Source organism: Dromiciops gliroides, chromosome 6, assembly GCF_019393635.1.
Source record: "Dromiciops gliroides isolate mDroGli1 chromosome 6, mDroGli1.pri, whole genome shotgun sequence".
In the NCBI taxonomy this organism is placed as follows: domain Eukaryota; kingdom Metazoa; phylum Chordata; class Mammalia; order Microbiotheria; family Microbiotheriidae; genus Dromiciops; species Dromiciops gliroides.
The window spans coordinates 190,917,486-190,989,574 of NC_057866.1; the positions used below are offsets into that span (position 1 = coordinate 190,917,486).

At 36.3% G+C, this 72,089-nt stretch overlaps 2 protein-coding genes across 2 annotated transcripts; both read left to right on the plus strand.

Annotated features, from left to right (window-relative positions):
* The first annotated feature begins 4,035 nt into the window (after positions 1-4,035).
* Positions 4,036-37,204, plus strand: LOC122732187 (zinc finger protein 184-like). The gene is made up of 2 exons (XM_043972317.1): positions 4,036-4,191; positions 36,326-37,204. Exons 1-2 carry the CDS (start codon positions 4,036-4,038, stop codon positions 37,202-37,204), a joined length of 1,035 nt encoding a protein of 344 aa, XP_043828252.1.
* A 33,782-nt stretch (positions 37,205-70,986) lies between these two features.
* On the plus strand, positions 70,987-71,540 carry LOC122730615 (cytochrome c oxidase subunit 5B, mitochondrial-like). Its single transcript, XM_043969792.1, has 2 exons — positions 70,987-71,089; positions 71,254-71,540. Exons 1-2 carry the CDS (start codon positions 70,987-70,989, stop codon positions 71,538-71,540), a joined length of 390 nt encoding a protein of 129 aa, XP_043825727.1.
* The last annotated feature ends 549 nt before the right edge of the window (positions 71,541-72,089 follow it).

Sequence of the window (72,089 nt, forward strand, 5' to 3'; positions counted from 1 at the left end):
CTTTGAACTTCTCTTGGTTCATTGTATTGATCAGAGTAACCAGGACTTTCACAGCTGAACATCATCATAACATTCCTATTACTCTGCACTTTGATTTCTTGGTTCTTCTCACTTCACTTTGCACCAGTTCAAATAATGTTTCCATGTTTTTATTTTCCATTAAACTACCCCCACTTGTCATTTCTTATAGCACAATGGTACTCAAATAACAATCACATACCTCAACTTGTTCAGCCATTCCCCAATTGATGAGCATCAATTTCCAATTCTGTGTTTCCACAAAAAGAGCTACTATACATATTTTGTAGATATATGCCATTTTCCTTGTCCTTTGATCTATTAGCTGTAGAGATGGTATTTGGTGGTATTTTTTTTTTTTTTTGGTCAAAAGGTATACATAGTTTTATATCCGTTTGGGCATAGTCTCAATATATTCTCCAAAGTGGTTGATCCATTTCAAAGTTTCATCAATAGTTTATTTATATACCCCTTTCCCTCTCATCCCCTCCAGTATTTGTTATTTGTGATAATTATAAGGTAATGCCTTAGAGTTGTTTTAATTCACATTTTTCTCATCAACAGTGATTTAGGGAATTTTTTTCATATGAATATAGAGAGCTTCCATTTATTTTTTTTAAAACTGCCTGTTTATATCTGATAAAGCTTAAATTCTACCTAGTCTGTCTAAAATATCTAATGAGTGGTTGCCAATAAATTAGAAGCTTTAGCAAGAGTTAGGCTTTTAAGCATTTATTAAGGAGAATAAGAATTTGGTAAAGAGAGAGAGAAAGGCCTACATTCATCTATCTATTAAAGGGAGAGCACATTTCTATCTCTGCTCTCCACCAGAGTCCAAAGGAAAGAGCCCCAGTCAGAGGGCCAGGATCTTCCTTCTTCCTCCCACAAACAAACGTCACTTCCTGACGCCAAAGAAAAGACTCCTGGCCTTGCCGTTAAAGACCTTCACTTCATGGCAAAGCTTTTTTATAGTAAGTCTCCAGTAGGTGGCGTCATTCCAATCATTACATATCCTTGGACTATTTATGCTTTGGGGAATGGCTTTTATTTATTTGTTTATTTTTAAAATTCATTCATTCATTCATTCATTCATTCATTCATTTATTTATTTAAATGTTTTGAATAGAATTTTATTTTCAAAATATATGTAAAAACAAATTTTAACATCAATTTTTTAAAACGTTGTGTTCCAACTTCTCTTCCTCCCTCCATTCCCACCCCCTACCCACAAGAGCTCAAGCAATTCAAAATAAGTTATACATGAGTAGTCATGGAAAACATTCCCATATTTGCTAGTTGTGAGAGAAAAAAGTAAAAAAACCCAAAACTTCAGATTAAGGAATTGTCAAAGAGGAAAAAAAAATAAAATGTGTTACCATCTATTTTCAGATACTATCAGTTCTTTCTCAGCAGATGGGCTGCAATCTTCCTAAGTCCTTCAGGCTTATATTGGATCATTACCTTGCTGAAAATAACCACATGCTTCCCAGCAGATCATCCCCCACTATTGCTGTTATTTTGTATACAGTACATTTCACTCTGTGTCAGTTCATATAGGTCATTCCAGGTTTTTCTGATGGTATCCTGTTCATCATAATCTGTATATAGTACCTTAAGCTTGACAGAGAATTTTCTTCATAATAGCCATGCAAAGTAGGTACTATATGTTTTGCCATCAATCTTCATAACTATTTCCCTATATCACATTTACTCTATCTTCTTTTTACCTATTCCTCCTCAAAAGGTTTTTACTTCTGACTATCCTATCCCCCTCTCTGCACTCCTTTTTTTTCACCCTTCTTTCCTTATCCTCCTCTCCTCCTACTTTCCTGCAGGGTTAAATAGATTACTCCTCCCAATCAAGCTCCCTGAGCTAATTATGTATTCTAGATTTTTCTTGATCCCTCCCCAACCCTCCCTATGAGATCAAGCAATTTAATATGTCATACTTGTGCAGGAATGCAGAACATCTTCCACTTCCATGAAAGTGTTTTGCTTTTTTACTGCTCTTTCCCCCAATCTTCCCTTCCCTCCTTCCCTTCTCCCCCCTTATCTCTCTCCCCTCCCTCAGGGCAAAAACATATTACTATACCTACTTGAGTATGTATCTTAGTCCCTCTTTGAGCCAATTCTGATCATATTAAGGTTCACTCACTCCCCAACTCGTTACCCTTCTTCTCCCCTCCATAAGCTTTTTTTCTTGTTTCCTTCATGTGAACTACCTCTCCCCAGACCATCTCTCCCCTTCTCCCTCCCCCAGTTTATTCCTCCTACACCTCAACCCTATTTTAAAGATGTCATCATGGTTTAGTTAGGTGGCACAGTGGACAAAGCACCAGCTCTGGACCCAGTATGCCCCAAGCCAAAATCCTGCCCCAGACATAAGACACCTCACCCTGTCTGCCCCACAAAGAACAAAATATAAATGCTTTACAGATATCATCACTTCATAATCAGTTTAGACCTGTGTCTTCTGTGAATTCCTTTCTGAGATAGTTCTTATGAGTTTGAAGTATTATCTTCCCATGTAGGAATGCAAACAGTTTGATATTTTAATATCCCTCATAAAGTCTTTTTCTTGTTTACCTTTTTATGCTTCTTGAGGGTCTTGTATTTGAAAGTCAAATTTTCTATTCAGTTCAGGTCTTTTCATCACAAATGCCTGAAAGACCTCTTTCTTATTGAAATCCCATTATTTCCTCTGAAAGATTATACACAGGTTTGCTGGGTACATGATTTTTGGCTGTAGTCCCAGTTCCCTTGCCCTATGGAATATCATATTCCATGCCCTTAGGTCCTCTAATGTAGAAGCTGCTAGATCTTGATTTATCCTTATTGTAGCTCCACAGTATTTTAATTCCTTTTTTCTAGCTGCTTGCAATATTTTCTCCTTGACTTGGGAGTCCTGGAATTTGGCTATAATATTACTGGAGGTTTTCCTTTTGGAATCTTTCAGGAAGTGATCAGTGGATTATTTCAATTTCTATTTTAGCTTCTTCTTCTAGAATATCAGAGCAATTTTCCCTCACAATCTCTTGGAGGATGGTATCTAAGCTTTTGTTTTGGTCATGGTTTTCAGGTAGTCCAATGATTTTCAAATTATCTCTCCTAGATTTATTTTCCAGGTCAGCTGTTTTTCCAAGGGGATATTTCACAATGCCCTCTATTTTTCATTCAATTGGATTTGCTTTCCTGTGTCTTGGTTTATCATAAGGTCACTGGCTTCCATTTGTTCAATCCTAATTCTTAGGCAGTTATTTTCATCAGACAGTTTTTTAATCTCCTTTTCCATTTGGCTTTTCAAACTGTTGACATTTTTCTCATGACTCTCCTATATCACTCTCATTTCTCTTTCCATTCTTTCCTCACTTTCTCTGTATCTTCTTTCTATTGCTCCTACTTTATCGTCAAAATCCCCTTTGAGAGCTTCCATGTCCTGAGACTTGTTCATATTTTTCTTGGAAGCTTTTGATGTTGGAGCTTTGAACCTGTTATTATCTTCTTCTTCTGATGTTGTATTGCGGTCTACCTTACTGCCAAAGAAGTTTTTGCTGGTCTTCTGTTTTCTCTGCCTACTCATCCTGGCTTACTATTTCTTGGCTTTTAACTCCTTCTTAAAGTGTGGCTCTGCTTCCAGGATACACTGTTTGAGCTACAGTATGGCCCGGGGAATGATTGGGCTTCTTGTTAGCCTGCCCGGCCTTGCTTTTTATTTGATTTTAAACTCGAAATTGAGGGGCTGGGGGTGGGGTGAGGGGGAGCGGGGGGGGGGGCTGCTTCTTGCCTCTACCTCTGTTCTCAGCATCAGAGGGTCCCAGGAGTTTTGGTTTGAGGGAGAGGCAGGTTATAATTTCACCTGGCCTCTTCTCTAGTTCAGAGATAACCTCAAGCCTACTCACTAAACAACCAACCAGCAAAGCTTTCTATGGTGTTGTTTTTAGCTTCAATGAGCCTGCTCCCCTGCTCCCCTCCCCAACCTAGGTCTCCTGCTGCTCAGGATTTCCTCCTGGTTCCCTGATGGGTTTGGACAGTCGAATCCTTACCCCCAGTCCACTGGTGCCCCTGCAATTACCCCACCCCCAACCCGGCCAGCTGTTCAACCTCACCGCATGCTCTGTTTCAGATGACACTGGTGCTGCAGCCAGTTCAGAGGCAGTGGGGCAAATTCCTCGGGTAGGTGTCTGATGTGTCGGCCTGATTGTGGGGTTAGGCTTTATTCGTGGTCCAGCACGCCCCCCCCTGAAATCTATCTGTAGCTGGAGAAAACTCTCAGCTCATATTTTTGTTTGTTTTTCTGCTCCAAGGGTTCTTTTATTGCAATTTTTGGGGTGATTGTATCAGGATCTCTGTGCATTTAATGTCTTTCCTCTGCTATCTTAATACCCTCCCTCTGAATAGCTTTTGTTTTTATAAATTGACCCAGTTGCCAATATATTTGACAAAATGCTTTTATCAGGGAAACAGGCTGTAAAATTTTTGATATTACCTCATTGTCTGTGGTTTATTTTGTTGTTTCTGTTGTTTTTATTGTTGTTGTGTTTGTTGATTTTGGTCTTTCAGTTGTGCCTGACTTCTCATGACCCCATTTGGAATTTCCTTGTCAAAGATACTGGACTAGTTTGCCATTTCCTTCCCCAGCTCATTTTGCCAATGAAGAACTGAGGCAAACAGGATTAAATGACTTGCCCAATTTGATGGTACTTTATTTATTTATTTATTTGTTTGTTTGTTTGTTTGTTTATTTTTTTTTCAGCAACAAACATTTGTTATATTTTCCATTTACATGTAAGGGTAGTTTTCAACATTCATTTTCATAAGATTTAGAGTTCCAAATTTTTCTCCCTCCCTCCCTTTCCTCCCCCCTCCACAAAATCTCACTAAGGTTATATATGTACAATCCACAAGTGTTCTTTTTATCAGTTCTTTCTATAGGAGTGTGTAGTAAGCTTCCTCATTAGTTCCTTGGGCTTGTCTTGGATCATTGCACTGCTGAGAGTAGTTTAGTCATTCACAATTGCTCATTGAACAATTCTGCTGTCACTATGCACAATGTCCTCCCAGCTCTGCTCACTTCACTATACATCGATGTTCTTTAGTCTATCCAGGTTTTCTGGGGATCATCCTGTTTGTCATTTCCTGTAGCACAAGACCATTCCACTACAATTATACAACACAGCTTTTTCCATCATTCCTCAATTGATGGACATTCCCTTGATTCTCAATTCTTAGCCTCCAGAAAGAGTTGCTATAAATAGTTTTTGTACAATTTTTCCCCCTTTTCTCTTTTTCACGTTTACTATTGTTAACTGTTTCACTTCCATCCTATTCCCTTCCCCATGATATTTATTCTATTATCCATCTTCTTTCATACTGTCACTCTTCAAAAGGGATTTGCTTCTGTCTGTCCCATCCCGGACTCTGCCCTTCCTTCTTTTGCCCTTCTCTGTTTATCCCCTTCCCCTCCTATTTTCCTGCAGGGTTAGAGAGATTACTCTACCCAATTGAGTGTGTACATCATTCCCTCCTTGAGTCAATTATAATGAGATTGAGGTCTTTGAGCCAATTTTGATGGGTGATAGGCTCATTTACTGCCCAGATTAAATAGATTACTCCATTAGATGCCTCCTTGAGGCAGCTCTGATGAGTTTAAGGTCTTTGAGCCTTTTCTGATGAGTGTAAAATTCATTTACTGCCCTGCTCCTCTCCCATCTCTTCCCCCACTCCATAAGCCTTTTCCTGTTTTCCTCCCCCAGTGAATTCCCTTCACCCCTCAAATTAACCCTAAAGATGTCATCACCTAGCTAAGTGACACAGTGGACAAATCATCCCCCCTGGACCCAGGGGGATCCCAGCCAAAACCTGGCCTCAGATATAAGACAGTCGCCCCCTGTATGAACCCAGGTATGTCCCCCAGCTCCATTTTTTTATGGTTCTCTAAGGTCTTGTATTTGAAAGTCAAATTTGCCATTTTGTTTAGGTCTTTTCATCAGAAATATCTGAAAGTCTTCTTTTTCATTACGTCCCATTTTTTTCTGCTGTAAGATAATGCTGAGTTTTGCTGGTTAGGTGATTCTTGGTTGTAATCCCATTTCCTTTGCCCTCTGGAATATCATATTCCATGCCCTCCAGTCCTTTAATGTAGAAGCTGCTATATCTTGTGCTATCCTGACTGGGGCTTCACAGTACTTGAATTCTTTCTTTTTTGGCAGCTTGCAATATTTTCTCCTTGACCTGAGAGTTCTGCAATTTGGCTATAATATTCCTAGGAGTCTTCCTTTTGGGATCTCTTTCTGGAGGTGATCAGTAGATTCTTTCAATTTCTATTTTAGCTTCTTCTTCTAGAATGTCAGGGCAATTTTCCCTGAGAATATCTTGGAAGATGGTGTCTAAGCTCTTTCCTTGATCATGATTTTCAGGTAGACCAATAATTTTCAAATTATCTCTCCTGGACCTATTTTACAGTTCGGCAGTTTTTCCCAGAAGATATTTCACATTGCCCTCTATTTTTTTTTCATTTGGATTTGCTTTATTGTGTCTTGGTTTCTCATAAAGTCACTGGCTTCCCTTTGTTCAATCTTAATTCTTAGGCAATTATTTTCATCAGAGAGCTTTTGTACCTCCTTTTCCATTTGGCCAATTTTACTTTTCAAGCTGTTGACTATTTTCTCATGTCTTTCCTGCATCCCCCTCATTTCTCTTTCCATTTTTCCTCTACCTCTCTAACTTTATCTTCAAAGTCCTTTTTGAGCACCTCTATTGCCTGAGACCAATTCGTATTTTTCTTGGAAGCTTTAGATATAGGGGCCCTGATGTTGACATCTTCATCTTAGGGTGCCCCTTGGTCTTCCTTGTTACTGAAGAAACTTTCTATGTTTCTCACCTTTCTCTGTCAGCTCATCTTGCCTTTCTTTTACTAGACTTTTAGTTCCTTAAAGTGGGGCACTGTTTCCAGGCTGCAGTATCCTAAGCTTAAGAAATCCCAGGTGGCATGATTTTTTTTTTTCTTATGAGATATTTTATTTTTTCCGTTACATGTAAAGATAGTTCTCAACTTTTGTTTATACATGCTTTACAATTTCAGATTTTTCTCCCTCCCTCCCCTCCCTCCCCCCTCCCCTAGACAGCAGGTAATCTGATATAGGTTATATCTATATATCTCTATACATATACATATAGATATATATATACACACACACATATATATACACATAATAACATTAATCCTATTTCTGCATTAATCCTGTTACAAGAGAAAGAATCAGAGCAGTGATGCAAAACCTCAAAATAGAAAAAAAAAACACAACAGCACCCAAAACAAAAGAAATAATATGGTTCAATCAGCATCTATACTCCACAGTTCTTTCTTTCTTTTTTTTTTTTCTTGGATTTGGAGATCCTCTTCTATCATGAGTTCCCTGGAACTCTTCTGTACCATTGCATTGGTGAGAAGAATATAGTCCATCACAGTAGGTCAACACTCAATGTTGATGATACTGTGTACAATGTTCTTCTGGTTCTGCTCATCTCACTCATCATCAGCTCACGTAAGACCCTCCAGGTTTCTCTGAACTCTTCCTGCTCATCATTTCTTACAGCACAATAGTATTCCATTGTATTCATATACCACAACTTGTCCAGCCATTCCCCAATTGATGGGCACCCCCTCAACTTCCAATTCCTTGCTACCACGTAAAGAGCAGCTATAAATATTTTTGTACATGTGGGTCCCTTTCCCCCTTCCATGATTTCTTTGGGCAAAAGACCTAAAAGTGGGATCGCTGGGTCAAAGGGTATGCACAGCTTTATCGCCCTTTGGGCATAATTCCAAATTGCTCTCCAGAATGGTTGGATCAGCTCACAGCTCCACCAACAATGCATTAGTGTTCCAATTTTCCCACAGCCTCTCCAACATTTATTATCTTCCTTTTTTGTCATTTTAGCCAATCTGATAGGTGTCAGGTGGTACCTCAGAGTTGTTTTAATTTGCATCTCTCTAATCATTAGAGATTTAGAGCATTTTTTCATATGGGAATAGATAGCTTTGGTTTCTTCATCAGAAAACTGCCTGTTCATATCCTTTGACCATTTCTCAATTGGGGAATGACTTGGATTCTTATAAATTTGATTTAATTCCCTATATATTTTAGAGATGAGGCCTTTATCAGAAGCACTGGCCTCAAAAATTGTTTCCCAGCTTTCTGCCTTCCTTCCAATTTTGGATGCATTGCTTCTGTTTGTACAAAAATTTTTTAATTTAATATAATCAAAATCATCCACTTTGCATTTTATAATATACTCTATCTCATGTTTGGTCAAAAACTGTTCTCCTTTCCAAAGATCTGATAGGTACACTATTCCTTTCTCTCCTAATTTACCTATGGTATCACCTCTTATGTCTAAATCATGTATCCATTTTGACCTTATTTTAGTATAAGGTGTAAGATGTTGGTCTAAGCCTAATTTCTGCCATACTATCTTCCAGTTTTCCCAGCAGTTTTTGTCAAATACTGAGTTCCTATCCCAGAAGCTGGAGTCTTTGGGTTTATCAAACACTACATTACTAGTGTCATTTACTACTGCATTTCCTGAGCCTAGCCTATTCCATTGATCTACCACTCTATTTTTTAGCCAGTACCAGATAGTTTTGATGACTGCCGCTTTATAGTAAAGCTCCAGGTTTGGTACCGCTAACCCACCTTCCTGTGAATTTTTTTTCATTATTTCCCTGGATATTCTTGATTTTTTGTTTTTCCAGATGAATTTTGTTATTATTTTTTCTAGCTGTATAAAATAATTTTTAGGTAGCCTGATTGGTATGGCACTGAATAAGTAAATTAATTTAGGCAGTATTGTCATTTTTACTATATTAGCTCTGCCTATCCATGAGCAATTGATATCTTTCCAATTATTTAGATCTGATTTGATTTGTGTGAAGAGTGTTTGGTAGTTGTGTTCATAGAGTTCCTGGGTTTGTCTTGGCAAGTAGACTCCCAAGTATTTTATATTACCTACTGTTACTTTAAATGGAATTTCTCTTTCTATCTCTTGCTGCTGGACTTTGTTGGTCATGTATAGAAATGCTGATGATTTATGTGGATTTATTTTATATCCTGCTACTTTGCTAAAGTTGCTAATTGTTTCAAGTAATTTTTGACTTGATTCTCGAGGATTCCTTAAGTATACCATCATATCATCTGCAAAGAGTGATAGTTTTGTTTCCTCCTTGCCTATTCTAATTCCTTTAATTCCTTTATCTTCTCTGATTGCTAAAGCTAACATTTCTAGAACAATATTAAATAATAGGGGTGATAATGGACATCCCTGTTTCACCCCTGATCTTATTGGGAAGGCCTCTAATTTATCTCCATTGCATATAATACTTGCTGATGGCTTTAGGTAGATACTGTTTATTATTCTAAGGAAAGCTCCCCCTATTCCTAAACTCTCTAGTGTTTTTATTAGGAATGGGTGCTGTACTTTGTCAAAAGCTTTCTCTGCATCTATTGAGATAATCATATGATTTTGGTTGGTATTCTTATTGATGTGGTTGATTATGTTAATAGTTTTCCTAATGTTGAACCAGCCCTGCATTCCTGGTATAAATCCCACCTGGTCATAGTGTATTATCCTGGTGATCACTTGCTGTAATCTCCTTGCTAATATCTTATTTAGGATTTTAGCATCAATATTCATTAGGGAAATTGGTCTATAATTTTCTTTCTCTGTTTTTGCTTTGCCTGGTTTTGGTATCACCACCATATTTGTGTCATAAAATGAATTTGGTAGAACTCCTTCTTCACCTATTTTTCCAAATAATTTGTATAATATTGGAATTAATTGTTCTTTAAATGTTTGGTAAAATTCACCCGTAAACCCATCTGGCCCTGGGGATTTTTTCTTAGGGAGTTCATTAATAGCTTGTTCAATTTCTTTTTCTAATATGGGTTTATTTAAGGATTTTATTTCCTCTTCAGTTAACCTGGGCAGTTTGTATTTTTGTAAATATTCATCCATTTCATTTAGATTGTCAAATTTATTGGCATACAGTTGGGCAAAATATTTCCTAATTATTGCTTTAATTTCCACTTCATTGGTGGTAACATCACCCTTTTCATTTTTGATACTGGTAATTTGGTTTTCTTCTTTCTTTTTTTTAATCAAATTAACCAATATTTTATCTATTTTATTGGTTTTTTCATAAAACCAGCTCTTAGTTTTATTGATTAATTCTATAGTTTTTTTGCTTTCAATCTTATTGATTTCTCCTTTAATTTTCAGGATCTCTAATTTAGTGTCTAATTGGGGATTTCTAATTTGTTCTTTTTCTAGCTTTTTAAGTTGCATGCCCAATTCATTAATCTCCTCTTTCTCTTTCTTATTCATGTAAGCATTTAGAGCTATAAATTTTCCCCTAAGCACTGCTTTGGCTGCATCCCATAGATTTTGGTATGTTGTCTCATTATTGTCATTCTCTTGGATAAAGTTATTGATTGTTTCTATGATTTCTTGTTTGGCCCATTCATTCTTTAGAATGAAATTATTTAGTTTCCAATTGATTTTCATTCTACTTTTCCCTGGCTCTTTCTTACATGTAATTTTTATTGCATCATGATCTGAGAAGGATGCATTTACTATTTCTGCCTTTCTACATTTGACTATGATGTTTTTGTGCCCTAATACATGGTCAATTTTTGAAAATGTGCCATGGACTGCTGAGAAAAAGGTATATTCCTTTCTATCCCCATTCAATTTTCTCCAGACATCTATCATGTCTAACTTTTCTAGTAATCTATTTACCTCTTTCACTTCTTTCTTATTTATTTTTTGGCTAGATTTATCTAATTCCGAGAGGGGGAGATTCAGATCCCCCACTAGTATAGTATTACTATCTAATTCCTCTTGTAACTCATTTAACTTCTCCTCTAAGAACTTGGATGCTATACCACTTGGCGCATACATATTCAATATTGATATTACTTCATTATCTATAGTACCTTTAAGTAAGATGTAATTTCCTTCCTTATCTCTTTTAATGAGATCTATTTTTGCCTGCACTTTGTCTGAGATAAGGATTGCTACCCCTGCCTTTTTTACTTTAGCTGAGGCATAATATATTCTGCTCCAGCCTTTTACCTTTACTCTGTGTGTATCTCTCTGCTTCAAATGTGTTTCTTGTAAACAGCATATTGTAGGGTTCTGGTTTTTAATCCACTCTGCAATTCGCTTCCGTTTTATAGCAGAGTTCATCCCATTCACATTCACAGTTATTATTACTGACTGTCTATTCCCCTCCATTCTATTTACCCCCTTTGTACTTTTCCCCCCTTCTTTCACCCTATTCCTCCTCACCGACATTTTACTTCTTACCCCTGCCTCCCCCAATCTGCCCTCCCTTTTTATCACCCCCCCTCCCTTTTCTTTACCCTTTTCTCCCTTGCTTTTGTCCTCCCTTCTATCAGCCCCCCCCTTTTCCTTCCCCTTTTGTTTCCCTAAAGAATGAGTTAAGTTTCTTTATCCCAATGAACGCATATGTTATTCCCTCTTTGAGTCAAATCTAATGAGAATAGGGTTGAAACCATGTTCCCCCCTCCTTTCTTTCCCTCTATTATAATAGGTTTTTTCCACCTCTTCATATGATATAATTCATCCCATTCCACCTCCCCTTTCCTCTCCTCCCCATAGACTCCCTTTTTATCCCCTTAATTCTTTTGTATCATCACATCAAAGACAATTTATATTTATACCCTCTATATAAAGTCCTTCTCTCTGCCCAAATACATTTACAGTCCTTAAGAGTTATGAGTATTATCTTCCTGTGTAGGGATATAAACAGTTTAACCTAATAGGGTAACTTTTTTTTTTCCCCTCTGTTTACCTTTTTAAACTTCTCTTGAGTCTTGTATGTTGAGATCAAATTTTCTATTCAGTTCTGGTCTTTTCAGTAGGAAAGATTGAAAGTCCCCAATGTCATTAAATGTCCATCTTTTCCCCTGAAAGAAAATGCACATTTTTGCTGGGTAATAGATTCTCGGCTGCAATCCAATCTCCTTTGCCTTCCGGAATATCTTATTCCAAGCCTTGCGGTCCTTTAATGTTGAAGCTGCCAGGTCCTGAGCAATCCTGACTGTGGCTCCATGATATTTAAATTGCTTCTTTCTGGCTGCTTGGAGTATTTTCTCCTTCACCTGATAATTCTGGAATTTGGCTACAATATTCCTTGGAGTTTTCCTTTTGGGGTCTCTTTCAGGAGGTGATCGATGGATTCTTTCAATGATGATTTTATCCTCTGATTCTATGATATCAGGGCAGTTCTCCTTAATAATTTCCTGGAATATGGTATCTAGATTCTTTTTCTGGTCATGACTTTCAGGCAGTCCAATGATTCTCAAATTGTCTCTCCTTGATCTGTTTTCCAGATCAGTTGTCTTTCCAATGAGGTATTTCACATTTTCTTCTATTTTTTCATTTTTTTTATTCTGCTTGACTGATTCTTGGTGTCTCATGGATTCCTTATCTTCCAACTGTCCCACTTTAATTTTTAAGGCATTGTTTTCTTCAGTGAGATTATGCACCTTTTTTTCCATTTGGCTAAGTGAATTTTTTAAGGTACTGTTTTCTTCAGTGAGATTATGCACCTTTTTTTCCATTTGGCTAAGTGAATTTTTTAAGGTACTGTTTTCTTCAGTGAGATTATGCAACTTTTTTTCCATTTGGCCAAATGAATTTTTTAAGGCTTTGTTTTCTTCAGCTTCCTTTTCTAAGCTGCTGATTCTTTTTTCATAATTTTTTTGTTTTGCTTTCATTTCTCTCCCCATTTTTTCTTCTACCTCTTGCAATTGATTTTTAAAATCCTTTTTGAGCTCTTCCAGGAAGGCTTTTTGTTCTTGCGACCAATTCACCTTCCCTTGTGAGGCTTCAGATGTAGACAATTTGAGGCTATTGTCCTCATCTGAGTTTGTGTTGGCTTCTTCCCTATTGATACAGAAGCTCTCAATGGAGAGGGCTCTTTTTTGCTTCTTACTCATTATTGCAGCTTATTTATTTATTCTTTAAGTTGAGGTCTGCTCTGGGGGCACCAGGGTCCCTGTTTTGGGCTTCTTGTGCAGGTGTATAGGTGCTGTGTGACCGGGCTTTTACTCTGAGGCCTTTATGGTGTGTGGAGATGCCCCGCCCTGCACTTCCTGTCTGATTGTGCTCCGCCAGCCAGGCGCCAGACCCCGGCGTCTGATCCCGCCGTTCGTGGCCCTCTCAGCCGGTGCAGGTAAGTTTTTCCACTGTCCTTCTTGGCCACCAGATTTTTGAACCAGGTTCTGGGAGCCTCAGTTGTTCGGCTGTGGCCCGCAGCTCCTGCTGACTTGCCCCGACCCCCTCGGCGCTGGGTTGCTGCCCTGCGCTGGGCCTCCCTTTTTGCCCGAGTCAGACCGACCTTTTCCTGAAGTCTTCTAAATTATCTCTGGTTGGAGGACTGTGTCTCTCTGTCTATTTGCAGGTTCTGTAGTTTCAGAATCCGTCCAGAGGCTTGATTTAATGTTCGTTTTGAGGGAACAGAAGGAGAGCTCAGGCAGCTTGCTGCTTCCTCTCCGCCATCTTGGCTCCGCCCCCCAGGTGGCATGATTTAAGGAGAATCAGGTTCTTCACTCACCTGGCCTGTTCCCTGGTCCTTAGATGACCCCAGACCAACTTGCTAATCAAACAGCTTTGTGTGTTGTGGTTGTTAGCTCCGAAGAGCCTGTGCACCTCCCCAACCTGGGCCACTGCTACTGGAGCCTACCTCCTGGTTCTCTGCAGGGGTGTAAAATCCAAGTTCTGCCTTAGCACCAGCATAGACCCATGTAGTATCCCCCCTGCCCAGGGTTCAGCCCACTCACAAGACTGTGAGCTTAGTTCTAGACAACACTGGCTCTTCAGCTGATTCAGAGGCTCTGGGGGTCTGCTTCTCTGGTGAGGCCTTCCTGGGACTGGATCTGTGTCAGAGTGACTGTGGGGTTGGGCTAAACTCCTGTATCAGCACAGCAGCTCCCTCTTTATGACTTCCAAGCCGTTCTTGGTTAGAAGATGATTTCAGCACATTCTTCTGTGAGTTTTGCTGCTCTGGGCATTTTCCTATGGCATTATTTGGATGTTTTTTGGAGCGATCATGTCATGAGTTTGGGAACTCACTCTATGGTACTTTTATTAAAATGCAGTTTCCTTGTTTATCTCTTTTACTTAGTTTTATTTTTGCCTTTACAAAAATTGTTGGATTCTGGCTTCTAATCCATTCTACTATCTAGTTCCTTTAAATGGGTAATTTCATCTCATTCATATTCACATTTATGAATACTAATTGTGCATTTCTCTCAATACTATATTATTCTGAATAACCTTCACTCTGTATTTTTATCTGGTCCTTCATTAAGAGTCTGTTTTGTTTCTGAACACTACCTCCCTTAATCTGCCCTCCTTTTCACCCCCCCCTTTCTAATATATCTTATCTCCTTCTCTTCCAATTTCCCTATTGAGTAGTGTAGATTTCTATATCCAACTGAATATATATATATATGGAGAGAGTCTTCCCTATGAAACAATTCTAATGGCAGTTACATTTAATCATTGACTACCCTCCCCCAGCATGTAAACTCTTACTAAATGCTCTAATAATGATAAAGTTCATAGTAATTTTCCCATATAGTAATGTAAAGAGTTTTACTTTATTGAATGAATACTCTTTCATGTTTTCCTTTTTATGTTTCCCTTGAGTCATATTTGAATGTCAAATTTTCTATTCAGCTCTTGTCTTTTAACCAAGAGTACTTGAAAATCTTTTATTTCATTCAATTTCTTTTTTTTCTTCTGAATAATTATACTCAATTTTAGATAGTTTATTATTGGTTATAATCCTAGTTTCTTTGACTTATGTCCTATTATATTCCAAACCTTCCATCCCTTTAATTGGGTAGCTTCCAAATCTTATGTGAACCTGACTATGCCATCAGAGTTTATGTCTTGGTCATCCCTGCAATTGTAGAAGCTGTTCATGGTCAAGTTTTTTATGCTATAGTTTTTTGCTCATTTTTTCTATCCTAATTTGACTTTTGCCTTTATGTTAAAATTGGGTTCTTCTCAACTGGGAATGGGAAAGCAGAGTCTCAAGCTTTAGGCTTTTTTTGGGCTGCTGTTTTCAGAGCTAGTTCTGAGAGCATGCAAACTTTTGGTGCTTCAAAAATGTTATGAACTAGGGAAAGGTGTATTTATTGGTCTCTTGGTCTAAAACAAAAAACATTAACATGTGATCCCTTGGTCTCCAGTCTGATCTTTATCCAGGAAGGCCCCCACTCCCTTTCAACTGTAAGTATTAGCACTCCTCTTGTCCCTGAAACTGTGACCAGGTCTCCTGCTCTAGTACAGCCAGAAACACTAGAGCTCTTCTTTGCTTTGAACTGTGATGAGGGAACCTGTTTCCTTTTTATTAACCACAAGCCATCCTTTCCAACCCAGAACCGCTTATGGGTGACACAATTGCCAATCATTGCTTACTGCACCCTGTAAGCTTTTTCTAACCAGTTGTATGATCCTCTTAAAGTGTCTTGCGTGACAGCTCCTGAAGCTGTGCTGGTGTTGGGGCTGCTTCTATGCCCTGAGGAGGCAGTCTCCTTGATGTCACTTACTTTGCTTACTGGGTTACTAAGTTGTCTTTGACCAGGAAAATGCCTCATTCTTCCCTTTTGTTTCCCTGGCTGCTCCAAAATTTCACTTGCTATTTTAAAGTTTTTGGAAGGGAATATTGGGAAAATTTAGCTTACTTGCTGCCTGTACTCTGACATTTTGTTTCCTAACTTTATTTTTTTGGGGTTTTTTTGTTTTATTTTGTTTTATTTAATTTGTTATATTGCCTAATTTCTTCTTGTACTCCTCCCCTTCTTAAGAGCTACTTTTATATAATAAAGACTATTTTTAAAGAGAAAAAAGGATGAAGAAGAAAAAAAACATCTTAAAAAGGATGAGCAGGGGCAGCTAGGTGATGCAGGGGCAGCTAGGTGGCCCAGTGGATAAAACACCAGCCCTGGATTCAGGAGGACATGAGTTCAAATCCGGCTTCAGACACTTGACACTTACTAGCTGTGTGACCCTGGGCAAGTCACTTAACCCTCATTGCCCTGCCACCCCCAAAAAAGATAAGCAACAGATTTGGGGGGAGGGTTGATTTCTTATTCAAAATGTAACTCTTGTTTTATTGGTGCAATCCTTATTTTAAAGAGTGTCATGCAAATCTCTGTCCTACCCCCATGTTTTTTTTTTTCAATTCATAGAAAAAATGTAATATAAATATTGTAAGAACTGGATGGATAATCCATAGTCATAGCAAAAAGGAAAGCCTTCTCTAGGCTAATTTAAAGCTTCTCTTACTTCTAATGATAGTTGGATCAGCTGGGTATTTATTCTCCAAAGGATCTAGTCAACATCAATTACAGCAAAAGGGTACATCTTTACATTTGGTAGATATTCCTCCCTGATTGAAATAAATAATCCTAAATAATTCTATCTTTGCCCCTTCCCCCACAAAACACTTTTTTAATAAAAGCTTCTAAGAAGTGTATTTGTCAATGAATTCATCATGAAATGTATATCAGGAAGTAAATACACTTCAACTGAATTTAATTAAAGAAACATTTAATATGTTTTGATTATGTGTAGCTCCTATAATTGCCTTTTCCTTCAAGGTCATCCTGAGGATCTTTGTAAACCTTTGACAGTATTCCTTTAACGTTAAAAGATCTCTGAGTTGATCTGATTAGATGGTCTCTCTGCTCTCTCCATGCCACATCTGGTGGTCTTTTTGGTTTACTGATCCCTCCCAAAACATCACTTTTATAGGTTGTAGTAGTCCTCTACCTCAATACCTTCATTTTACAGGTGAGGATCATCAAGCCCTAAGAGATTAAGGAACTTGCCCAAGGTCACACACAAGTAATCAGTATCAGAGACTTTAACCTTGGTTCTCTAAGTTCAATGTCAGTGCACTCTCCCTGACAAACTCCCTTTTTCTCCCTCAGTTAGAAAAATATTGAGACTGCTTGCTGAACAACAGACCTAGAGACCTTTATCTAGTTTAATACAATTTTCCAGAGCTGGCAATCTGGTAGAACAGCATTTAAGAATCCAAAGCATATAAAACCAATATTTAAGAAATTCTGCACCTTGGAAAGTATTGGATTTCCTAGTAACAAAGAGGCAAAATAAACTTAGAAATCAACAGTATAAGTTACTGATATGTTTTCTGCATCAGTGGGGAGTTTTTACACAAAGAGCTCCCCACATTGATGAATCTAAAGCCAGAATCCCAACCTAATAATTTACATTTATGAATTGCTTAATTGTTTTAATTGTACTTTACATTCATTATTCACTTTGAGTCTCACAATAATGTTTACATAACTATTCGGTATCTTTTTAACATATGAGAAAATAGAGAATCAGATTAGTGAAATGATTGATGCAGGTACTATTACAATTATCCCTTTTATAGATAAGGAAACTGAGGATCATAGTTTTTGATTGATTTGCCCAGGTCAACCAGCTGGTAAAGATCATAGCCAGCTTTCCTGACTCCAAAGACCAGCACTTAATCCACAATAGAATTTCCTTCTTAACAGTTGCACAACAGAATATGCTTTTGCATTTCAAAGGATATGGGGACATATAAGCCTTCCTTAAGATACGACTGTATTTTTCTGCAACATGTCCATATTTATCAGGGAGAAAATGTGAGAGAGAGGAAGATGATCATAGGTTCATAGCTTTGAGTAGACAGGATCTGTGATAGCGATCAGTTATTAGGCATTCAAGCTTTTTGTAACTGTTCTCCTCAAGACAATATTTGGTTTATGCCTCTTTTATTACTAACTGCATGACCTTGGAAAGAGAGCACTGGGACTCATTTTTCTCAGAAAGATAATAATTGCACTACTTTCCCCACAAAATTTTTTTCAGCAGTGTTTATAAAAGGTATATATGAATTATTTTTATTTGCATTAAACTGGAAGTTGTTTAGACATTTTTATTCATGTCTGACAGTGAAGCAATTTAAGGTTGTCTGGTAAATATATTGGAGTGGTTTGCCATTTCCTTCTCAAGCTCATTTTACAGATGAGGAAACTGAGATAAACAGGGATAAGTGACTAGCCCAGGGTCACACATTGTTGTCTCAAGAAAACATGAGTTCAAATCCAGCCTCAGACACTTACTAGCTATGTGACCCTGGGGAAGTCACTTAATCTGTTTGCTTTAATGCACTGGAGAAAGAAATGACTGATGCAGTATTTTTGACAAGAAAGCCCCCTGGACAGCAATGGTGTGCTCTGGTCCTTAGAGTTACAAAATCAGACATGAACAAACAACAACAAAACAAGAAGTGGGCAACCTTTAATTTGGGCATATACATACTGGTAAACCTCTGTCTTGGAAGTTTGGAGATAATGGTTAAAATTATTGCATTGTCTTTTCCCTGCATATGGCCTTAATATGCAATTTTCAGAACTATGACTTAAATGTTTATTTAATTATAAGAAAACTTAATCCTGACAAAATCTGCATTAGTAGCTTTGAAATGTTGATCAGGCAGTTTTAATAAGTCATCTTGGTCTGCAAAGTTGTATCGATCAGGTTTAAAATCAATTCAGTTTCTATCATTATTAACTTTTATTTCTTAAGTCTGAACAGTTTATTCAGTTATTTAGAAGACAGAGAAGACATGGTTTCTGTCCTAAGACCTAATATACATTTTATTGCAGATATAATAGGATAGGCCTACTCAGAAAGATCAGTGTAATGCTTTTCTTATTAAACAAATATTTTTGATTCTACACCAAGATTTCTTTAAAAAGCTTTTAATTTAAAATGACAAAGTGAAGAAGTACATTATTTTAAATGATTCTTTTTTTTCTACTGATTTTGGGAAGAAAAGGAAAAGTTGGTAGTGTGATTAACATTTCAGATCTGAGAGATTTGTCATTTCATTGGTGCCCATAAGTGTTCTACGCAGTCCAGGAAATCCTAAAAAAGCTAAATGGTACTTCAGTGACAGTTAATAATTTAATATATTGCCAAGGATGACTGAGCTTCTCACATCTGCTTTGTGTTCCCTCCAGTATCTGAAGTAGTGCTATGTCATCCATAAGTTTTAGTGTTGATAGGTGATTGGGACAGCTTGATGGCATAATGGATAGTGATAATCCTGAATTCAGGAAGACCTTAATTCAAATCTACCCTTAGAAACTTACTAGCTGTATGCTCTTGGATAAGTAACTTAACCATGGTTTGCCTCAGTTTCTTGATCTATAAAATGGGGATAATAATAGCACCTACCTCCCAGGGTTGTTGTGAGGATCAAATGAGATAATATTAGTAAAGCACTTATCATGGTCCATAGTGAGCATTATACAAATGTTAGCTGTTTTTCTTTGTATTAATTACCATGTTTAAAATATAAGTCCTAAATAAATTTACATTGGTTGATTCTTGACTATTCTTTCCCATCAGTTACTGTTCTCTATGTTGGCCTCTTCATATTCATGCATTTTTTCCTATTTTTGTAGATTTATGGTTTAGTGAGCATTTAATGGAGAAAAGCTATGACTATTTATATGAAGAAGGTTGGGAATGGCTGACAAAAACACCTTTTAAAACTTAATCCAGGTAAGATTCTTTTTTTTTAAATAAAAAATTAATTTATTATTTTCTAGGTACATGTAGAGATAGTTTTCAACATTTGTTTTTATAAGATTTTTAGTTCCAAATATTTCTCCCTCCCCAACTGCCCTCCCGTCTCCCCAAGAAAGCAACCAATTTTATATAGGTTATTCCTGGTAAGATTCTTGAAAGAGTTTGGCTTTAAGCAAATTTCCAATAAAGAAAGGGAAGCAGTGTATTACATGAAACATGGACAGCTTTCAAGAAATATATAATATGTGTACATTGATCATTTTGACTACATTTATCTCTAATTTCATTGCTAATATTCTCCAAATAATGATGTGAATGGGATATTTTAAAATTTCCTTTGTAATATCCAAACAGTAATTCAAAGATCTAATTCATATTTTGTACCAAACATACATTTTACTAAATATGTAAACAATAAATTGTCATTTTAAGAACACTTTTAACTCACAGAGGAAAAATATTCTATCATGTGAAAAATATGACTCCATCCATTTATTAAGCACCAATTATGTAAAGGCACCATTCTAAGATTATAGGATGCTGTGTAGATGAAAGGTAGAGTAAGAGCCAATCCTTGCTTTCTTGAGGCTTTATTGTAGCAATAAAATAATGAAATGAAAGTAAGGCAGTTCTTGCTTTGTGAAAATTTGCATTAAACAAATTTCTAAGGTCAAGGGCCAAGGGCAGGACCCCTCTCTAGTCTCTGGCTTCGGCTTCTAGTAGGCTCGGGCAGGGAAATAATGAAGGTGCAGCCCCATGCCAGGTTTTCTCTGCTCTAGGCACTGAATTTGCTCTGGCTGTGGGCAGCCAGAGCCATGGATTGGGGTATGAGTGGAGAGAGAGGGATGTGGAAAGGTTCACTTAAATTAAATGAAATCTGTATGGATAGACAAAACATAAAGCAAAAGAAAGTACAGATAAAATATAATATAAAATAAAATAAAATTCATCCAGACTAATGATGTCTGAAAGGGTGAAGTCACCCTTCATCGAAGTCTTGGTCTTATATTGACCAATATAACACAATATTCATTTTTATAGCTGGACACTTGCTGACTTAGATGTTAATTTGTCTGATCATATTTAAAGTCTATTTGTAGCCTAATATGTGTTTATCACTTTTCATTACCAGCAAGTGCTTCTAATTGATGGCTGTAATGATATTTTAAAATCTTTTTTGTATTCATTATCTTCTTGACTTCAGGGAGGGTGGTCCCTCTATCAGAAATATACCTCCAAGCTAGTCAGAAGCAAGGAAAGCCCACAGCATGTTTGCTATCATCACTGCACAATTTTTCAAATGGAATATGATCTTCTCTAATATTCAATTTTGGGCTCAGCAAGTGGTCCATCTGTTCTGTCCATCCAAGAGATAAGGAACAAAAGAACTATTCACACAAGAGTATCAGATTTGTCCCATTCCAATCTTATATTCTTTTTATATACCCACAGTGATTATCATGGTTTTAGTATTTATTAATTGATTAATCTATAAACATATTCCATTTTTTATTTTGCTGTATCTGGTGATATTAAGATTGCATTGCTCCCACAAGGACTTGGGAATAAGAACCAGGGAAAAGAAAACCGAGATCAGGCTATATTTTGCCATAATAGAGGGACAACAAAGAATTAAAAACCACTTCATTAGGTCTATAAAATGTTGGTTTCCATGATTAGATAGTCAGATATATTGACTATTCATTCTATCAGGCCTTGTTGTTCACTTGTTTTAGTTGTATCCAACTCTTCATGACCCTATTTAGAGTTTTATTAACAAAGGTATTGGAGTGGTTTGTTGTTTTTTTTTTTCTCTTTTTCTGTAATTCATTTTACAGATGAGGAACTGAGGCAAGAAGGGTTAAATAACTTGCCCAAGGCCATAGATCTAAAGGAGGCCAGATTTGAAATTAGGAGGATGAATCTTCTGGTATCCACTGTACCACCCACCATGCATTTCAAAATTATTATTCTTCCCACTTTCTAAGCCAGTTATGCCTTCCTAAATGTTTTACTGTTTTTGTTTCCTTCCTTTCCAGTTTTGTTTTACCCTACTCTCCCCTATAGTTTTCAAAGAGACTTTTCCAGGGGTGGCTAGGTGGCGCAGTGGATAAAGCACCAGTTCTGGATTCAGGAGTCCCTGGGTTCAAATCCAGCCTCAGAAACTTGACACTTACTAGCTGTGTGACCCTGGGCAAGTCACTTAAACCCCATTGCCCTGCAAAAAAAACCCCCCAAAACAAAAAAAAACAAAAAGACTTTTCCAAATTCTAAATGTCTATTTCTCAAAGAAATGAAAAACAAAATTCTCATAATAAAACTTCATAGTCAAGCCACATAAATGTCCACATTGGCCATGTTCAAACATTTCTATTTCAACTTGTCAATTATTAAGTCAATAGACTTAATTACCTCTTTATTAGCAAGTGAGTATTCCTCATTGTTTGTACCTAGAATCAAGGTTGGTCACTGTATTGCACACATTTCTTAAGCTTTTCAATGTTGTCTTTACCCAGTTGTTGTTATTACAAGAGAAATTCTATTTCTTCTACCTGGATGTTGTGATTAATAAAAAATTGTATTTTTTTTTTAGTGAGGCAATTGGGGTTAAGTGACTTGCCCAGGGTCACACAGCTAGTAAGTGTTAAGTATCTGAGGCCAGATTTGAACTCAGGTACTTCTGACTCCAGGGCCAGTGCTCTATCCACTGTGCCATCCAGCTGCCCCCAAAAATTGTATTTTTAAAGATATATTTTTAATTCTCTTTCTTTGTCAGAGTTCATAGCTGTTATTGTTCATGTTCTATTATATTTTGTTTCTCAAATAGATATATTTCCTCATTTTTGTCTGTACTTGTATGCTAAATTTTTTGCCTTGTTCTTTATTATACCTAATATTTTAATACTATAAAATAATAGCAAAGACAAAAAATTGTTTAATTCCTAATCTTATTAGGAAAGCTTCCACTCTTTTACTATTCCAAACAATGCTAGTTGTTGGGTTGAGGTAGAAGTACTTATAAATGACTTCCTTTTATTTCACTGGTTCTTAGTATTGCAAAACCAAAAATGGATATTCTATTTGCAAAAAAAAAAAAAATCCCCCCCAAAACCTTTTCTGCATCTCCAGATATAAGAATGTTATTCAGATTTTAATTAATATGATTATCATATTTATCAAATATTTAAAGTTCTTTGGATTCATGTTATGAATCCAAGCTGTTTAAAATTACTCATTTTAATATGTTATTGTCACCTCTGTAAATATTTTATTGAATTAATATTCATAAATAAAAGTGACTTATAGTTTCCTTTTTCTGGTTTCTTACTTACTGGTTTGGCCTCACACAAAGACTTTTGTAAGGTGATATTTTTCTCTGTGTGAAAATTTCTGTAATCTTAGGAATTATTGATTTAAATATTTATAAGAATTTATCTTAAAGTCCATTATGAGCAAGAGCCCTTTCTTTGAAAACTTATCTGTGATTTAATTTCTTGTTTTATTTTTATTGCTTAAATATTGCCATAGTAGTTTCTGGTAATTTCCCTTATTCATCACAGTACAGTATAAATTTCCCATTTTCATATTTGATTATAATAATTCACTTTCATTAATTTTCTGTTTTGTTCATTGAAATATCTTTAATATTACTTCATTTTTCCATTTCCTTATGGCCTGGCAAAGTGTCAGTTTCTCTCTAGGTATTGTTTTCTCTTGAAAATAAAATTATTTCTTAAAGTTCCCATTAAGGAATTATCAAAAACATAATCTAGTTTTTCAAATATTTGTTTCAGACATTTGATTATTGTCTGTTAATTCTGCCCATGTCTAAAAGAGACCTGTTGAAATTATTAGAAAATTTTGTCTTCCTTTCTTAGTCTTTTTATAATCACTTAAATTTTCATTTAAATACTTAAAAGATAGGATATGTAGTACATTCATATTTATTATCAATTTTATTTATTAGCTTTCTTTTTTTTAAAGGAAAATGTAGTGTCCCCATTTGTCTTTGTTGACGAAATCTTCCTTTACCATGAATATATTTGAAATGATGATTGCCATTCTCACTGTTTTTGGATTCAGGTAAAGTATAATCATCTGTATTATAGAATACAGTTCTAACTTTTTATGGATGATTTTCACTAACTTTATTCTGCTTTTATTGCTCTAAATAGTTTTATATTTTCTTATTTGGGCAGAAAAAGAGTATTAAATTAATTGAGATTTCCTCCTCCTATCCTAAACCTCCCACTTTTTTGAGTATACTTCACTGGAAAATGCAATGGTGATAGTTACAGTACTTAAGTTGAAATCTTAGCTCCAACATTTATAACCTGTGGTACCATTGGTAAGTCTCTAGGAAGTCACCTAGCTAAGCTTCAGTTTACTCACCTTAATATCAGGCAGTTAGACTACATAGATTCTGAAGTTCCTTTTAGCCCTAGGTCTATGATCCTGTGATTCTATAGGACACAAAACCAGCAAATATATTCCATTTCCTCATTTTCCAATATTGGGTATCTCTCTTTCAAAATGTAAGGCCAGGGGCAGCTAGGTGGTGCAGTGGATAGAGCACCAGCCCTGGAGTCAGGAGGACCTTCGTCAAATCTGGCCTTAGCCACTTAACACTTACTAGCTGTGTGACCCTGGGCAAATCACTTAACCCCAATTGCCTCACTTAAAAAAAAAATGTAAGGCCATAGTTGATCTTTCTTTGTTCTTTGTTTGTGACTAGATGGGATTCCAAAGTGATTATAGTTTTTTTTTTTTCCTCTCCTTCATAGTATGTAAGACATGAACCAAATCTTATCATTTAAGACTACTTGGACTTGTTTATTTTTCTGAAGTTTATTTTGTATAATGTTATTTTAAGAAATCTGGTTCCTTTGGCTTTCTCAAAATGAATTTTTGGAAGGCATCAACATTAAAAATATTTTTTCTTATTTAGAATTTTGTTTAGCTTCAGAGGTAACCTTAAGTGCAAATAATTTCCTGCATTTTCATTATATCACATTTTAGTCTTAAATATAATTTCCATTGCTCAGGTATAGTATAACATTGTAGAATGACCTTCCTTAATAAATAAATTATCTCTTACCAGTCATTTATAAAGTTTTATATTTTATCTGGAAGTTCTGAAAAAATACAATGTTATTTTGTGGTGATATCTTAAATCTGAGCTTCCTCTTTTGTCATCCCATGGATTTTATAGATTGTTATGTAGTTCTGATACTGCTGAACAATGTTCTTATGAGATTCCATGAAATGATGATTTTTTAAAATGTCATCATGTCCCTCCCCTGTTCCCTGGGAGTCTAGGGACTATTACATATGGAGGTAACCTGTTTAGATTGAAGCTTTCCCTTTAGAAAACAAACAAAAACAACTTCTTAGTCCAGGTAGTACAAACTCTAACAAAAATGGAATTCTATAGGAGCATCTTCTTTTTTAATATTTTCTGGAATTCTGACAACTGGAATATTCAAAGGTGCATGGGGTCTGTTTAATGTAAACTGGTGGATTTATAAAAGGGAATGTCAGTTATTCAGAATCAATTCTCAACCTTCTAGACAGGCCTGGTTGCCTTGCACTATCACATATATTACTCTTCAGTGCTAAGAACCAGACACTATGTCAAGAACAAAGATGCCACTGAGATGGTCAGCCATATATCCTCAAAATCTTTTGCTCACAAAATCAGATTATGTATTATAAATAAGCCCCTTAGATCAACTTAATGTGAAACTCTAGCTTTGGACTTTGGAACTCAGGTTAGGGCTTGTAGAAATTATACCTCTCAACTCCATTACAGTTGTTACAGTTACTTCATAGTAACATGGGCTCAAAAATTTTAGTGTGAGAACAGACCTTAGAAGCTATATAATCCATTTTTATGGCAATGAGGGTTAAGTTACTTGCCCAAGGTCACACAGCAAGTAAGTAGCAAGTGTCTGAGGCTGGATTTGAACTCAGGTCCTCCTGAATCCAGATCCAGTACTTTATACATTCTGCCACCTAGCTGCAGGTTGTTCCATTACATATTCTGGAGTTCTAATTGTACTTATTACACTACTTGTTTTCTTTCTTCTAGAGATATAATCTTATATTATTTTATCCATTACATTTTTTTCATTGTTTCAGTAGCCATTTTTGCTTAATAATCTCTTTACTTTGCAGATTTTAGACTGCTTTGAGGGAAATTTGATGTAAATATAAGCTCTTATTTAGCCATCTTGGGTAAAATCCAATGGCATCATGTTTAGCCTTTTAAATTTCAGAAGAATAATTATCTTTTCATCTTTTTTCAGAAAAAAATGTCATGACCCCAAATTTATTTGCAGTGAAAGACATTGTTTAATTAACTGTGCAAGTCAAGGAGAAAAATTAAATATTGCTTTTTATGAGTAATTCTTCATGGTAGCATTTATTTGATGTCTGGGGGAATATTTGTATATTTTCAAAGATAATTTCCATCTATAAACTAGATATCCCATAGACATCATAAAGTAAACATGTTAAAAAGTAAACTCATAATCCATCTTTTTTAATGTCTCTATTACTGTCAAAGGTACCACCATCCACCCAGTCACCCAAGATCACAATTTAGGTGTAATCCTCAACTCTTCACTTTGTCATCCCTTATATTTAATCTGTTGCCAAGACCTATGGAATTGATCATTATAACATATCTCCCTTAAACTTCCTTCTCCCCTTTGCTACTGCCACTACCATCATGCAAGCCCTCATTTTCTCAAATGTAAAGTATTTAATATCCTGTTTTTGACCTATCTGTCACAAGTCTCTCCCCATTGCACTTCATCCTCCATTCAGTTCACAATTTTCCTCTCCTCCCTAACTTCTACCCTCACACTAGAACACTTCAACATAAATACCATCTTTGCCTTAAACTGCATAACTCAGCCTACTCATTTCCCATCTTTCTTTCATCTATCTCAGGCACACACATATAAATACTCATACCCTTTATCTTAACATAACCAACAAATGGAGTGCAATCATACTCAAGAATTATGAAATCCACTTATCTGACTATAACCTTTTTTTTTTACCTGTCCCTCTGTCTTCCATTGAAAAAAAAATCTACTCTCTATCTACACCATGACCTTGATCCCCTCAATTGTCTCCCTGGATATCTACTTTATACTAGTCTATCTCCTTTTCCCCATCTTGTCTCCTTCATAAAAGTAATCCTACTCTACATTTTCATACTTTCTTGAATCCTTAATCTGTGATTATCATATCACAGATTATATCCTGTTTAGCTTCACCCTTGGATCACTCTCACCATTTTCCACATTCATTGCTACACACATGCTGCTGAATTAAGATAGAGAAAAACACAAAACTTCTGATTGTGTCCACTAAAAATTTATATCACACAAATTCTATCAACTCACTGTCCTACTTTATTCCACAGTGACTCTTCCAAAACTTTTAATCCCTCCTCAAATTTCCTATGATTTTCCCATTCTCCACCCTCTCATATGCTATCTTCCTCATATTTTATAGGAAAAAAATGAGGTCCTTCATGATGAGTCTCTTCCTTATCACAGATAACTTTTTTCATGTTCTGTCACTCAGAAACCTTCTGCCACATTGTCTTCCTTCACCTTGTCTCTCATGATAAAGTGGCCTTATTCCTTACCATGGTTAACCCCTTCACTTGTTCAAGCAATTCCTATATCCTCCAAGTGATTGCTCCCTATGTTTTCCCCACATTTACTTATTTTAATATTTCCCTCTTTACTGACTCATTTCCTTTTGCCTACAAACATTTCTTCTATCCTGAAAAAAATCCCTCACTTGAACCTTTCATTCCAGGTACCAGCCTATATCTCTTTTGCCCATTGTAGATAAACTTCTTAAAAGACCATCTAAAATAGATGCCTATACTTTCTTTCTCCCTACCCTCATCTTAACCCTTTAAAATCTACCTTCCAACCTTATTATTCCATTGCAACTACTCTCTCCAAAGATATTAATGATCTGTTTGCAGAATACAATGCCTTTTTCTCTATCTTCATTCTACTTGACTTTTATGAAGCCTTTGACATTGTTGATCACACTCTCCTCCTTGGCATTTCCTTCTCTCTGAAGATTTAGAACACTATACTCTCCTGGTTTTATTCTTTCTCTGTTTCCTTTGTTGGGTTATCCTCCAGATCCTTCCCTTTAACCACAGAAGTTCCTCAGGGTTCCTTACTGGTCTCTCTTCTCTTTTGATTTTACATTAATTCACTAGGGGATCTCATCATATCCCATGGATTTAATTACCATGGTAATGCTAATGATTCTCAACTCTACCTATGTTGCTCCAATGTCTCTGTTGATCTCCATTCTAACAGCTCCAGCTGTCTTTCACTCAGTTCAAACTTCATGTCCAGTAGACATCTTAAACTGAATATTTCCAAAATGTAATTCATTATGTTTCTCCTTTAAACACTTTGCCCACCTCTGCTTCCTACATTCCCCATTATTTTAGAGAACAAACATCCACCCTATTTCTTGAGGGCAGGGACTGCTTCCTTAAAAAAAAAAAAAACAATTCTTACCATAGGTATTAGAATAGAGTAGTTGTTTAACAAAAGTTTTTTAATTGGTTGATTGGTACCATTGCCCTCAGACTTGACTCACCCAGCTTTTTCAGTTTTCCATCAGTTCTATTTGATTTAAGAGACAACTGAAATTATCTTTTATCTGTAGAAGGACAACTTTCTAAGAAGTCAAGGCTATGGTTATTATATGGAAGGAACATGTTCTCACTCAGTCTGATATGTTTGGATTAACATATCTGCTATCATGATCATGCTAGCCATGAAGGAGGTGGATATGAAGAACAAGAATTTCCAGAAAATGCAGTAGACAAAGCAATGTCAAAAGGGGAGGCCCACTGCTTGAATTGAGTTTAGAGTGGCCCAAATAGCAGCCTGATTAGTTTTGATTATGATAAAAATCGAGACTCAGGACAGCTCTAGCCTCTTATCAGAATGACTGATGTTCTTTATTTTGAAGCATCCCTTGCTTCTACAGTTTCTACTGTGCTTGCAGCTGGAAATGGAATTAACATTTTCCTACTGAGACTTAGTTAGATATTTCCACATAACCATCTGCCTTTCTTTTTAAGTCAACCACCTGCAATCTCCATGATTAACAAACAAAGTTTTATTTTTACTTAACGTATTAGAGTTAAGATTTCATAAGACATCTAGGGAAAGCCAAATGGATGATGTTCAATTGAAAAGCTGAATAAACTAAACAATAGGAAAAATACAATGAATAATATAAATATTATTTTATAAAATCTCTTTGATGTTATATTTTCCTTCTACTTCAGACTTGGTATTATGGCAGATGTTTCACAATACTTTTAGAATTTGACAAGATGAAGGTGGCCTTGTCTAAACATTTATCTGATCATATGGCACTGAAGAATTCTTCCTCATGAATTTTGGATATAGGATTTGCAGTTTTAATATTCTACCCTTACCTGGTGGATAATTAACTCAACAGTGGTTGCCTCTTTATCATTTGAGCTTTCAGGTGGATTAAAATATAGATTTCCTTCACTACCTTATACAACATCTATAGGATTTTCCTGCTGCAAGTTTCATATATTTTGCTTTGTTATTTTTCATACTTATTCTAGACTTTTTCTATACTTACTATTCCCACATTTAAGGGTCTTTTCTATTATTATTCTAGGACTAATGGACTGAATATAACAAAATCAAATTCAAGTGTTTGAAAATGCATTTTATAGATGCCTTTTTGTCTTTACACCACAGCCACTTCTGAGAGGAAACCCCCTTCCCTGCATACTGGACCTACCCTTATAAGAACAACCACCACAACATTGCTAAATAATCCAATATTTCATTGTCCACATCTGACAAATATATCATTGTCAGTCAGTCTATTTTAAGTCAATTTATTAAGTATCTATTATGTGCCAGTCACTGTGCTAAGGACCAGAGATACAACGAAAAGAAAAAAAAAATCCCTGCTTTCAAGGAGTTTAGAGTCTAATGGAGAAGACATCATACAATCATCTATGTATAAACAAGCTATATACAGGATTAATAGGAAATAATGATCACAGTAAACAGAGCATAAGGATTAAGAGGGGTTAGGAAAGACTTCCTTATGAAAATTAGCTGAGAATTGAAGAAAAAGGTAGGGATAAAAGAACATTCCAAATATGGGGGACAGCCATGGAGTTAGGAAATAAGTTGTCTTGTATGAGGAAAAGCAAAGAGATTAGTGTTAGTGAGTCAAAAAGAGTACAGAATTCTGTAAATTATAAGAAGAAAAAACTACATGAAGTAGGGGAAAGGTTATTTAAGTCTTTGAATGACAAGCAGAGAATTTCATATTTGTTTCTGAAGGTGACATTTAGTCAATGATATTTTTTGAGTGTGGGGGTGATGAAGGTAGTGGTTAAATGGTCAAACCTGTGCTTTAGGAAGATCACTTTGACAGCTGAAATGTGTATGGCATAGAGAGGGGAGAAACTAGCGGGATACTATAATAATATAGGTGTGAAGTGATAAATACTTTAAACAGGTGGTGGCAGTATTAGGGGAAAGAAGAACATCTATGCAGACATCTTATGAAAGTAAATACCACAAGCCTTGGCAACAGTTTGAATATACTGGGTAAGAAAGACTAAAAAAGTCCATGATGACACCTAGGTTGTAAACCTAGTCTATTGGGAGGATGATGATACTATATGAACATTAATAGGGAAATTAAGACTCAAGAATAATGTGGGGAGAAAAGATAATAAGTTAACTTTTTGAGAAGGGGAGTTTAAGTGGTCTACAGATATCCAGTAGGCAGTTGGAGAGGCAAGATTAGAAATCAAAAGATTGATAGGGACCAGATAAGTAGATTATCTGCATAAAGGTAAGAACTGAATTCATGGTAGCTGCTGTGATCACCAAAATATGATGTAATATATTATAGAGGGAGAAGAGAAGACCCATGAGAGATACTTACAGGACATTCATGGTTCAAAGATGTGTCCTGGGTGAATATTCAAGAAAGAAGGCTAATGTGTTTTCAGGATAAGAATCAGAACCAGAAAACAGTACCATACCTTCTCCCCAAACAAACAAAAACAACCAAACCCTAGGAAGAAGAAAGTATTGAGAAGAAGGTGATCAACAGTGTCAAAGGCTTCAGAGAGAGAAAGATGAGGATTGAGAAAAACATATTAGATTTTAGCAATTAATAGGTCATAGTAACTTTGGGGAGGACAGTTTCCATTGAATGATAAGGCCAGAAGTCAGACAGTAGACAGTTAACAAAAGTGAGAAAATAAGAATATAATGTATCTATTATAGTTGGGCTTCTTAAAGAATATTGCCAAAAAAGAGAGAGAAGAGAGGTAAGGAAAAATGGCTATCAGGGGTAAATGAATTGAAAATATATTTAGGATAAGGGAGATAATAGAATGTTTGTACATAGTAAAGAAACAGCCAATATACAGGTAAAGATTAAAAATAAGTAGGAGAATGGAGATCATAGAGTTCAATCTGCTGGAGAAGATGGGATTGAATGGGATCAGATTTTTACATGTGTAGGAGTTGGTAAAGAGGAGGGTCACTTCATTATATGAACAGGGTCGAAAGAAAAAATACTGGTAGAAAGCATCAAGGTTCCATGAAATGAGAAGGGCAGAAGAGGGATGTCTAGGTTGTTGTTGCTCAGCTGTTTCTGACTTCATGAACACATTTGGTGTTTTCTTGGCAAAGATAATGGAGTGGTTTGCCATTTCCTTCTCTACCTCATTTTATACAAGAGGAAACTGAGGAAAACAGAGTTAAGTGACTTGTTCAAGGGAGGCACACAGGTAGTAAGTGTCTGAGGCCAGATGTGAACTCAGTTCTTCCTGACTCCAGGCCTAATACTCTATCTACTGTGCTATCTTGCTGCCCCATAAATGACCTCTTTTTTTCCCCAAGTAAAATATGAGGTAAGGTTTTCATCTGAGAAAATGTAGGCCATGGGAGTCATGAGATGTTTGAGGAGGGATGAAAAGGTTTGAAAGAGACCCCGCCACTAATGTCATAGTAAGTGAATTAGGGAGATATAAATGTATTGCATTCCAACAGTGAGGGCCTAGTTGAAATTATGGAATATAAATTTTTAGTGAATCTAATCAATATAGTTGTATGATTTTTCTCCACTTTCATTCAGCAATAGATGTGTAGGAATAAAGGTAATGGAAAGTGGGAGGGATCCAAAACTGAAGCTTGATAGGACAAGATTTAAGGACAAGATATAAGGGGGCAAAGGATTCAAAAGAAGAGTATAAGTTACAGTTGAATGGGTCAATCAATAAACTAGAAGAGCACTAGAAACAACATGGTAGAAGCAACAAGCAAGGAAAGGAATAGTCAATGCTATATTCTGACTTGAAGTAAATTTACCTCTTCAATGCTACCAGGGTTCAGGATGCTAGATCAATTTCCTGTTTAATTCTTAATTGTCAGATTCTCAGTTGATGTGAACATGGAAGTATAAATATAAGTTCAAGCAAGAATTTTCAGAATATCTGGGAATAACTAATAGCATCCATAGCCACATCTAATGAGGTTATAATCCAGAATGATTGAAATGAAATATGATTAAAGGTGTATTTATTAACGGTTGGTCCTGTTGATCTCAAGACTTTCTGTTTACCAATTAGAAGAAATTATTTGAGTTCAATACTCTTTTATTCAAATAAAAATGACTAAATGTGTGCTCTGCTTATTAATAATAAAACAGTAATTCAGTTTGGGCTAACAGAGTGTGTTTTATTTTGTGAGTGTGAAAAATAATCTTTGCATTACTAAATAATTTGGTAAGTTTTGATGTTTAATGCAAAAGAGTAAACATGTCTGTCATTGTCTTGGATAACATGTAAAGTTCATCCCCAGAATGGAGGGTCCTGGTCAACACTCTGCTTGCAGTTCAAATAGCTTGGGGTACAACAATAATAGGGGGTATTTAATTGATGCTTTAAGATTTGTATGATATTCTACAAATACTATATTGTTTTGTACTCACGAAACTGAGAGGTGGATGCTGTTATTATCCTATTTTACATAGAAAGAAACTGAGTCTCAGAGAGGATAAGTGACTTGCCCATAGTCAAACACCTACTAAGTGTCTGGAGAAGGATTTGCCTCCTATTTCCTGGAAAATACAGCTCCAAATCAGTTATGCCTAAAGTATTCTACCAAACTTTATAAAATGTTTATCATTCAAATGATGATCGGCAATTGAATAGAGAACACTTAGTTGGTTTATATACCTTTGGTTATAGGTTACAGCTTGATAACAAGTTTTCTATATGATATTTCAAAATAAGAACAATTTAAAAACTAAAATCTATGCTGTTTTTGAATGCGATATATGCATACATTTTACATATATATGTATATTTTTCTTTAAACAGATTGACCATCATCTGAGAGAAGAGACTTTTTTTTCTCTTTTTATCTCGTCTCCTGACTTTCACCCAGTAGAGAATTGTTTCATTTACTATTGATGCTTTCTTTATAAAAATACAAGAAAATATTAGAAATGAAATAAAATAATTAAACATGTGTTAAATTAGATATTAAGGAGAGGAAAAGAAAGTATTATCTCAATTCATTTGATTTTTAAATATGCTTTGTCATCATTTTAGTCCAGACTTGGTTTCATTGGTGTGGGCTAAACTACTTATGTAGGATATCTCCATTGAATGCAGATGTCCAACTGTTTAGAAATTTATAGAATGAGATAGTTGCCTAGATACTGAGAGGTGAAGTTAATTGTCTATATTCCTGGGGCTTATACACACTACAGGCAATACTTGAACATTGGCCAACCTTACCATAAGGCAGGCTTTTTAGCCTTAAATATAACATATTCTTGAAAATATATTTTATGCCCTATAACATTTTAGGGATTTTGGAGACTATAACTTTATGAGTTATAAAAAATAGTCTTCTATTGCAACAGATAATTAATCTGAAAAACACACCTAGTTCCTTACACAATGGTATATTCCAACCTTGGAAGCAAATAGAAAACACTTAAATAAGGAAGGTTATGAACTGAGGAGTTCTAACTGTAAGATAAGATCTTTATCCATGATGCCAATTTGCTGTGAAGATCTGTATTTCCATAATTCTAGGACATGGCACTAAGACCAGGGAGGGTCAGAGTTAGAATTATCAGTAGGTGAAGATTTTTGTTTTGTATTTGCCAAAATAATTAAATGGTCAACTCCATGATTGGTTGGGTGATCTGAGTTGATAGAGAGTTGGTCGAGTAGAGATCTCTCTTACTTTTCTCTTTATATTCCCATTGCTTAGAATAGGGCTTTGTACATTTACTGTTTTTGTTCAGTTGTATCAGTCATACCCTACAGTTCATGGCCTCATTTTCGATTATCTTGACAAAGATACTGAAGCAGTTTGCATTTTATTCTATAGTTCATTTTATAGATGAGTTAACTGAGGGAAAGAGTTAATTGACATCCCTAGGGCTACCCAGCTAGTAAGTGTCTGAGGTCCCATTTGAACTCATGTCTTCTAACTTAGGCCCGTGCTCTTTCTATTGTCCCACCTACTTGCCTCACTATTTGCACATAGTAAGTGCTTAATCAATGTTTCATTAATTCATTTATTCGAAAACAAAATCATGAACCCCAGACACATTGAAAGTCAACTTTAGAATTTTAGATGCCAAATAACACGTCCTAGGTAAGAACATTTACCATGAGAACCAATCCAAGCCAATGTTTCAAAATTAAACTTTGAATTTCACACAATAAAAGACTAATGAGAGCAGTTAGGGAATCGGATAGTTACTTTGTAAATTAAGTAGACCAAAAAATGCTGGAGGAAAAATTCACCATTGTCATTCTATCTCCACTTATGAACTTAATTATCCTTTTGGAGAAGGAACTATATAATGGGTCAAGACCTAATATTTGACCATAGGCATAATCAGGCATAAATGGATATTTGCCATGGTCATAAAAGGACAATGGCAACAATTTTGTTCTTCAGCAACATATAAATACCAGAGATTAGCACCTAGTTAGGAAAAATAATTAGAATTGGAAACTATTAGGTAGTGAGCAAGGAGGATTGCCTTCTTTCTATTTGATCTTTCTTATGGTAGGCTTTCTAGAATTGCCTTGAGACTCAGTGTTCCATGTTCAGACTCTGTCCTAAGTCCTCTCTCAATGCCTTTTTTATATGCTGTCTTCCTTCATTAGAAGTTAAATTCCCTGAGAACAGAGACAATATTGCTTGTTTGTATTTTCATCCCCAGTACCTACCACAGTGTCTGGCACCTTGTAAGTACATGACAAATGATCTCTCTGTCTCTCTGTCTCTCTCTGTCTCTCTCTCTGTTTCTGTCTCTGTCTCTGTCTCTGTCTCTCTCTCTGTCTCTCTGTCTCTCTGTCTCTCCCTCCCTCCCTCTTCCCCTCTCTCTCATTTATCTCTGAATATAAACCTTTCCTGCTCTTCCCCAAGTAGTCATTTCTTATAAAAATTATTAAAAAATAAAAAATAGGTGTTGTGCAAAATTAAGCACTATATATCATTGTTTCCAACAGTATTTAGGCAACATTTTACATTCATAGCACAATACTTTTACAAAAAATGGAAGAGAAACAGGCATTTTTCTGCTCTTTTCTAAGTCCAAACTTGATCATAATTATGCAATGTATGTTTTCTTATTTTGTGGTTGTTATTCCTTCCATATATTTTGTTGTAGTCATTGAATGTATATATACATATATATGTGTGTGTGTGTAGTTATATGTATGTGTACATCATTATCTATATCTATAATCTATAATGATATTGACATCGATGTCTATGTCCATATCCATATGCATATTCATATTCATATCCACATCTATATCTATCATCATCTATCTACCTTATTCTACTTCCTTTTGTATTAATTCATTTGATCCCTCTCATACTCCTCTGTATTCTTCATATTTTTATGGTGATAATATTCCATTAAATTCATGCTCCAAAATGTGATTCCTTCATTTATGAATACCTATTTTGTTTTCAGTCCTTTACTATGTCAAAAAGTTTTTCTATGGACATTTTCTTATATATGACAGCTTTCTGTAACAAAGTTTTGAAAATACTGAAATGTAGAGTTACAGATAAATATAAGTTTTAATCCTCTCTGGTTAAACTCATATAGTATCTAAAACTGCAAAGGACCTTAGAGTTGTGTATTCCACCCCCTCAATTTTAAAGGAGAAAAAAATGAGTCCCAGAGACATGAAGTTATTTTTAGAAGTTCACTGCCTAGTAAGTTGTATGGTTCAAAGCCAAGTCTCCTAATTCTAGTTTGGGCACATTTTCCATTGCACCATACTTCCTCTTTAGTTGGCAAATACCATATGAACAGGCCTGGGGAGGCAGGCCCTGCTTTGGGTGGGGCAGGGGAATATGGAGGCCCAGGCAGCAGCTCTGCCTTCAGATGACTCTGCCCTTGCACACAAGGAGGTAGACCTGGGGAGGACAATATCGCTCCTGTGTTCCTGTCAGCTGGGATCCCACAGGAAGCAGTGACCTTCAAGGATGTGCTGGTGGACTTCATCCAGGAAGAATGGGTGTACCTGGACCCTTCTCAGAAGGAGTTTTACAGGAATGTAATGCTGGAGAACTATACTAACTTGGTCTCCCTGGGACTTGTACTTTCCAAACCATATGTCATCTACCAGTTGGAAAGAAGGGAAGCACTATGGATTCCAGAGGGAGACATGCCAAGCATTAGCCATCCAGATTGGAAAACCCAGCAAAAATTGAAGGAGCTCACTCCAAAGCAAAGCATTTCCCTGGAACAGCTACCCCAGGAGATGCTTCGGAGGGATTGTGTCCTCTTTTCCTCATTGGGAGAATCCAGGAAATGTGGTGCCGTGCAACAAAGTCATCTGACCAACAAAGAAAAGAATTCCTGGCAAGTTACCATCACACAAAAGAAACATCCCAATAAGGCTAGAATTCACAAACAAACTCGTTATGACAGAACCCTCAATCTAGAGCCAATCTTTCTCCCACAACAGGTAGTAGGAAAGAATCTGAATTCATGTGACACATGTGCAAAGTACTTTAAACTACATAGAGATAGAAAAAAATGTAGTAGATGCTCAAAGAAAACAGCTAAATATGAATATGAGACATGCTGTAAGGATAATTCAGCTGTTAGTGACAGTCTTAGAATAGGGACTGCCGAGAACATTTACCACTGTAATGGATATGAGAAGACCTCCTCAAGAAAACAATGTAGTCTGCCTGAAACAATTCATACTGGAGAGAAACCTTATAAAAGTAATGATTGTGTGAGTACCTTTTGCCTCACAACTGATATTCCCAAATATCAGGACATTCAAAATAATGAAAAACCTTATCAATGTAATGCATGTGGGAAGACATTTTGACTAAAAGTCCAATTAAATCAACATCGGACAATTCATATTAGTGAGAAACTTTATAAATGTATTGAGTGTGGGAAAGCCTTCTGCAGGCACTCAAACCTTACTGAACATCGTCGAATTCATAGTGGTGAGAAACCTTATAAATGTAATGAATGTGGGAAGGCCTTCTGTCATTGCACATACCTTACTAAACATCAGAAAATTCATTCTGTCCAGAAACCTTATGAATGTAATGAATGTGGGAGGGCCTTCTGCATGAGCACAGCTCTAAGTGTCCATCAAAGAATCCATACTGGTGAGAAACTTTATGAATGTAACATATGTGGGAAAGCCTCTAGAGTTAAAGTGCAGCTTAATCAACATCAGTCAATTCATACTGGTGAGAAACCATTGGAATGTAATGAATGTGGAAAGGCCTTTAGACTAAAAGGATGGCTTACTGAACACCAGAAAATCCATAGTGGTGAGAAACCTTATCAATGTAGTGAATGTGGTAAGGCCTTCTGCAAGCGCTCAAACCTTACTGAACATCAGAGAATTCATACTGGAGACAAGCCTTATGAATGTATTGAATGTCAGAAGGCATTTATCCAGAAACTAAAGCTTTTTCAACATCAGAGAATTCATACTGATGAGAAACCTTATGAATGTATCGAATGTGGGAGGGTCTTCTGTCTGAGCACAACTCTTACTGAGCACTGGAGAATTCATACTGGTGAGAAACCTTATGAATGTATTGAATGTGGGAAAGCTTCCCAACTAAAAGCACAGCTCAATCAACATCTCAGAATTCATACTGGAGAAAAACCTTACAAATGTAATCAATGTCGGAAGGCTTTCTGTAAGCAATCAAACCTTACTGACCTTACTGACCATCAGAAGATTCATACTGGAGAGAAATCTCACGAATGTGTGGAATGTCGGAAGGCCTTTAGCCAGAAAATAAAACTTACTCAACTTCAGACAATTCATACTGGAGAGAAACCTTATGAATGTAATGAATGTGGGAAATCTTTCCATATAAGCACAGGACTTACTGAACACCAGAGAATTCATAGTGATGAGAAACATTATGAATGTAATGAATGTGGAAAGACTTTTCGCTTAAAAGCACAGCTTAATCAACATTGGAGAATTCATACTGGAGAGAAACCTTATGAATGTGATGAATGTGGAAAGGCCTTTGTACATAGGTCATGACTTACTCAACATCAGAAAATTCATACTGGAGAAAAACCTTATGAATGCGATGAATGTGGGAAGGCATTCAGATGGGTCACAGGACTTATTCAGCATCAGAGAATTCATGCTGTAGAGAAACCTTATGAATGTAAGGAATGTGGGAAGGCCTCATACTGGAATACAGCTTTAACTAAACATCAGAGAATGCATTTTACAAAGAAATTATATGGATATAATGATTGAGAAAAAGCTTTACTCTAGAACAAGATCCTCCTGCAGGTCAGCACTCTATCCATAGGTGTCCCTCAGGCTTCTGTAATGAGCCCTCTTTTCTCTATATACTACTTCACTTGGTGATCTCATCAGTTCCCATGGATTTAATTACCATCTTTATGCTTATCACACTCAAATCTAACTTTTCTGTTCAAGTCTCTCTGCTGAACTCCAACCTTGCATTTCCAATTGCCTTTCAGACATATTAAACTACTAGTAGACATCTTAAACTCAATATTTCCAAAACAGGACTGTTTATCCCTCTCCTTTAACATTCCTGCCTCCTACCCTATCTATTAATGAAAACAGTAAAATCATCCTCCCAGTCCTTCAGGTTCTCAAACTAGGCGTCATCTCAGATTCCCCACTATCTGTCACCCCCAATTTCCAAGTGATTGCCAAGGCCTGTTAATATTACCTTTGCAACATCTTGCAAGTCCATCCCTTTCTCTCTTCTGACATTGCCTACACCCTGGTGCAGGCCCTCATCACTTCACACTTTGATTACAGTATCATACTGGTAGGTCAGCCAGCTTCAAACCCCTGCCTACTGTACTTCATTCTCTCATGAACGTGGTTCTCCTAAAACACAGATCCAAAGACGTCACTCTTATATTCCTTGAACTCTAATGACTTACTACCTCCAGAAAAAAATACAAAATCTGTATGGCATTTAAAGGCCTTCATAACCTGCACCATTCTACCTTTCCAGTCTTCTTATACCTTGCTCTCTTTGAGCCTCCTGTCTGTTCCACAAACAATTATTTTTCTCCCAAAATCCAAAATTCCAAACCTATTCCATATGAAAGGGGGGGGAGAGTCTGGCATATTTGTTCTCCTAGCTCAAGGCATCGAGGTATATGAGAGGTCTGTGTAGTCCTAAAGAGGGTATCCAGGGATGTGCTGTGATCTGGGTTAGAGTTAATGTAACTAAACAAGTCATTTAAGCCTTAACTTCTTAAAGTGTGGGTCTTGAGCTCCTATGGGGTCCCATAACTGAAAATGGGGGTCACAAAAATTTGGCAACAGTAAAAGTTTATGTATACCTATTTATATTCCTCTATACGTGGGGTTGCATAAAAATTTTTTTGGCGAAAGGGGGTTGTTAGTGAAAACACTTTAAGAAGCCCTGATTTAAGCTATCCTAGCCTCAGTTTACTCATTTGTGGCACCGTGGATAGAAATCTGTGTTTGGAGTCAGGAAGACTCTTTTTCCCGGGCTCTGGTCCAGATTTAAACACTTGCTAAATGGTGACCCTGGGCAAGTCACTTCACTCTGTTGACCTCAGTTTCCTGATCTGTAAAATGAGCTGGAGAAGGGAATGGCAAACTGCTCCACTCTCTTTGCCAAATAAACTCTAAATGTGTTCATGACGAGTTGGACATGACTGAAATGACTAAAACAGTAACAAAAACCTCACAGGGTTGCTATGGGGGTAAAATGAGAGAATATTGGTAAGACATTTGTAAACGTTTAAGTGTTATCCAAATGCTAGTTGTTGACAATCAGGGTTTCTCATCCCCCACATCCAATATGTTGCCAAGGCCTCTTAATTTCACCTTAGCAGCAGTTCTGGAATATGCTCTCTTCTCCCCTCTTCACCCCATGCCTGAACTATTGCAGTAGGCTGATTGTGGTGGGTTGTCCTGCCTGAAGTCACTCCTTCCTATCACCTAGATCTTCCTAACACATGGGGCTGCTCACATCACCGCAGGACATAAAATCTTTCATAACCTGACCCTTCTTACACCTTTCTTCCCCTGACCCCCACAGACCCCCAAAGCCCCATGATTCTCCTCTTGCTGCTTCTCAGGGCTTGATCTTGCTCCTACTTCAGCTCCATTGCTTGGATTCTCCAGCTTCCCACTCCCTAGCCAAAATTCTGCCTTCTGCAAGAAACCTTTCTCGGTCCCTTTCTCGCTAGTGCCTTCCATCTGTTGGTCATCTCCCATTTATCAAGTCTGAACCCTGTTTGTACAGAATTGCTCGTGGTCTCCCCCTCAGGCTGAACTTTTTGAGAGCTTGTTTTCTGTTTTTTCATTCCAATGCTTATCAAAGTGCCTGGCACAGAATAGGCGCTTCATGAATCCTTGTTCCCCAGGCACTGAATTAATCATCCTAGTTGGTGCTGGGTGTTGAATTGCCAGTGTTAAGTGGACCACAGCTGACTGCATGGGGAACCTGGACAGACACCAGGATTGTTTGGAGTTTGCCCAGAGGGACCTGTCACCAGGCATATAAGAAACCCAAACAAGAACCTCTTGGGGTTCAAGTTAGTTTGGATTGGAAGCATGGAAGGGTGGCTGGGCAATGGGTCACACCTCAATAGCCCCAATGCCTAGCATAGAGTGGTCCCCGTTTAAGAAGAGCATGCTAAACAAAGAAGTCCCAGGAGCCCGGAAAACCTTAGAGCAACAGCCAAAGCCTCTTTTGCCACAGACTGTTGTCAGGGGCACAGGAAGTGGCAGGAAGGGGCCCGCTCTGTTCACCTCAGCTTCAGTACTGAACCTGGATCTGTTACACCCCAGGGCTGAGCTTCCCCTCCTTGCCCCCAATACCAGCGATGTTTTCCTAGACCAGAGTCCAGTAGATCACCACTTCCTCTGCCTTTGCCTCTAATACATGCAGGACCCCAGCAAACTGTCCTGTGGAGGGCCAGCCTCCCTGACCACTCCTGCTCTCCTCTCAATAAAGCTCACTGGCAACCCTGTCAAAAAAACAATAACAAAAAATACCATAGGAACAAAGGATCTTCGAATTAGCAGGATTTTAAAATGCTTTCAAGCTAAGAGTCTTATTTTATAGAATAAAAATGGACTTGGGGGGGTACTGCAAAGTGGGGTGGAAGACTTACTAAAGGTAATATAACTGAATGTAGGATTTTGATTTAATCTTTTCAATAACTAGGGAAGATAATGCATAGAATGTCCCTATTTATTGAGTTCTCATTATTAGCTGGCACTTTCTAGGAACATGCATATTGTTCATTTCCAAGCTTTCTTTCTTTCTTTCTTTCTTTCTTTCTTTCTTTCTTTCTTTCTTTCTTTCTTTCTTTCTTTCTTTCTTTCTTTCTTTCTTTCTTTCTTTCTTTCTTTCCTTCTTCTTCTTCTTCTTCTTCTTCTTCTTCTTCTTCTTCTTCTTCTTCTTCTTCTTCTTCTTCTCCTTCTCCTTCTCTTTCTCCTCCTTCTCCTTCTCCTTCTCCTTCTCCTTCTCCTTCTCCTTCTCCTTCTTCTTCTTCTTCTTCTTCTTCTTCTTCTTCTTCTTCTTCTTCTTCTTCTTCTTCTTCTTCTTCTTCTTCTTCTTCTTCTTCTTCTCCTTCCTCTTCTCCTTCCTCTTCTTCTTCTTCCTCTTCTTCCTCTTGTATTAGTTCTAGAATTGCCCCCATGCATTAACTCATTCATCATTGATTCTAAGGATAGCTATCTATCCACTTATGAAGTAGTCTCTGTTATCATCTGAATGTATTAAATGTTAAATGATGCTTAGTTGTAAACACTAATAAGAGAATCAGAAACATGAGACAATATAATTAATACATACTTGAGGTAAATCAATGTTTATGCTTTTATGTGAATCCTTTCCATGAAATAAATATATGTCCTGTTCCAAGATCCCTGTGGGACTTCTATGAAATATACATATGCATACAATACACATGTGTATGCGCATGCATATGCATAGGAATATACACAGACATGCACATGTGCATATACATGTACATGTGTATGTGTAGGTATGTGTGCATATGGGTATGCATATATATCTCTATATGTCTAGACATATAAAGACATATATGCATGTATATACACATGAACATACACACATGCATGTATATGCACATGCAAATCTATATGTATGTGTATATGTATGAATTATTTTGACCTTTAAAAATGATGATTGGTTCTAGCTAATAATTAGGTATAGTTGATGACTATATGGAGGCCTGGATATTGCTATGTAAAACTAGAAAATTAAGGCCAGAATACCAACTAAATGGTTGAATATATTTGGACTATGTACCACATTCAAGTAAACTAGAAATTTTCTACTTTGCTGTTTCACTTTTTTGCAAAATACACAAAAGTATATATGTATCTATTCTTCTATTAAATGTTAGAGCTAAATTTCTTTAGAAGTGTGATCAATAATACATCTGCAGTATTCCTTTTAAGCATGTATTTTCTATCTTAATATGATCGATTCTTCATCCATTTATTTACTTATCACCATTGATATTCTAAGGATATTGTCTGCTATCATAATATGCTTAAAGTAGGCTCTCAGTGTTGTATGAATTTAAGATCTCATATAGAATAAGATAATATTTTCCATTTTTTATCCTACATTTTCAGTTGCTTTACTCAAGTGATACAGTATGTGGGGGGGTGCTGCTTATTGTGATATAAGTGTAGCTCTTGTATCTTTGCTAGATGGCTTAATTCTAAGATCATATTAGTAAGCAAATATTCTTTTCTCCATTCAGAGAGTAAATAGTCAGGAACTTTAACCACTTGGCCAATCCCACTCATAATGAGGATGCTATGTGTTTACGAACTTATGTTTGGATAAAGCAAAGGACTTGGATTCAGGAGGACCTGAATTCAAATCTGGCCTTAGATATTTGACACACACTAGCTGTGTGACCCTGGGCAAGGCACTTAACCCTAATTGCCCTGCAAAAAAAAGAAAGAAAGAAAGAAAGAAAGAAAGAAAGAAAGAAAGAAAGGAAGGAAGGAAGGAAGGAAGGAAGGAAGGAAGGAAGGAAGGAAGGAAGGAAGGAAGGAAGGAAGGAAGGAAGGAAGGAAGGAAGGAAGGAAGGAAGGAAGGAAGGAAGGAAGGAAAGAAGGAAGAAAGAAACAGAATTTATGTGACTGCATAACAGCCTAGGGCTAAGTTCTCTCTATGTATTGGGCCAAGAACCTTTCCCACACTCAATTTAGCAAGGGCCTTTACATCTGCCCCAAGGTAGCCATAAATGGTACATGGTAGTGGTAATGGAGAAATCTACACTTGTTTTATTCCTAAAAAATGATTTATGAAAAGTGAAAAATGACAGATTCTTACTGTGACATTTGATTCATTAGTTCTTTAAATAGCAAGGGTTTATAAGAGTGGCAATGTGTGTTCTGTATTTACTTTGTATTCAATGAAATTTATTTACAAAGGACAGAAACATATTTTGTAGGGGTCATTTTGTAGAGCCATCAGGAAGAATGATTGTCATTGTGTTTTCATGTTGTAGTGTTTAAATGTTCCACATGTTTCCATGGTGACTAATCAGGTAATATGAAATCATATATTTCCTACAAAAAAGGATTAAATATTCCAAATATTTTCATAAGTTATCACTACATCTAATGTGAATTTTGTTTTGTTTTGTTTTGTCTTGGAGGGACAATGAGGGTAAAGTGACTTGCTCAAGGTCACACAGCCAGTGAGTGCCAATTGTCTTGGGCTGGATCTGAACTCAGGTCCTTCTGAATCCAGAGGAAGTGCTTCATCCACTGTGCTACCTAGCTTCCCCCTCTCATGTGACTTTTTACAAGTTCATCTGCCTAGTAAGTTGTATGGTTCAAAACCAAGTAAAATTTTTTTTAGACTTCATTAGAAAATGATAAAGCAAAGGCAGACCTTTACACTTCATTGGCATATTAAAATCTGGTTACTTCTTAAATGCCACTTAATTTCTGTGACTACATCAACTAGAGAATGTAAGAAAACAGATTCCTTATTCCCCCTTCCTGTATATATATATCTGTATATTTGATCTTGTGTAGATTTTAGTTCTATAATGTTCATATCTGAATAAGCATGTAACATTATTATTAAAATAATTTATTATTTTATTATGTTTATTTAATCTTATTTCCACATTTATGTGTAAAAACAATTTTAACATTCCTTTTTAAAAATTAAGTTCCAAATTTTACACTCCCTTTCTACTTCTTTCTAATTGAGAAGGTAAGCAATTTGATATTTGTTAGACATGTGCAGTCATGGACAACATATTTCCATTTAGTTGTTTTTGAAAAGAAAACACAAATAAAAAAGAAAAACAAGAAAAATAAAGAGAGTTTTAAATAGAATGCTTTGATCTGCATTGACTGCATCACTTCTTTCTCTGGACATTTTCAGCATTTTTAATAAATCTTTCAGGATTATCTTGGATAATTTTAGCTGATAATAGTTGTCACAATATCTTAGGAGAAAAGGCTAAAATAGAAATTGAAATAATACACCTATCACCTCCCAAATGAGAGCCCAAAATAAAAACTCCAAGAATAGTGTAGCCAAATTCCAGAGCTTTTGGGTCAAGAAGAAAATATTGCAAGCAGCCAGAAAGAAGCAATTCAAATATTGTTCAATTCTTCATGCATCCATTTATTTAATTATGTACTCATTCGTTTATTTATTTAATTAATTATTGGTTTCTTGATGTGTCATGGAGTCATTAATTTCCACTTACCCCATTCCATTTTTTAAAGAATTATTTTCTTTAGTGAACTTTTGCAACTCCTTTTCCATTTGTCCAATTCTACTTTTTAATTTTCTTTCTTTAGTGAAGACTTGTACCTTTTCCCCATTTGCTCAATTCTGCTTTTAAAGGTGTTCATCTCTTCAGTGGATTTTTCCATCTATTTTACCATTTGGCCTATTCTGTTTTTTCTAAACTTTGTGTTCTAAATTTCTTCCTCCCTTGCTCCTTGACAATCCCAATGAAATCAAGCAATTCAATATAAGTCATATATGTGCAGTTATGCAAAACAACTTCTCATTAGTCAGATTGTGAAAGAAAATAGACAAAATAACTTTATAAAGAGGAGCTAACAAATAAAATTATATTTCAATCTCTATTCAGATACCATCAGTGTTTCCGCTGTTGATGTTTTGCATTTTAATATGTCCTTCTGATATCATCCTGCTCATTATTTCTTTCACAGTTACTATTGCTAACTGTATTACCCTCCATCTTATTACCTCCCCTTGATATTTAGTCTAATTTCTATCTTCCTTCATCCTATCCCTCCTCAAAAGTGTTTGGCTTTTTTATGGCCACCTCCCCCAATCTGTCCTTCTTTCCTTCACCTCTTACACACTTCCTTATCTCCTTCCCTTCCCACTTTCCCTCAGAGCAAAATATATTACTATACCCACTTGAATCTGTATGCTATTCCCTCTTTGAGCCAATTATTATGAGAGTAAGGTTCACTTACTCCCCCACTCCTTCCTCATCTTCCCCTCCATTCATAAGCTATTTCTTGTTTCTTTTATGTAAGTTACATTTCCCCAGTCCACCTCTCCCTTTCCCTTTCTTCCAATGCATTCCTCTTACCCATTAACTTTATTTTAAGGATATCATCATGCATCAGCTAGGTGACACAGTGTACACAGCACCAGCCCTAGACCCAAGAGGCCCCAATCCCATATCCGTCTCCAGACATAAGCCACCCCACCCTGCCTGCCCCACAAAAAACAAGGATAAACAAAAAATAAATGCTTTACAGATATTATTCCTTCATATTCAGTTCAAACCTGTGCCCTCTGTCTAAGTATATTCCTTTCAGTTGCCCTAATACTGAGAAAGATCTTATGAGTTAGAAGTATTATCATCCCATGAAGGAATGTAAACAATTTAATCTTTTAATATCCCTCATGATTCCTTCTTCTTGTTTACCATTTTATGTTTCTCTAGGATCTTGTATTTGATAGTCAAATTTTCTACTAAGTTCAGGTCTTTTCATTACATTGTTCATTGAAGTCCTATTTTTCCCCTGAAAGATTATACTCAGTTTTGCTCAGTAGGTGATTGTTGCCTGTAATCCCGAATCCTTTGCCCTCTGGAATATCATATTCAATGCTCTCCGATCCTTTAATCTAGATGTTTCTAGATCTAGCATTATGCTTACTGTATCTCCGCATTATTTGAATTCTTTTTTTCTAGATGCTTGCAATATTTTCTCCTTGACCTGGGAGCTCTGGAATTTGGCTATAATATTGCTGGAAGTTTTCCTTTTGGGATCTCTTTCAGGATGTGGTCAGTGAATTCTTTCAATATCTATTTTACCTTCTGCTTCTAGAATATCAGGGTATTTTTCTCTGACAATTTCTTGGAAGATGCTGTCTAAACTGGTATTTTGTTCATGGTATTCGGGTAGTACAATGATTTTCAAATCATCTCTTCTGGATCTATATTCCAGGTCAGCTGTTTTTCCAAAGAGATATTTCATATTGCCCTCTATTTTTAAATCAATTTGGATTTGCTTTACTGTGTCTTGGTTTCTCTTAAAGTATCTACCTTCCATTCATTCAGTCCTAATTCTTAGGCAATTATTTTCTTCAGAGAGCTTTTGTATCTCTTTTTCCATTTGGCTTTTCAAGCTGTTGACTTTTTTCTCATGACTCTCCTGAATCACTGTCATTTATGTTTTTTGTTTGTTAGTTTTTGTTAGTTTTTTGTTTTTGTTTTTGTGAGGCAATTGGGGTTAAGTGACTTACCCAGGGTCACATATCTAGTAAGTGTTAAGTGTCAGAGGCCTGATTTGAACTCAAGTCCTCCTGAATCCAGGGCTGGTGCTCTATCCACTGTGTCATCTAGCTGCCCCTCTCATTTACCTTTTCATTCTTTCCTCCATCTCCCTAAATTTTCCTTCTATCTCTCCTACTTTCTCTTTAAAGTCCCTTTTGAGTGCTTCCATGGCTTGATACCAGTTCATATTTTTATTGTAAGCTTTGGATGTTGGATCTTTGATTTTGTTATTATCTTCTTCTGAGGGCATAATCTAGTCTACTTCGCCGCCCAAAAAATCTTTCTATAGTCTGATGCTTTTTCTGTTTACTCATCTCTGCCCAGAAACAGATGTCTTATTGTAATCTGATTCTCTATGGTTAGAAGGTTGGTGTGACCATGCCCCTCCCCCACTAGGCTGCCACCACTCAATTCAGCCCACTGGTTCAGAACCAGGGATCTTTACCCTAACTCCAGAAAAAATCACAGCCACTTCACCCAGGCCAACCTCTGAATGCCCTCATTGGTCTGTGAGCCAAGTCTCAGAAAAAACGGTTGGCGTGGAAGACCCTGAGACTCTGGAGGTGCATTCTGGGCTGGGTCTGCCTTATACTCTGAGCTCCTCTCTCAGCCTGTACAGAAGGTGATCCCAGTTGCTGTCTTTGGCTGGAAAATAGTCTCACTCTGTTCTTATGTGGGTTAGGCTGCTCCCGGAACTTTCTTATGGAATATTTTGGAGTGAGTGGACAGGTTTTTCAGGAGCTTTGCGCAGTCATAGCCTTTACTCTGCCATCTTGACTTCACCCCTCTTATTTGCTTTAAAAGCCATTATGAGCTTCTTCAAGACTTCTTGTTGGGGCCTGAGACCATTTTTTTCATTTAAAGCTTTCAATGTAGTAGTTTTGAATTTGTTATCCTCTTCTGAATTTGTGTTTTGATCGTCCCTGTCACCATAATAACTTTCTGTTGCAGGTTATTTTGTTGTTTATGTTTGCTCATTTTCTTAGATGATTTCTTTATTCTTAACTTTGTGTTAAAGTAGGGGTTTACTCCTGGAGTGGAGGAGGCAGGTTCCCAAACTTCAGGCTTTTTTTGCTGCTTCTTTTAGAGTTAGTTCTGGTGGGTTTTATTTTATTTTTCTTAGTTCTCCCAAGATGGTATGGTTTAAGTGTGTTCACTTCTCTCCTAACCTGTCCTCTAGTTCTTAAGTGACCACAAGCACTCTTTTCACCTTGAAACTGTGATTTTACTTCCTTGTGGCTGCAAGCTCTGGTGTACTCATACTGTTTCTCACCCTAGGACTGCCACCTGAGGACTGGTATCCAGGACTGTGCCTGAGATCTATGTATGAGCAATGAAACAGTCCTATACCCAATGCCAGCAAAGGGACCCCTGTAATCTTCCAACCACTTGCCTGACCCTCTTACCTTCTGTGGTCTGAGAGCTCTGAAATCCTCTGCTGCTTGTTTGCTAATGCCCAGCCTCCACTGGAGCAACCTGTGCTGCTCTCTACACCACTAACTGCTGTGTCATTTAAAATTTGGGTTCTAGGCTGTTTCTGTTCTAAATTATTTTGGAACTCAGCTGTGGTTTTCTAAAATAATTCTCCTTATAAATTAAAGGCTGTTGCACCAGTTTTGGCAGTAAACATTTATTATTAATTAAGATCACATATTACTGAAATATTGATCGCTTGCCTAACTGACTTTCCCCCTAGTTACATACCCACCATGGAGTTCCAGAAAAGAGAGGAGAGGGTGTGGCCTAGTTCAAGAGCATCTCCAGCACCAGAAAGAGATCATTGACCTCATTTAACACAAGCTGGAAACCCAGCACCATATTGTCTACAAGAGAGCACATGGCCCCCAGCTGAGTTCAGAAACTCTACATTACCTAAAGAGCACTGTACTACCATACAGCCCTCCTCACATAGCCGTTCCTAGAATGGTGGTTGCATCCTGGTCTGTCAATTTCCTCTTCTAAAAGAGGTGGCTCTTACAAACTACTCAAAGCTAATTGACTAGAATCATTCAATTCCATTGGTTGACATGACCTGAGGGTGGTCCCTATTAAAATGAGCTTTACCAGGGGCAGCTAGGTGGCACAGTGCATAGAGCACCAGTCCTGGATTCAGGAGGACCTGAGTTCAAATCTGGCCTCAGACACAACACTTACTAGCTGTGTGATCCTGGGCAAGTCACTTAACCCTCATTCCCCTGAAAAAAAAATGAGCCTTACTTATGACAGAATGATGTAATGGCCTTATGGGGAAGAACATAAAAAGACCATCTCTGAAGGTCAAGGCAGATGATGTCCAGGTATGGTTAGTCTCATCTAATCAGTCTCCATTTCTATTGATCCACATATTGGCTCCTGGGCTGGTCTTAAAAGGGATTAGCTAAAGTTTCTAAAAAATACATTTTCTGAAATGTGGTCCCTGGGTCCCCCAAAAAACCCACCATTAATAATTATTTTCTCGCACTGCCTGCCTTCTAAGTTGTTTTGGACTAGTTCTTAATCCAGAATTTGTTTTAAGGTATTTTTTAAATTTATCTGGAAAGCTAATTAACCATATATCTTTTCTCCAGCATCTTTGCTCTATAGATTTTTTTTTAATATTTATATTATCAAATGTTTGAAACAGTTCCTATATAATTCCTTTATTCCCCATTTCTACCATTTACATTTTACTTTGTTCCTATAAAGAGACAATATAAATTTTGGTTTATTACTATATATTTTATATATACAAGAAAGTGCCATTAGTAAGGTGTTTGATAGTGAAATTTACTCTACGGAATTTTCTTTAATTTTATGCTTTGATCAAATCCTTCACTAACTTAGAAATTTTTAACAATGTTTACTATATTTTTAGCATACCTTTTAGTTGAACTCATACAATGGGGTATAATGACTTGAGTTTTCATGTAAAGGAGCCCTAATTCCTCTCTTTCAAGTCCTCATTATCCTTACATTCTTGATGTCTTCTTCCATAATTGAAAAAAAAATGAAAGTTTTCAAGATGCTGTTTGTGAATTAATTTTAAATCTTCTAAATAAGCAGTCATAATCTCTTCCCTCTGATGATTTTTTATTGCCATCTCTTAATCACTTGGTATGATTTCAGTAGCAACAATTTAAATTCGGTAAAATTTCTGAGTGTATGTAAATAGATCAAGCTTTGTGTTATAGTTCTGGTTATGAGAGAACTATCTTTGTTTCTATTCTGTAAATTATCTGGCACCTTAATAACCAAGAAATCCAAGATGAGCAAATGAAACAGATACCAAAATATCAACTTATTAATTTTGTAACCTTCTGCCCCACCCCCTGCCTTAGTAACCCAATGATATAATGAAAACACTATTTTATTGATTATAACTAGTGACTAGAAACATTATTCTCTGTTCATGCACTATTCTTTAAATTAAATTGTACTCAATTTACTTGAAATTCTACAAAAAACAGTAAATAAAAATGAGGGGCATGACCTGCCTCTCCAATTTGAAGTCATTTTGTTAGGAAGCATCAAGGTAATTCTCTGCCACATATGCTACAGCTAATCAATGAAAGGGGCAATGTAAAGGAAAAGAAGAGCAGAGAAACATCAAATTATGCCTTAGAATCATTTTCAAAATCATCCCAAGTAAAAGCTCTTGGAGTATTATGGTCACCATGATTATTAATGTCAGCTACCTCTTTTATTCACAAAGCACTCCATTTCCTTTTAGTCACTGCTATATCAGCTTGCCAGTGGTAGTAAGGACAGCTGATAATACTGTGCTCATGACATTTAAAGAAAAAGTTAAAAGAGAAAACATTAAAAGACCAAAAATCTTATTGTACCTGAGGGCTGCATAGGCCTTGAAAAGAAGTGAGATAGTAACAAAAGTCATTTAACGGTGATCCAAGAAACTACTAACATGGTTTCTTTGTTACAAATTATTCTTTGGTTCAGAGAGACAATCAGTGTAGACTTTTGGATATGTTCAAGAATGGTGCCTTTTTCTAGGGGTCTTTTTCTTCCAAGTAAAAAAAATGCTGGAATAATTTTATAGGTAAATGCAGATTGGAGGTGAGAGAAAAGACTATATTTGGCCTCTTTTCAGAGCCCTAAAGCCCGGGAGTGAGTCTGGTTTCAGGCCCAACAGCTTTGTGGTCCCAAAGTTCCCAGCAGGGGAACCACTCAGAATGAAGCTTCTAGCCAAGGCTCCTGGGCCGTAGGCCCGAGAAGGGCCTGAAGAAGGGCATGGGTTTCGTGGGAGTCAGGCTGGGTTGGGAGTTTGCCTTGAGGCGCACGAGGTGATCCCCATGTGACTCGGAGATCAAGCCCTGACTTGAGTTTTGTTTTGAAAGGCTATGTTTATACAAGCACTATTTAGTGGGGAATGGGGACATTCTTGCCCAGCCTAGGGTTGGGGCCTAATGTCGCAATCTGATTGGTGGATTTGTCAAACCCCAAGTTAGGTTTTCTTTCTTAAAGAGTTATGTACATTAACACAGCATTGTTCTGAGGAGTAACTGATGTTCTTGCCCAGAATAGGCTAAGTCCTGGTAGCATAGTTTGTACAATCTGATTGGCCAACTGGCACCACTTTATGGGTTCTCAGCACTGTGATTGGTCCACATATTTTGTACAAACTAGTTGTTACTGTTCTTGTGTATAAAAAATAGCAATGGTAATAACTGAAAATAACTGATATGTAAATAGAGGGGTAGTGAAATGCTTTAATGTGATTGGTTGGAGGGGACCCGTTAAGGGGTATAAATAAAGGTGAAGGAACTCACTTCAGTGCATTCTATGGAACATTCAGAAGAGTGCCCATCTTCATGAAGATGAATAAAGCCTTCATTCATCAACTACTGCCTGCTTGGAGTTTTTGAAGAGTGACCTGCTAGCAACACTAGGGCTGCCAACACTTGAGCTGCTGATACTCAAGATGCCAAACACTAGAGCTGCTAATACTTGAGCTATGGAACACTAAGAGTGGTTATCTACATTTCTAACAGAGGGTTAAATTAAAAATACACACATGTGTAAATAAACATATGCATTTCCTCCTGGCTCACTGCCTCATTGTGGCAAAAGGGATTGAAGAGCTCAATGAAACTGAGCTATGACATGCATGATTACTCCAGAAAGTCATGTCATATTGGAGAGTTCTAACAAAAGGTGATCTACTAAAGAAGGAAATGGTAAGCCACTTAAGTATTGTTGCCAAGAAAACCCCATGGACAGTAGCAAAATTATGAAAATAAAAAGACATAACTCGAGAAGATGAGCCCTTCAGATTAGAAGGTGTCCAACATACTATTGAGGAAGAAGAGAGGACAACTACAAGTAGCTTCAGTACTATTTAATCAATAGGGGCAAATCTGAAAGGAAGCTCAGCTGCAAATGGTTCTGGTGACAAAAGAAAGTCTTATCCTGTAAAGATCAATATTTCATAGGAACTGGGAATGTAAGGAATCAGGGTAATGTGGATGTCATCAAAGAGGATATAGAAAGATTAAACATCAGCATCTTGGTGTCAGTGGACTTATATGAATGAGAATGGGTGAATTTAATTTAGGTGGTCACTACATATATTACTGTGGGCAAGAACCCCATAAGGGAAATGGAGTAGCCCTAATAGTCAATAAAATGGTACAAAAAAGTAATACTAGGGTAAAATCATTAAAAAAATCCAGAATGATATCTGTTTGAATTCAAGACAAACTGTTCAACATCACAGGAATATAAGTCTATACTACAACCACCGGTGTTGAAGAAGCCAGAGTTCAACATTTTTTTGATGACCTACGAAATCTAGAAATGACACCAAAAAAATTCTTCATAAGGAGTTGGAATGCTGAAATTGCACATCAAAAGATATTTGGAATAACAAGCAATTTTGCCATTGGAATACAAAATGAAGTAGAGCATAGATCAATAAAGTTTTGGCATGATAACTCATTGGTTATAGCAATAACTCTTTTTAAACGACCCAAAAGGTGACTGACTCTACACATGGACATCACCGGATAGTCCAGATCAAAATCAGATTGATTAACTATGTTTTTCTGCTAAAAGGGGAGAAGCTCTGTATAGTTACTTAAAACAAGACCCAGAGCAGATTGTGGATCAGATCATGGGTTTCTTATTACAAAATTAAGACTTAAGTTGAAGAAAGTTGTGAAAACTATCATACTGTATATGTATAATCTAAATAATACCCATTATGATTATGATGTAGAAATGATAAATAGATTTAAGGGATTAGATCTAGTAGATAGAGTGCCTGAATAACTAAGGACAGAGGTTCACAATATTGTACATGAAACGGTAACAACAGCAGTAAAAAAAAAAAATCCAAAGATGAACAAGCAAATAAAATTATTATATGAGGAGACTTTACAAGTAGCTAAGAGAAGAAGGAAAGGGAAAGAGAAAGAAGGGGAGAAATATACCCAATTCAATACACAATTCCAGAAAACAGCAAGGAGATATAAGGTGCTCTTAAAGGAACAATGTAAAACAAAACAAAACAAAAAACAATAACAACAACAACAACAACAAAAAACAAATAGAAGAAAACAGCAAAATAGGAAAGAGATCTCAAAAGAAAATTAGAGATCTCAAAAGAATATTTCATGAAAGGGAATATTTCATGTCATTACAAACGACAACAAATTTTAGAGACTTAACAGAAAGAGAAGATACAAAGAAGTGGCAAGCATATGCAGAATAACTATATGAAATTTCTTAACATCATTCATAACCACAATGGTTTGGTGCTGATCTAGATTTAGGAAGAAGTTAAGGAGGTGAATAGATTTTTAGAAAAATTCATTATGATAGCCCTCTGGAGAAAACTGAATGAGGATAGAAAGGAAGATACATTTGTCTCAGTGGTACATTGTCACCTAGACAAAAAAAAAAATGACCATATATCAGGGCATAAAAACCTCACAGTCAAATGCAGAAAAGCAGAAATAGTAAACGCATCCTTTTCAGATCATGATGCAATAAAAGTTATGTGTAATAAAGGGTTATGACAAGAGAGAGCCGAAATTATTTACAAATTAAATAGTCTCATCCTAAAGAATGAATGGGTCAAATAACATAATTTCATCCAAAAGAGTGACAAAAATGAGACAGCATGTCAAAACATATGGAATGTGGACAAAGCAGTTCTTAGGAAAAAATTTATATCTCTAAATGCCTACATGAATAAAATAGAGAAAGAGGAGATCAATGAATTAGGCATGCAACTAAAAAAGCTAGAATAAAAACCAAATTAAAAATCCCCAATTAAATACCAAATTAGAAATTCTGAAAATCAAAAGAGAGATTAATAAAATTGAAATTAAGAAATCTCTAGAATTAATTAATAAAACTTAGAGCTGGTTTTATGAAAAAAGAACAATAAAATAGATTAAACTTTGTTTAATTTGATTTTGAAAAGAAGAAAAACAAATTACCAGTATGAAAAAAGAACAGGGTGAATAACCACCAATGAAGAGGAAATTAAATAATTAGGAGTTATTTTGCCCAACTATATTCAAATAAATGTGGCAATCTAAATGAAATAGATATTTACAGAAACATAAATTGCTCAGATGAACAGACAAGGAAATATAATACTTAAATAAACCTGTTTTAGAAAAAAAGAAATTGATCAAGCCATCAAGGAACTCCCTAAGAAAAAAAATCTTCAAGGCCAAATGGATTTATAAGTGAATTTTATAAAACAGTTAAAGAACAATTAGTCCCAAGACTATATAAAGTATTTTGAAAAAATAGGTGAAGGTGTCCTACCAAATTCCTTTTATGAGAAAAAATATTGTGCTGATATTTAAATCAGGAAAAACAAAAACACCGAAATAAAATTATACAACAATTTGTCTATTGAATATCAATGAAAATTTCTAAATAAAATATTAGCAAAGAGATTGCAGCAATTTATCACCAGGATAATATATTATGACTAAGTGGGATTTATACAAAGAATACAGGTCTGGTTCAATGTTAGGAAAAGTATTAACATAACATAACATCAATAACAAAACTAATCAAAATCATATAAATATCTCCATAGATGCAGAGAAAACTTTTGTCAAAATACAGCAACCATTTCTATTAAAAAGACTAGCAAACATAGGAATAAATGGAGGTTTCTATAATAAAATGACCCAAGAGAATTCTGAAGGACTTGTAATGAAAAATGCTATCCATCCCCACAGAAAGAGTTGATGGTGTCTGAATACAGATTTGAAGCATAGGTTTTTGTTTTGTTTTGTTTTGAGTGTTTTTTTGTCGGTTTCCTTTTACAATGTGGGGGAGGTAGGGCAGAGGGGAGATAATTTGAAACTCTAAAGTTTAAAAAATTAATGTTAAAATCATTTTTGCATATAATTGAGGATAAATAAAACATTTTTAGGGGCAGTTAGGTGGCACAGTGGATAAAGCACTGGCCCTGGATTCAGGAGGATCTGAGTTCAAATCAGGCCTCAGACACTTGACACTTACTAGCTGTGTAACACTGCGCATGTCACTCAACCCTCATTGCCCTGCCAAACACACACACACACACACACACACAATGAAATTTAAAAAAAATAAAACATTTTTAAAAACTTAAGTACTGCACTCAATAATATGTCAGCAAATTGGAAGAATTTAACAAGAGCTACTGAATTATAAAAGATCAGTTTAAATCCCAATCCAAAAGAAGGCAATGCCAAACAATGTTCAAATCACTGAACAATTACACTCATTTCACCTGGCAAGGTTATGCTTAAGATTCTGAAATCTAGGATTTAGTTATATGTAAACCATGAATTGCCAGAACAGCAGGTTGGTTTTCAAAGAGGCACAGGAACTAGAGACCAAATTGCAAATATTTGCTGGATTATGGAGAAAGCAAAAGAATTCCAAAATAAACATAGAGTTCTGATCACTGTGAAAAAGCTTTCATTACTAGTACACTTCTTTTCAAGTCCTATGTGTCCCACAGCCTTTGACTGTGTGGATCACAACAAAATGTGGCAAGTCCTCAAAAAGTTGTGAGTATCAGATTATCTTACTTGTCTCCTGAGCAACCTGTATACAATCTAAGAAAAAGAAACAAACAACAACAACAACAAAAAAAAAACAACCAGTTAGAACCGAACATGGGAAAATGATTGGTTTAAAATTGGAAAATGAGTAGGGCAAGGCTGTAGTGTATTATCATCTTATTCATTTAATTCCTATGCAGAGTACATAATGCAAAATGCCAGGTTGGATCAATCAAAAGCTAAAATTAAGATTCCTAGGAAAAATATCAACAATCTCATATATGCAAATGATACCACAGAAAGTGTAGAGGAATTAAGTAGCCTCTTGATGAGAGGTAAAGAGGAGAGTATAAAAGCAAGCTTAAAGATTTATATAAAAAACAAAAACAAAAACAAAAAAAACAAAAACCAAAAACAAACAAGCAAAATCCCTAAGGTCATGGTAACTGGTTCTATAACTTCCTGGCAAATAGAGGGAAAAGAAGCAGAAGTGTATAATTTTACATTCTTGGAGTCAAAGATCACTAAAGAGAGCAACAGTAGCCATAAAGTTTTTGTTGTTGTTGTTGTTTTGTTTTTAAAATGTATGCTACTTAAAACTAAAACCATGGCAAATCTGGACAGCATACTAAAAAGAAAGGTATTTCTGACAAAGATCTTTATTGTTGTGTCATTTGAAAATATATGTGGTGCCTATCTCTGTTCTAGGTTGTAGGGAACTTAGCTGGAGTTTCTAATATATCACTACTTATAAATTAGAGGCTTTAGCACCAGTCTTTGGCATTAAGCATTTATTAAATCATATTAATTGCTAGTAAAGAAGGAGCTCATGGCTCCAAAAGTTCAGAAGCCCTATATAACTAGTTAGAGAAAGAAGAGAGCAGGGTCAGTGTGTCTGTCTCCTCCAGCATCCCAGGCCAAGAGAGCATGAGAGAGTCTAAGCTCCCTGCTTTCCAGAGGAGAGGCAGTCCTCACACACTGCTCAAAGCTATTTGACTGGCATCATTCAAATCTGTTGGTTTACTGGAATTGAGCGTGGTCCATATTAAAATGCGCAGTATGTGCTGAGGTCAGCGTCCAGAGGACAGAATTTCTCAGAGGAAAGGCTTTCAGGTAGGTGTGGTTTTAATCTCTATTCTCTCTATTCAGTGTCCTAGCTCCATTTTTACTGACTCTGGGCTGGCTCTGAAAGATATCAGTCAATACCCCTGAGTTAGGCCCTCTAGTGGGGAAAGGGCTTTGGGACCCCCAAAACTCATTATTTTCTCACATAGTCAAAGCTATGTGGGGGGCAGCTAGGTGGCACAGTGTATAGAGCACTGGCCCTGGAGTCAGGAGTACCTGAGTTCAAATCCAGCCTCAGACACTTAAGACTTACTAGCTGTATGACCCTGGGCAAGTCACTTAACCCCAATTGCCTCACTTAAAAAAAAAACAAAAAAACTATGTGTTTTCTTTTTTCCAGTAACAATGTATGGCTGTGAGAATTGGACTATATGGAAAGCCAAACACTGAGGAATCGACACTTTCAAATTGTGGTGCTGGATAAAACTTTTGAGAATCCATTGGTCAGCAAGGGCATCAAATACTTAAGACATTAATGCAGGCTATCACTGGACAGTCAAATACTGAAGATAAAGCTAAAATACTTTACCCACATAATGAGAAGACAGGTCTCGTTGGAAAAGACCTTGGGACTTGGAATGATTAAAGACAAAAGGAAAAGGGGACAGCAGAGTATAAGATGAATAGATAGTGCCATAGAAGTAATGAACATGTGTTTGGACAGACTTTGGGAGAAAGTGAAGGACAGAAGGACCTGTCATTTTGTAATCCAGGGGCTTAACGTGAGGCAAAAATCACTGAAAAACTCAACAACAACAACAACAACAACAACACACAATTTTAGTTTAAGAGAACAGGTAGAAAAATGAGGGATTCCTGTACCTGAGCTTATAGTGAGTCTATTGCTAATATTATATCATCTCCCCATTTCACCATTAATAGGTATAGCCTGTTTTACTTTTTTTAGGGGAGGGTGCTCTTTTGTATATAGTAGTAGCAGTAGCAGTAGCAACAGCAGCAGCAGCAGCAGCAGCAGCAGTAGTAGTAGTAACAACAATAACAACAACAACAACAACTAAGATTTTGATGATTATTATTTTGATGATGTTATTGTCCAGGTCTATAGTTTCATGTTGTAGGAAATTTCTGATAAGGAAATGTTTTCTGTCACTGCAGATTGGCACCTCTTGAGCAAGTTATAATCTTAGAGAATTGCCTCAGGTATTTGAAAGGTTGTGGCTAGACCATAGTCTCAGAATAAGTGTGAGTCAGAGTATGAACTCAAATCTTCATAATTCGAAGTCCAGCTGTCCAGCTATAGACTATGCTATACTAATGAATATCCTAGCCAGTTAAAATTATAAAAGAAACATAAGAAGGAAGAAATATCTTTTTGAATATATTTCTTGTTATTTTTAAATTAATTTTAATGGTTTCCAGTTCCTATAGGATGGAAAGAAGGGAAGGAAGGGATGAAGGAAAGAAGAAAGGAAAGAAGGAGGGAAGGAAGGAAGGAAGGAAGGAAGGAAGGAAGGAAGGAAGGAAGGAAGGAAGGAAGGAAGGAAGGAAGGAAGGAACGAAGGAACGAAGGAACGAAGGAAGGAACGAAGGAAGGGGAGGAGAAGAGACAGTGAAAATGTATTAGCTCTGGAATCAGAGTTCCTATGTTCAAATCTTAACTTTGACACTGTATTTTGATCTATCCCAACGTTAGTTTCTTCAACTGTAAAAATAAGAGCATTAAACTAAATGGCTTCTGAGGTAACTGAAAGAAATGATGAGCAGGATGCTTTCTGAAGGACTTATGAAAAATGCAATCCATATACAAAGAAAGAACTGAAGGTATCTGAATACAGATTGAAGCATATTTTTTTGTTAGTTCCTCTTTCTAAAGGCCTGGTTTTGTTTGTTTTTTGTTGTTTGTTTGTCTGTTTTTTTTTTTTACAACATGACCAATGTGGAGATATTTTGCATGACTGCAATGTATAACTTATATTGAATTGCTTGATTTCTGGGGGTGGGGAGGGAGGGAGGAAGAAAATTTGGAATGCAAAATTTAAAAAAAAACAATGTGAAAAAAATTTTTACATGTAACCTGGGGAAAATTCTAAATAAATAAAAAGAATCTTCACATAGCCTCAACAGATCAGAAGATACTTTAATGTTTTCATGGCATCCATTTACAGGTACAATCTGGGCTCACAAGCTAATTTTCTTTCTTCCTACAATTTTTCTCATGTGGTCACCTGCCTTTTCCAAACCAGAATCTAAAAGCTTGTACTGTCACACATATTGACACACTTTGAGACAATAGATGTCAGTTTGCAGTTATTGTGTGTTACATGCAAATGGCAAGCAAGTCAACATTGGAATGTTACCTCCATGAAGTCATTGCCATTATGGAAGCAGTTCTAATGTAATGACTAAGGAAAAAGTAAAAGAAAATATCTGAAACAGAGCAGAAGAGTATTTCCCTTATGTTAGTGCTAACCAGTTACCGTAGGTTTTGTCTCTAATATCAACTAGATTCCTAACCTTATAATTACTGATGATTTCTAGCATTAAAAGTATACAAATTTATAGACAGTACCAGAGGCCAGCAAGAATACCTGGCACAAAGAGACCATACCGTCTCTCCCTAGAAAATATATCAGGAAGTAGATAAGCCAGACTGAGTTCTTGATAAACTAATAATGTTGCATTCTTGAGTGTTTTAAGCCAACCATCAAGGGGGAAGAATCTAAAGAAAGCAAAAAAGGGTAGCAATGGATGCAACCATCATGTAACTTCACTTCTTCAAAAGGAAGAGGGCCTACTGATTTCTAAAATGCAAAGGTCATTGTCAGATGAGCAGCACAAGCCTTATATTTCTGACAAACAGGAACAATGCACTTACTCTTTAGTCAAAAGCCTTAGGTTCACATTCTTCTAACAGATACTACCTGTGTGTTTGGGAAAGTCATTTATCCTCCCTTGGGTATCAGTTCCTCCATATGTAAAACTTGGGAAATGGATCAGTGATTCTTGAACCTGGGTAAAGAAGGTTTGTTTTTGTTTTTGTTTTTGTTTTGTTTTGTTTTGGTTTGGTTTTGGTTTTTACCCAAGTCCCACTTCCTCTGTTCCCTAGTAGTTGGATCTCTATAGTACACTAATGTGGTTTATTAATGTTATTCACCCCATCTGCTTTATTTCCTGTACCCCAATAGTTGGAATGAATAGCATGGCACTTTTATTATAAGCATCTTCTAATTCTGCAAAAAGTATTTGATTGGAATCTGTATTCATAACCTACATTTTTTTGAACTTCCTAATGATCCAATCAACATCAAGCCACTATTCCTTAAGACTCAGTTTCTTCATTTGTTTGTAACGATTGGAATGATGCCACCTGCTGGAGACTTACTGTAGAAGAGTTCCGCCCATGAAGCAAAGGTCTTTGAGGGCAAGACCAGGAGTCTTTTCTTTGGCATCAGGCAGTGCCATTAGGTAGTGGGAGGAAGAAGGAAGAGACTAGCGCTCTGTCTCTAGCTTTCCTTTGGGCTCTGGTGGAGAGCGGAGCTAGAAATGTGCTCTCCCTTTAATAGATAGGAATCTAGGCCTTTCTCTTTCTCATTACCAAATTCTTATTCTCCTTAATAAATGCTTAAAAGTCTAACTCTTGCTAAAGCTTATAATTTATTGGCGACCACTCATTAGATATTTTAGACAGTTTAGCTAGAATTTTAGCCCTTAACATGTTAAATGAGTAGGTAAGATTACATGGTTTTAACAATCCCATCAAATTTGGAAACTTATAATCCTATGTCAATCTTTCTAATCAATATTAATACTTCAGTTATGGAAACCACATTGAAAACTATTTGATTCTGTACTTCTGTGTCTTTTTTCCATGGACAACATCATCTAAACATCTACTTAATAAAGATTTTCAATAAGCTATTGCCTGCTCCCAATTGTGAATTCCTTCTAGGGTCTGAATTTGGGGAAAGTCATGCTTAATTCTTCTATTTGCTATATTTCTAATTCTCCAGTTTTTTCCACCATTTTTCAGCTACTTTCATACTCCATACTGAACTCCTGTCAGTGCCTGACACATTCTCACCTTGGAACATCCCTCTGCCATACTAGTGCACTTCTCTGACTAACAAATTCTTTCCAAGACCTATATTTTGAGGATGGACCCAGGCCAGACATTTATCATCTCTCTCCTGTCTGTGAATTGACTCTATCTTTAACATTGTCTTCTCCAATAAAAAAGGTAATGTCTTTGAGTGCATGTCTTTTTTACATGTATTTAAATTTTTAATTCCTAGCCCAATGCCTATAATACATGAAAATTTGAAAAATGCTTCTTCTTCTTTTTTTTTTTTTTTGGAAAATATTTCTTATGGTATTTCTGAGGAATTCTAGTTAGAGTTGACAACTTTCCTGCTCAACAAATGTCTCTGAGATATCCCTCTTCAGGAAAATTTTATCTGAATAAATAGGAGCTAAAACCAGGTTTGTACTAGATTAGTTTGCATAATTTATCCCTTCTTAAAACATTAGCTTTTTAAACTTATTTTATTTTATTTGTTTGTTTGTTTTTTTTATAAATAGAGCAAGAACACTAGCTAGAGTCATGATTCCCAAAAAGGTATGTTGAGTTTTCCTAGTTTTGCCATGAAATTTGTGTAATAAATTGAAGGTAAACAAAAATTTTTAAATGTCTTCCTTTAATACAAGTTTTGTTTACCTGGTACATTGTTGTTATTGCTGTTATTTTTGTTGTTAAAAAGTTTCAGTTGTGTCCAAGTATTTTTGACCCCATTTGGGGTTTTCTTGGCAAAGATACTGGAGTAGTTTGCTGTCTCCTTCTCCAGCTCATTTTACATATGAGTAACTGAGGCAAACAAGGTTAATTGAGTTGCCCAGAGTCACATGGCTATTAAATGTCTGCGGCTGGATTTGAACTCACAAAGATATGTCTTCCTGACTCCAGGCCCAGCACTCTATCCATTGCACCACCCAGAATATAGTAAGTAATGGTATTCACTAAATAACAAAACTTGCCAATTTCATATATGCACTTATCTCAAAACATTAGATCCTGAATTCACAAAGTCAACCAAAACAGCTGCTTTTGTTGAAGGAAAATCGTATGTGTACAAATTTTCTGTAGCATTGCCAACTCAAACATTCAGATGCTATGAATCTTAATGGTAAAAATACTTTAGCATGAGCAGAAAAAGTTTGAGAATAATTGAACTAGAGATGAAAAGTAATTGAAGGTGTGTTTAATTGTTGTTGATAACAGTTTATATTTTTATATCTATTGTTTAACCTCACATACATATGAGCTCTAAGCTATTTAATGCTGTGAACTGAATTTTGAGAAACTATAATATCATATAAAAGAGCTGATTTTTATTTCTCTCCTTTAAGATTCCTCAGATGTTCTTTCTACTTCTGACTCATTCTCTTCCAATTTCACCATTATTTAGGGACTTCATTAGGTTCACTGCGGTGATAACCCTTCTTCCCAGCTTGCTCATCGAAGCTCCTTCAGGAACCTGTACATGTAACCCTTTACATAATCTCTTCCATTAATCTCCAAGTCACACCATTCACATTATCATCCCCAACTTCTATTCTTTGCTCTTTTATCACATTTGGCCTACTTCTTTCCCACTAGTCACCCTCTGTCTCTTTCGTCTCTTACCAACCTCTTTGATTTATTCAGCTTTTTGACATTTCAGAATGCCACTTTCTTGTTTTCCAAACAATAGGTGATGTTGACATATGGTCCTGATACACAGTTGCCTGTCCAGATATACTTTTCTCTTTGGAATGTTTTTTTTTTTTGTTTGTTTGTATTTTTTTCCTCCTTATTTCAGTGGTGCTGAATGCTAATGTGCCTTGTTCCTATTTTCAGCTTGAAAACAAATTTTAATTAAGTTACCAAATCCAATTTTACATGTAATTCTAAATTAGATATTCTTTCAAAGTCTATGAAGATATTTAAATGCTGAAATTGAGTGACTTTTGTGTAAAATTGTATATCTCCATAGTGATAAATTTGCATTATCATTGGTATAATAAAATATTCCTATATGTAGTATACATACATGTTTCTCATTATACATTTTCCCAATGTTTCCATGGATATATTATGTATATATGTATATTTTCATATACATATATTTGAATTTACACATGCATATAAGCATTGGATATGAATTCTCTTTAGCTATGCTAAAAAATTCTAAAAATAATATAGTGATTTTAAATGACTAGAAAGCTCTTTGAACTGAATAGAGCTTTATGCAAACTAAGCAATGAATAAATATTTTTTTAATAAGGACTCAAGGGCTTCTGAAATTGTTTCCAACTCTGAAATTTTAAAATTTTTGTGAATTTAATAAATTTCAGTAGTTATTAAATTTAGTATCTGTAGTATATCAATTTTTCTCTCAGATGTAAATTAAAATGAGATTATGTTAACTAGATAATTATTCATCTTTACTGAAAATAGTGGGAGATACAATTGTTGCTAATAGCTATTTACCAACTTTGGTTGATTAAAATATAAACCAGGGGGCAGTTAGGTGGTGCAGTGGATTCAGGAGAACCTGAGTTCAAATGCGGCCTCAGACACTTGGCACTTACTAGCTGTGTAACCCTGAGCAAATCATTTAACCCTCATTTCCCCACAAAAGAAATCAATTAAATATATGTATACATGTGTACATACATATAGACACATACATATATAATATGTGTGTGTATATGTGTATATATATACATATATATGTGTGTATATATATATATATATGTATATATATATATATATATATACCAAATACTTCTAGTTTTAAAAAATAATCACAAACTCTGTCTCCAAAAATAGGCGTTTTTAAGGTTACAAAATCACAAAAATTACAAACCAGGAGGAGTTACCAGAGGTCATCTACTCCAACTTAGTACTGGACAGTAATCTCTTTGACAACAACTTTGATAAATAGTCATTCAGGCTTTCACAAAACACTTGCAATAAGATAAATAATCCTAACAGGATGGATTTAATGAAAACTTCCCTATTTCTTTGAAAATAAAAAATAATCCTTTAGAAATATAATTTAAGGTGTTACATTGTGTCTTTCCTAAAGATAATAAGCAATATGCACATGCATATATATATATATACATACGCATATCTATACATATATACATATATAAATACACCCATATATATTTATCTAATGTCTGCAAACTTCTTTCCTCACAATTACTCCATCAATTTGGTAGTACAATTATTATTTATCCCATACTGCATTTTACAAATGAGGCAACAGGGGCAGTTACAGGCCAGAAAGTGTCTGAAGTGGGATTTGAACTCAGATCTTTCCTCACATGCCACACTGATTTATCATTATTACAACAGGAGTAGGCATGATGAATGAGGCATTAATTTCTATAATTCAGTAAGTTGAGGTAGGGTTTTCCAAGCAAATTATTAATCTACACATATTAAGCACCAATATATGCCAAGCAACATGCTAGACCCTGGGTTTACAAAGAAAATAATCACTGTAGTCTCTTCCTTCAAAGGTCTTACATTCATTCAATTAGGGTAAACAGTTGCACAAATAAGCAAACACATACTATATTAAGGAAATAAAAGTTAACTTGAGAAATGAGTCACTGCAAATGAAGGTAGCACTTCACCTGAATGTTGAATAAAGCTAAAGAATCAAAGAATCGGATGGAGGAAGAGAGATTGCTTTCTGGATGTAGAGGTAAGATCCAAGGAAGGGAGATGGAATGTTATGTATGAGACTCTCCTCAGAATTGGAGAGAATTCTGACACAATACCATATGACCACATCAGAGGTGGAGTTGATGTTACAATTTTGGTGAGGAGAAACTCCCTGGATTTCTCTTCCTAGAGAAAGATACATGCTTCTGGTCTTTGGGACTGACTCCTGTGAGAAGAGAAAGACTCTTTTCCAGACATGTACAGGAATCTGACTGCTCAATAAGTTCTCAATTTCCAGCTTCAGAAAATTTCTCTTCATGTGAACTCTCTGATTTCTGTTTATTATTTGTTGGAATAAATGGGCTTGATCAATATTTGCTATTTGGTAGAACTTTTCGCGTAACCGCTATAGAGTGATAAGGGGACAAGCTGGTGGGAATGAGCTTTGAGTAAAAATCCTCCCCTCCTTTAGAAAAAAGCAGCCAGGAAAGCAGCTTTTTGTGTTCTGAACCAATCATTCCCTAGATCAGAAATATTTAGAGGGAAAGATCCAGTACCCCTCTCTCAAAGAACAGAAAGGCAAACCTTATGGCCCCCTCCCCCACCATCTTCAAAATAGAAATATCAGTCTCCCTTAGAGAGGTATGGGGAAGATTCCAGAAATACCTTGTAATATGCCATGAAAGCCACATTAAGAACAATCAACGTGGGCATCTCCATTCTACTTGGGCAGCAAACACCTTACACAAGCAACTGCAAATAGGTCATTTTGGCAGAAGCACTGGCAATTTATATTCAAATCATCAAAAAAAAAATAGTTTCCTGAACTGCTTGCTTATAGAAGGGACTGATCTCTAGTTTGTGACTCCTAGGACTGCATCAAATAATTCCAAGTAAGGACTGTATAGGTGCTGCATAATACCTTATATAGACATTGTTATTTTCCATTAATATTGCTGTATGTTGTAGCATATCTATTTTTGTCATGTACATGATATATAGTATATTCTAATCCTTCTTCTCCCACAATATTGTTATTAAATTTATTTCCATATTAATAGAGGAAGTCAGTTGAGGAAAAATAAAACACCAAATTGGCTGAGCCATATGCTATGGGATTAAACTATTTTGGGCAGGCTGCATCTGGGCTGTGGTATGTAGGATGGAAGAGCAAATGTCTAATCCAATTATTTGCCAGTTGTTTTCATCTCTGGTCTCCAGTCTCCCATCCCCTTAATGCTAGTGCTTTCCTTTTGTTTATTCTTTTCCATTTATCCTGCATATATCTCATTTGTATATAGTTCTTTGTATATGATCTCCCCAATTAAGCTGTGAGCTCCTTGAGAGTGGGGGCTTTTGTTATATCCCCAGAACTTAGCAGAGTGCCTTGGCACATAGTAGACATATAGTAACTGTGTATGACTTGGCTTGACTTGAATCAGTCTAGACCTATGACCATCTGTGTAACAACTACCTCCACCTATAAAGATCAGCTGCTCATCAGTACCTTCCAGTCTGTCTAGTGAATGGAGAGAATAATTGACCTACCCAGTGTCCCACAGATAGGTTGTATTAGGGGCAGAATTTAAACCCGGCATTTCCTAACTCAAAGGATGACCCTCTAACCACTGAAACCACACTGTTTCTGTCTTCATGTGATGTATTCAACAGATTGCCTGAATACAGAAATTCATATTAATTTTCAACTTACTCTGAATGCTGAGGAATTTAAGGGAGAGATAACAGTTTGCATCCTTTCTATTTTGTAGCTAGTGAAAGGAGTTTTAAATGATCCAATGAATCACATGCCAAAAAGTTGAATTTTGTATAGTTAGTTCAAAAGTATGGCCAAGGACAGAAGGGGCATATGGTTCTTTTTACTGAACTTTTCCCTAGCTAGTAGCAATTTATTACTGACAATCTGAGGTTGAATGAATATCAACCAATGTTAGGGAAACCTATATCTTTCACTTCTAAAGCCATGCTTCTTTTGATTTGAATGACATCTAAGTTGCGAAAGAGATATAAGCTATTATCAAAAATCCATTTTAGACAAGGATGGGTGAATTGACCTTGTAGAGATTTCTAATCAAAATTCTCTTGAATGTTTCCTCCTGTGTGCTGATTGGGAGTGACCAGTCACTATGGCCTAGGCACAGTGTATTTTATTTTACATCCACCCATCCACCCTCATCCCCCCAACTTGAACAATATGGTCTTCTAGTAGCATGTATTAGATCATAGGATTTTAGCTGAATGGGAAATTAGAGATCATTTGTTTGATACCAGAGAAACATGAGGACTAGTGAAGTTAATTGACTTACCCAAGGTTACGTCTCAGAATAAGGGAAGGTGATAAACCTTTAAATAGCAACTACTCTGTGCCAAACATAGCGCTTCACACTTTTAGAAATATTATCTCATTAGACAGAAAATAAAAAAGGACCCTTCATGATTCCCTAAAGGTACAATGTGTCTTAAAGGGGATGTTAGGAACTGTATTTCCAGAGGATTCAAGTCACTGAAAAAAAATGCATAGAACACTGGAATATAATGGGAGAAATGGAGTTTTGAGAAACTGAGGCACATCAATATAGACAATTACAACTTCTGTCCATTGTGAATCTGAGCTCCCATGAACTATGTATACCTAGCATAGTGTTTCAAATGATATGGCTGACTTAGAAGTCTTATAAACTGTGAGACTTATTGCATATTAGAGAAAAGAAAATCTCCAAACCTTCAAATGGATTCTTTTTACATGGGGAAAACCTATTGTAGAAGCATATAAAATAAAGAATATTTCACATATTTTAATTTATTTTTCTATATATTTTAATTAAATTAAATTAAATTTTCAGTACCTTAATGTTTATTGACTTGAAGAAGCTCTTGATTCTACTTCAATCAAACTAAATATATTACCTCAACATTGGATTACTATTAAAAATGTATCTTTAATTTTACTACACAAAGAGATGATTCACAACTCATCACTTCATAAACTAAGAGCAAGTTCTCTTTGAATATGAACCTGGATAGTTGGTATAAAATGAATGCAGTTCAGGTACAAGGGGTAGCATGGTGAACTAGAGCAATACCAGGATTTGAGGGTACGGAAGTCCTGGGTTCTAATCCTAATTCTGTCACCAATTAACTTAGTGACATTGGGGATGTCACTTCATCTTTCTGGGCATAAGTTTGTTCATTTGTATAATCATAGGTACTTTCTATTTCTTAAAAAGTAGTACTACTCCATGTTCCCTGCAGTAAATGGGATACCAAAGTAAGATCCTACCCAGTGTACTACATAGGAAAGCCTAGTTTGGGTCCTTATAAACTCTCACCTGGGGTACTGCAATTACTTTTTTTTTTTTTTTTTTTTGCTGGGCAATGGAGGTAAAGTGATTTGCCCAGGGTCACACAGCTAGTAAGTGTTAAGTGTCTGAGGCCGGATTTGAACTCAGGTACTCCTGAATTCACGGCCGGTGCTTTTATCCACTGCACCACCTAGATGCCCTCTGCAATCACTTTTTAATCTCCCTTATTCCGTCTCTCTCCTTTTTAATTCATGCTACTCACGGCTGTCGATTTTTTTTTTCCTTTTGTGGGGCAATTAGGGTTAAGTCACTTGCCCAGTAAGTATCAAGTGTCTGAGGCCGAATTTGAACTCAGGTCCTCCTGAATCCAGGGCCAGTCCTCTATGCACTGCGCCACCTAGCTGCCCCTCCTGACATAGTTTAATCTGGAGACAAACTGGACTCTTTGCTGAAGATGACCAACACTTTGGTGTCTTTGTAGAGACTTTCTTCTGTGTGTGGAATGAACTGCTTCTTCACCTCCTCATGTTGAATCCCCTAGCTCTAGCCATACCTTAGCTCAAAAGCTACCTCTCTCAAAAACATCCTTTCCTAATTTCCTCAGTTATTAGTGCCACCCCCTTCCCTCCTGTAACTCCCCACCAAAAAATCCCCTCTTATTTGTATTGCCTATATCTTGTATTTACTTATGTGGAAACATGTTATATCCTTATATAGGTTTGTAAGCTCATTGAGGGCAGGGACTCTTGTATCTTGTATCTGTATTCTCAGTAACTATCAGAGCCTAACACATAGAAGACACTCAATAAATTATTAATTTACTGTTTGATCTGGAGAAAAACATATCACAAAACTGTATTTGGAGTAATAGAATTCAATCATGCCTCTGGTTTATGTAATCATACAGACCCAATTCCTTTTCTTGTGGAAAAGGACATTTGAAGAAGCTAAGGATCAGCTAAGCAATAAATGGAAATTTGAGACATAGAAATAAACTGTAAATGGAACACATTCTCCTGTCCAGGAAAATAATACTTTATGGAGTGGAATCACGCAGGGATGACTGGGAAGAAGAACTGGGAAATGAACTATTTTTTTTTAAAAGCAAGAAAGGGTACTGACTTTTCTTTTACCATTAGAAATGTATAGAAGAAAAACCTCCCTGAGTGAGAACTGTGGCTTTGACCTCATTTTTAGTAGTGAGAAATATTCTTAGACACCCCACAGGGATTTCCTGTCTAGGTGGGTAAGGATTGATGGGACACTGTTATCCAGGCTTTTGGAGAGGTCTAATGGATCAACTTTCCAAAAAGGTTTGGACACATTTCCATAAAACCTCCCAGAGTTCTGCTCTGTAGTAGTAGTTGTTTGTAAATCACTTTGAAGATGAAAAGCACTATAAAGGTGCTAAGTATTATTATCGTCACTGTGCTAACATAAACCCATACTTTAGACCCTTAGGAGCTTCGCCTCCTGCAGTTCTCCCAAGGGCTGCTGCCTTTTGAAGTCTTTGAAATAATCTGACTAATATGGCTTAAAGAAGGAGAGCAAGCCTCTTTTTCTCTGCCCACTTGTCATCATTATAAAACCTGTCTTAATGTTTTCTTGGTCAATCCAGACTTGATTGTATAGGACAAAATTTTACAACTGACATGGCTTTTGGCATTTGAAAAAACCCAGGCATTTTTCTCCTTTTGTGTTGTTGAAATTATTGGTAATTCAAAGGTCCCCAGAAGGGAGAAATCCTTTTTATCTTTGTTATTTTTTTCAAGATGATATTTAATGATAGTTTATTGATGGGCATATATGGTCTGAATAATAATACATTTTTTAGTGGGGCAATGTGGGTTAAGTGACTTGCCCAGGGTCACACAGCTAGTAAGTGTCAAGTATCTAAGGCCAAATATGAATTCAGGTCCTCCTGAATCCAGGGCTGGTGTTCTATCTGCTGCGCCACCTAGCTGCCCCCCACAATTTTTTAAAATGGCAGAATCATACCTACAAAATATTGTACCTAAAACAAATTCTTTTGAGGAAGGTGGAGTTAGAGTTAAAGTACAAAAAGGAGTATAAGACCTCATAAAAATGCAGAAACCTTAGGAATCCCCATGTGGGTAGACACTCATGGATGTCACTGCTGGGGATGAAAGGGCAGACCTAGTCTATAGAAGGCTTACCTGGAGTACATGAAGGCCTGAGATTGTCACCCCCATCAGCACACCGAAGCATTGCCCCAGATTCTAGCTATCCCTTATGAAAGGCATGACATACCCCAGTACTGAAGGTATGCTACAGGGTACAGAGCATAATCTATTCTGTTTAGATACTTCAAGCCTGGGTAGGGGTTGGCCCATTTCTCCAGTGTTCAGTCCATATTTATGTGGTAAGAGCAATAATCCCTGATCCTACTTGTTGTGTCTAGGTTTAAATACAAGCTTCTTTGTTTCCTCTTCACAATATAGTTCTATGGGGAAAAATGGATATGGAGAAATTTTAAATTTACAACTTGAGATGAAATTTAAGTCCTTGTGAATTTGGATAACTACATATTTATAATTCATTATGTTTCAAGTGTTGACCTCTACTGGATCAGTTACTTTATTTTAAAGTTTAAAAATATTGAAATGATATTATTAAGAATAATCATCATAGAATCATGATGGCTTCAAGGTTATTTCAGGGTATTGGAGCACTGGCAGTCCAGGCCTTGAGGGCCTATAGCTCAGCTTGGGCTGCTGCTCTCTCCATGATGAGCAGAGGAGGCATCCCCTCTTTTTTTTTTTTTTGTGAGGCAATTGGGGTAAAGTGACTTATCCAGGGTCACACAGCTACTACGTGTCAAGTGCCTGAGGCCGGATTTGAACTTAGGTCCTTCTGAATACAGGGCTGATGCTCTATCCACTGCACCACCAAACTGCCCGTATAGGCATCCCTTCTAATGAAGAGGAGGCTGCTGGTTTGGAGAGAGTGATTATGATGGCTGCAAGGAATGATTTGGATCTCTCCAGTATGTTAGTCCAAAAGGCAGCTCCAGGGACTAAAGAGGAGTCAAACCTGGTCCCTTCCATCATCATTGACAAGAGAATAGTTGGCTGTATCTACAAAGAGGACAACAATGCAGTCATCTGGTTCTCACTTTACAAAGGTGAGACACAGCATTGCCCTAACTATGGAACCCATTACAAGCTGGTACCCTACCAGTTCAACCACTGAACCCCTGAACTGGTTTACCTGAGATATAGTGTAAAGTTTTCTTACCTCCAAGAAAAGATTAACCATTTTCCTGGCTTTCTCATTAAAAAAATCTTGATAAAGCTAGCATTTATATAGGAATTCAAAATTAGCAAAACACTTTTTATATGTAATCTCATTTATTCTTCACAAAAATATTAAATTGAGTGGCGAAAGTTCAAGTGATTTGCTTGAGGTCACACAGTAAGTAGTCAAGGAAGAATTTAAACTCAGTTTTTCTTGACTCCAAGTTCCATCTTTATCAACTGCACCACAGCTATGTATTTTCTCTATTTTTTATTCAGTTACATCCAGTTTGCAGTTGACATTTTGCTGATTGCACCAAATTTTACAGTGTTGCAAAACCTCCTGTTTGGGATCCACACTCATTCAGAAAGTTTAGCTTAAATATCCACATAGAAAAGAACAAGTAGATAAAGATCCAAATGTCCAGACACATTTGGGTGGCCAGGTCATAGAGATGGTCCATCAACATATATACTTTGGACAGACACTGTAGATGAACGATGA

Bases quoted from the DNA above. Each gene is read 5' to 3' on its own strand.
- LOC122732187 (XM_043972317.1), top strand. From the start codon at position 4,036: ATGGGTTTGGACAGTCGAATCCTTACCCCCAGTCCACTGGTGCCCCTG. The intron at 4,192-36,325 runs GTAGGTGTCTGA...GGGATCCCACAG, and splicing joins CAGTGGGGCAAATTCCTCGG to GAAGCAGTGACCTTCAAGGA.
- LOC122730615 (XM_043969792.1), top strand. From the start codon at position 70,987: ATGGCTTCAAGGTTATTTCAGGGTATTGGAGCACTGGCAGTCCAGGCC. The intron at 71,090-71,253 runs GCATCCCCTCTT...CTGCCCGTATAG, and splicing joins CTCCATGATGAGCAGAGGAG to GCATCCCTTCTAATGAAGAG.